At 42.6% G+C, this 72,089-nt stretch overlaps 1 protein-coding gene and 1 long non-coding RNA gene across 3 annotated transcripts; both read left to right on the forward strand.

Annotated features, from left to right (window-relative positions):
• The first annotated feature begins 14,642 nt into the window (after window positions 1-14,642).
• LOC136329728 (uncharacterized) lies at window positions 14,643-20,236 on the forward strand. Of its 2 annotated transcripts, XR_010730246.1 has the most exons (4): window positions 14,643-14,916; window positions 16,422-16,541; window positions 19,373-19,479; window positions 19,739-20,236. It is a non-coding gene; the product is annotated as an uncharacterized lncRNA (long non-coding RNA). The 2 variants fall into 2 exon arrangements; XR_010730245.1 differs by lacking the exon at window positions 14,643-14,916 and having other exon boundaries at window positions 16,190-16,541.
• Window positions 20,237-30,334: 10,098 nt separating this feature from the next.
• On the forward strand, window positions 30,335-34,686 carry FABP5 (fatty acid binding protein 5). The gene is made up of 4 exons (XM_066266389.1): window positions 30,335-30,493; window positions 32,828-33,000; window positions 33,372-33,473; window positions 34,423-34,686. Exons 1-4 carry the CDS (start codon window positions 30,415-30,417, stop codon window positions 34,474-34,476), a joined length of 408 nt encoding a protein of 135 aa, XP_066122486.1. The 5' UTR covers window positions 30,335-30,414; the 3' UTR covers window positions 34,477-34,686.
• The last annotated feature ends 37,403 nt before the right edge of the window (window positions 34,687-72,089 follow it).

Genomic DNA, 72,089 nt, shown 5'->3' on the forward strand with positions numbered 1-72,089 from the left:
GGGGGGTGGAGAAGCAAATGGGTGCTTCTCCTATGTGCCCTGGCCAGGAATCGAACCCGGGTCCCCTGCACACCAGGCCGACGCTCTACCACTGAGCCAACAGGCCAGGGCCTATTATAACATTTCTTTACTGAGGATTTCAATCAAGTAAGCCCTTCTATGGATATTCCCTACTACAGTTTAATATTTACAGATTGACTTCTGTGGACCACATATGAACCGGGATAATTTTATATGAAATATGTGCCAATCGCTGGGAGCGCTGACTTGTAAAAAATTGGCCCCATCCTAACTGCCCGCCCATCCCACTGTCTCCAGGAGGCTGGACATGCCCTCGGGCTTCCTGCGTGCAGAATGATTGGTTTTGACTATCTGTAAAATTAATCATCTCTGCACCGTTTATGTTGTGATTTAGTGCTCAGATACACATATTGATATTGTGTGTCACCCAGAAATGCAATTTTTCAAAACCATCATTATTTATTTGCATAAATTAGCATCACATTGGGGCACAGATAAAAATTCATGAGCTACCCCTTCAGTACTGTGAATAAAATTAAAAATAAAATGAAGTCAAATAAAATAAAATAAACCTGATGAAAGATCTTTGAGAAATCTGAGGAAGTGACCAGATAATACATTTGTGGAGTGGTGCTAAAGACAGGGGCAGGGACAGTGAAGTCTTTAGAAGGCAAGACAAGACTTCCTGATCTGTTTCATTGTTTTGTTCACTGAACATAAGAATAGTCGTTCTCTCTCTCAATCCCTTTAACCAGGGGTAGTCAACCTTTTTATACCTACCGCCCACTTTTATATCTCTGTTAGTAGTAAAATTTTCTAACCACCCACTGGTTCCACAGTAATGGTGATTTATAAAGTAGGAAAATAACTTTACTTTATAAAATTTATAAAGCAGAGTTACAGCAAGTTAAAGTATATAATAATAATTACTTACCAAGTCTTTATGTCAGATTTTCGCTAAGTTTGGCAGAATAAATCTTTATAAAACAATTTACTATAGTTAAATCTATCTTTTTATTTATACTTTGGTTGCTCCACTACCGCCCACCATGAAAGCTGGAACACCCACTAGTGGGCGGTAGGGACCAGGTTGACTACCACTGTCTTTAACTTTAATTCTCTTCTAAGATCTTAACGTTTCTCAACTGCAAGGTAAATACCTTGGCTTTGGAGAAAACATGGAGTGTATATTGTATGACCTCTCAACCTCACACGGTGGGGGGGAACCTTGCTTGCTCCACTTCACATTGCCCCAGGCTGCCCACCCCACAGTCCACACAGCAGCTCTCTTTCGGTCCTCAGGGGCCTTTGAAGGCACTTTTCCTCACCTGGATTTGGCTGGCTTCTTCACAGAGGCTTCCCCAAATCCCTGCTTTCACAGAATCCTGGTTTTATTTTTTTCCCAACATTAATAATTTTTCTTGGGGTGGTGGAGAGTGTGTGTGTGTTTGCTAGTTTATAGATGAATGGATGAACTGGTCATCTCCTCATCCTATTAAAATTAAACTTTGTGAAAACAAGACTTTGTTCTGCTTACGGCTGTGTCCCCAGTGCCTAGACAGTTTTTAGGCTAAACAACCTAGCAGATGCTAGTCAATTCATATTAAATACAATCAAGGCCGTAGCTTCTTATACATTTTTTTTTTTTATTGTTAGTTATGCTTCTCGGTCCTAGATAGTCCAAATTCTGAACTCCATCTGAGATATAACAAATTCTGACATCTGGAACTACAGAGTGATAATCACCCTGACCATGTAACATTTAGGTACCGCATGCTAAAACATGCAGATGTTGGCTGCTGAGGTCACGAGGGGGGCACTTGGAAAATGCATGGGTAGGGGATCTGGTGCCTTGAATATTTCTTCTGCCTGGCTGTGTCCTTGGGAGAAGCCCTGACAGAGCAGAGACTGGGTCAGCTTTATTCTGAGAGGCTCTGGCACCTGAGAGCCCAGGGCAGAGTTGCTGGTAAGATGCAGGGTAGCCAGGGCCTTCGGCTCCTGGGCTAAGGCGGTGCAGAGGTAGTGCTTGACAGCTTTATCGTCTCAGGCTCAGGTACACACCTGGGAATCTCATTGCTCTTTGCCAACAACAAGATACAAAAGACAGTAACCCCTGACTCCCCAGAGATGGAGCAGTGGCCCGGCTCTTCTGTGTGGGACAGGCCCTTGGCTCCAAAACATTGCAGGCACATGGCTTTAGAATGAAGAGCCACCTGCTCTTCAACCTCCATGTCTGAACTGTGGCCCAGGCACTTATAGAGTTGCACACACGTTTACCGGATGACCTAGCGATCTCACTCCCCGAATTTACCCAAGACAAATGAAGGCGTATTCATGCAGGCTCATGTTTGGATGTTCCCAGCAGTTTTACTCAAACTGGTTAAAACTTAAAAACAAGAAAACGTTTGGCAAACAAACAAAACAAACAAACCCGCAGACACAGGCAACAGTATGAAAGTCTCCAGAGGGAAGGAGGTGACGGGGCAGATGAGAGTAAAAGGGGGTCAAATCTATGGTGACGGAAGGAGACGGGACTTTGGGCGGTGAGCCTGCCACGTGCGCAGCTGCAGTCCAAGGTTGATGTATTAGAGAACTGTACACCTGAAACATGCAATGTTTTTAACCAACATCACCCTAATAAATTTAATTCAAAAAAAATGTTTGGTGCTGACTTTCTGTTTCACCCCACGCAGCTCTGAATGCTGCTTCTCATTTCACGTTTGGGAATTACAGATTCTTCTTTGTGTCCTTCAGTGGCATGTTTTTGGAGTAGTGGAGTAGGATTTTTTCCTTTTAAGTAGGACTGGGGGCAAGAGAGGGGAAGTGAGTTCCTGCAGGGTTAGTGCTCTTTCTATGATACAGGAAATGAGGAGTCAAGAATTTCTATGGTGTGTGGGGAGGGCAGCTGCGATCTGAACACGATGGGCCTTGGCCTGACATGTCCCTTAGACATGCAGAGTGTCCCCATCATGAACCCTTCGTTTTCACAAAGGTCCCAGTATCTGGTGATTTGGGTACAGCCTGTGTTCCATCCAAGGATTCTAAGAGCATCCCTTTGATCTAGACACGCTGATAAGCCGGGCAGGAAATCCTCTCATAGTGAATGTCACTGGGGTCAGTGCTATTAATAGATATAGTGATTGTAGGTCTTTGAGCATCTGGTTGCTTGAGTTTTTTTTTTTTTTTTTACAGAGACAGAGAGAGTCAGAGTAAGGGATAGACAGGGACAGACAGACAGGAAAGGAGAGATGAGAAGCATCAATCATTAGTTTTTCATTGCGCATTGCGACACCTTAGTTGTTCATTGATTGCTTTCTCATATCTGCCTTGACCGTGGGCCTTCAGCAGACCGAATAACCCCTTGCTCGAGCCAGCGACCTTGGATCCAAGCTGGCGAGCTTTTTGCTCAAGCCAGATGAGCCCGCGCTCAAGCTGGCAACCTCGGGGTCTCGAACCAGGGTCTTCCGCATCCCAGTCTGATGCTCTATCCACTGTGCCACTGCCTGGTCAGGCTGGTTGCTTGAGTTTTTATTTCAACTCAGACTAAAGGATGGAATAACAGATGGCAAAGTCAGGTTCTGCCTCTTAAATTTATCTTTTAGACAATGTCTCTTTTTAATGATCTTTATAATATATTTGTACCTATTAAACCTAAGTTAAATAGCTGCAAATCTGACAGGTGAAGGAAAATGAGGAAGTCAACCAGGGTAGACAAATGGTGCCTAAGCCTGACTCTCTTAGCGTTTAAGAGGTTCTCATTGCCTAAAAAGAAAGGTATACTGTCTACCTTTACAGTAGCTGACAGAGGTATGGCTACTTAAAACCAGACATAACTTCAACTAAATGAACCAAGCTTAGAGTGGCTGCCTTTTCTGTGAAACACAAAATGAGAAGACATTCATCCTGTTTGGTTTTCTTTTGTAGATTATGTATTTCTAAATAAGGTGGGAAACGCTTTGATTGTGTTTGAGAGTCTTAATTTTGAACATAAAAGTTTTTCCCTTAAAAGCTTCCCTGGGTATGGAAGAGTGTTATTTCTGTCGTGATCAGCTTCATTGAAAGAGAAAGAGCTATTTCTATCCATTGCTGGATCCCAGAACAGCTTCCAAGATCAGATCACACCAAGTTCACACTTGTGCAAACTGGGCTGGTTCTGCCATCTAGTGACTACCTATTGAACTACACCTGTAGGGCCCTACCTACCGTATTACCCCATGTATAAGACACTCCCATATATGAGACGCACCTTAATTTGGGGGCCCAAAATTTGAAAAAAAAAAGTATTACATAAAGTTATTGAACTCAAGTTTTATTCATCATAAAATTCATACAACTCCTCATCACTGTCAAAACTCCCATCCATTAGTTTGTTCTCATCTGTGTCTGATGACAAATCACTGTCTTCATATATTACCTCCTCCTCAGTTCCATCTATGGCATTTGAAATGCCACAACCACTGTATAAGACGCACTCAGTTTTCTGACCCCAAAATTTTCAAAAAAGGGTGCATCTTAAACATGGAGAAATATGGTAGTTTGGTCCGCTCAGCCTCTGAGAGTTATTTTAATCAGTCATGTGATTAGTTGTGGCCTTAAAGTCCTTTCCTTCTTTCCTACTATATGTGTAACCTTGGTAAAAGTATTTATTATTTTCGTAACTCAGTTTATTCATCTATTGAATGGGGATAAGGACCGATCTCTGATGGTTTTCATGAATCTCTTTAGCAATAACACGCGGAAAAACACTTAGCAGAGGGCCTGGCACAGGTCAACCTTGGATAAAGATCTGATAATGTTGGTACAGTTACAATTACCATGATAAGTATGCAAGCCCAGAACTGAACACAGAGATAGGCCAATACTATTTCTGTAGTCCATAACTCGGGGAAATCGAGTTACGGATTTCTGAACATTTCAAAATAAGTTAAGTGCACATTATCTAAAGGTTGGAAGAAGATCAGGTTTATTCAGGCTTTTTGTAGACACAGCCAACAAGTGCATTACTGCAACCGCACATCTCATTCCAAGTCTGTCCTCACCTTTCCTGACCGTTCCCATCCCGGCAGACCACTCAGGGCTCTATGTGCATTCTAATGCCTTTCCCCTTTCTGGGGAATTCTCCCTCGCATTTGTGCACTTCACAGTCCTTCACTCCAGGTCACAGGTCGGCTTCTGCAGCCAGCCTGCCAGTGCCATGAAGCCCAGCTCAGTCCCACCTGGCCCATGGCCCGGACTGGATCAGAGCACGGGGCACTGCAGATTGGGGTGTGCCGCCACGTGGCTGGACTGCCCTGCCCGCCGTGAGGTCCTGTGTACTGTCCTTGTATCTTGTCTCCCCACCTCCCATGCCCAATGTGAGGACTGTACATGGTTGGCGTATCACAGAAGCTTGCTGAATTGACATAGAAGCTTTGTGAATGAATGTCTTAGAGGAACTTTTAAAGAAGGCAGAAGGAGAGTTATTTTAATCAGTCATGTGATTAGTTGTGGCCTTAAAGTCCTTTCCTTCTTTCCTCATAGAGTCCTTTCCTCATAGAGTCTTCTCATGTAGGTTGGACTCAATTGGCTTAGTGGTTTCAATCGGCAGGGTTAATCCACAAAAATATGCTTCAGATTTAAAAAATTAAGTAATATTTTTATAATAATAAGAATAAGTTCTGCCCTGGCCAGTTGGCTCAGTGGTAGAGCATCAGCCCGGTGTCTGGAAGTCCCGGGTTTGATTCCTGGCTGGGGCACACAGGAGAAGTGCCCATCTGCTTCTCCACCCTTCCCCCTCTCCTTTCTTTCAATCTCTCTCTTCCCCTCCCACAGCCAAGGCTCCACTGGAGCAAAGTTGGCCCAGGTGCTGAGGATGGTTCCTTGGCCTCTGCCTCAGGTGCTAGAATGGCTCCGGTTGCAATGGAGTGATGCCCCAGATGGGCAAAGCATCGCCCCCTAGTGGGCATGCTGGGTGGATCCCAGTCAGGCACATGCAGGAGTCTGTCTCTCTGCCTCCCCACTTCTCACTTCAGAAAAATACAAGAAAAAAAAAAAAAAAAGCAAAGAATAGGTTTCATTAAAGAACATTTGGAAATGACTGAAAAGTTAAAAAAAATCATGGCTCTACAACCCAAATATTATTAATATTTGATGTATTATATTTAGTATTTTGTCTATACATCATTTTTATTATGTAGTTGTGATCCTGTCTATTTGCAGTTCTATTCTCTGATTTTAAAATTTAATATATTGAAAGTATTTCCCCACTGTTCTGCATGTGAACTAAGAACATAATTCTAAAAAGAAAAATTTCATTGAATAACAGAATCATCAAAATTTAGTCATTTAGCTTGTTTGTATTTTTAAATTTTTTTAGATATCACATGTAAGTGAAATCATAAGTATTTATCTTTCTCTGTCTGACTATTTCCCTCAGCACACTACCCTCTAGGTCTACCCCTGTTGTTGCAAATGGCAAGATTTCTTTCTTTTCATGACCAAATAATATTCCATGGCATATCTACACCATTACTTCTTTATCCACTCATCTACTGATGGACACTTGGATTTCCTCCATATCTTAGCTATTGTTAATAATACTTCAATGAACATTGGGATGAATATGTCTTTTCAAATTGGTGTTTTTGTTTTCTTTGGATAAATACCCAGAAGTGGAATTGTTGCTGAGTCAAAAGGCAGTTACATTTTTAATTTTTTGAAGGACCTACATACTACTTTCCACAGTGACTGTACCCACCTGCATTCCCTCCAACAGTGCAGGAGGGCTCCCTTTTCTCTACACCCTTACCAGCACTTGTTGTTTGTTGATTTATTGATGGTAGCCATTCTGACAGGTGTGAGGTGATATCTCATTGTGGGGTTTTTTTTGTATTTTTCTGAAGTTGGAAATGGGGAGGCAGTCAGACAGACTCCCACATGCGCCCGACTGGGATCCACCTGGCATGCCCACCAGGGGGCAATGCTCTGCCCATCTGGGGTGTTGCTCTGTTGCAACCAGAGCCATTCTAGCGCCTGAGGCAGAGGCCATAGAGCCATCCTCAGCGCCCGGGCCAACTTTGCTCCAATGGAGCCTTGGCTATGGGAGGGGAAGAGAGAGACAGAGAGGAAGGAGAGCGGGAAGGGTGGAGAAGCAGATGGGTGCTTCTTCTGTGTGCTCTGGCCGGGAATTGAACCCAGGACTCCTGCACACCAGGCCAACACTCTACCACTGAGCCAATTGACCATGGTCCCCTCATTGTGGTTTTAACTTGCATTTCTCTGATGATTAGTGACATCGAGCATCTTTTCATATGTCTTTTGGCTATCTGCCTCTATCCTCTTTGGAGAAGAGTCTGTTGAGACACTTTCTGTTGAGAATCACTAGATCATGCACCGTTTGGGGTCCTTAATCTCAAATATCCATAGTCTTGATGGTTTAGCAACCAGAGCAGTTTTCTTGGGCTTCTGGCTCAAGCAGAGAGATGAAGAGCTTATCCTACTTTATTCTCACATCTGTCCTTCTGCCATTTTATCCCAGTCCAGACATGCATAAAGCAAAGAACCACATCATAAGAAGTCATCACTTCCCCTTGCCTAACTTATTGGCACCATTCTCCATGGCAGGTTTGGGCGGCACACTCACGAGCTGCCGTCTGGCACCATCAGCATGCTGCCCAGGCCATCTGCTGCTCGTCACAGCCAGCCACGGGGAGCGGAGCCCCTGCTTCCTAGGAAATGCCTTGCTGTTTTTCTTCCACAGGGTCTCTGCTTGCCTGGACCTCCCAGGACTATGGAGTGCAATGGTGTGATAAACAGTTTCCTTCTCTTCCATCTTTGAGAGGAGAGTCAGTGAGTTAAATTTTATTCAATGAGACTTTAACTGGTGCATCTTAACACTCAGGTTAAGTCATGACCAAAACCTTCACTTCAAGCCTTGTGTTACTGTGACACAAGATAAATGATGCAGAAACTACAGTTACATAATTCTTTCTTATTACTGTCCCTGTTATCTACAAAGGGAATACTACTACATCTTTCTCTCTCCCTTTCCTAAGACTTTAAGCTGCAATTATCTTCTACCCAGCTCAGAACAGCAGGGACAGCCAAGCTGGGATGATGAGTTCTTAACAGTTGCCCGTTATTAGCAACGTAGAAAATTATATGCAAATCGAGATAGGGCTTGGCTCCCACTGTGATAATCTTGATGAGATTTACAAATAGCAGGGAGATTTCTAAGCTTTCCTTGAAAACTGCCACAAAAACACTTGTCTCTTAAAAGTAGGAGCTTAAATGAAACCATCAGTTTTCTAAAATAACCTCAGAGGATTTTGTTTAAATAAATAAAAGTGTGAGGTTGCTTATTGAATGGTTAAAAAAAATGCAACAGAAATATTTTTAATGGAATAGAGAGAAAGAGAGGGGAAGAGATTTTAGGTGATTTTCAGCAAAATCATGAAGAGAGACGAATGCGTTTTCAGCTGCCATGATATCCTATCCACCCGTCTGTTTTTTGTTCCCAATATGGCCCCAAGCTACTTACAAAGAATATATATTTTTTAATCAGAAGAAAAAGTATATTATAACATGAGGACATTCATGTAAGTTAATTAAAAATGTCAGGTCCCTGAAGATGAAGTGTTTCATGCTTGATGGAAGCATCTCAGAGGAAGAAACAAGCAATTAATCTTCATCTTCACCTTGGGGTAATTTCCCTTTTCCATTCCTCTTCCTAGGCAGTGATTTTACTTCCATGGAAAACACGTCCTTTGCAGAAGAGTCAACAACTATACATTCCTTCAACCTTGCCTGTCTGTCCTAAGGAATTGGCCGTAGATCACATCGGCTATGCGTCTGGGTCCTACTTAATGAGGTCCGATGAAAAGCTTGATTAACTGTGTCTTGCTCTTTGGATGCCCAGTGTGGATGCCCAGTGCCAGGAACAATGCCTGAATCTATGAGATGTGTGAGGTGCATTGGTCTTAGTCCATTACTAACCAAGCTAGTGGCTAGAGCAGCCCTGTGGTTCTTACTGTAATTGCAAGATGTCCTTTAGCAATAATCATCAGGAATCCGAAAAGATGCAGGTTCATTATTTATGAGGCCTGGAAATGACACAGCACACCTGGGCCAACACACCTGGAGAGAGAGAGAGAGAGAGCAACAGAGAGAGGGTGAGCATAGACATAGGGTTCTGCTTTCATTGGGGTGGAGGGTGTAGTCCTTGGGTTTCTGTCGCTCACTCTTCAGTGGTAAATTTAAAATAATAGAGCAGGAATTTACAGCATAAGAAGGAAAACAATTATATAGTCACACGGTCAGTTATTGGGATGGACCAAGATCTCTAAAACAAAGGTACCTCAGTGAGAGGAAGCAGCTTGAGCCTCCCGTATCTAGTCCTGTGGCCGGCCATGTGCTTATTTGAGATAGCCAGATTTGAAGTGAGTACCTCCAAAATCAAAGCTTAAGTCAGGCACTTGTGTTACAAAAAGATAAAAGAAAAGAAAAGGAAAGAAAAGAGAAGAGAAGAAAGGAAAGAAGCCTGACCAGGTGGTGTACAATGGATAGAGTGTTGGCCTGGGATGCTGAGGACCCAGGTTCGAAACCCTGAGATCACTGGCTTGAGTGTGGGGTCACTGGCTTGAGCGCAGAGTCACTGGCTTGTGTGTGGGATCATAGACAGGACTCCATGGTTGCTGGCTTGAAGCCCCAGGTCACTGGCTTGAGCAAGGGGTCACTGATTCAGCTGTAGCCCCCCAGTCAAGGCACATATGAGAAAGCAATCAATGAACAACTAAGGCACCGCAGCCATCTCTCTCCTTCCTGTCTGTCTGTTCCTATCTGTTCCTCTGTCTCTCTCTGTCTCACTCTAACTTAAAAAAAAAAAAGTTAGGGTTTACGGGACAGCGTGTGATAAACAAAGTTGTGTAGAATGATGCTATAAAATTTATTCTGTACTCCAGAAGGGAGAACCGTGGACTGGGGGCATCTCTGCAGCTAATTGCTCCAGACAAAGTGAGATCTTACCTATGATAGCTCTATTTTTAAAATTTTGAGAAACCTTCATATTGTTTTCCATAGTGGCTGCACCAATTTATATTCCCACCAACAATGCATGAGAGTTCCCTTTTTCCCCCTCCTCACCAATATTTCTTATTTGATAACATCCATTCTGTTAGGGGTAAGGTGTCATCTCAGTGTGCTTTTGATTTGCATTTCCCTGCTGACTAGTGGTGTTGAGCATTTTTTCATGTGCTGTGGACCATCTATGTGTCTTTGGAAAAAATGTCTATTAGGATCCTCTACCCGTTTTTTAAATTGAATTGGTTGTTTTTTGCTACTGAGTTACAGGAGTTCTTCATCTATTTTGAATATTGAACCCTCACCAGGTGTACGACTCGTGGCTGTTTCCTTCTGCTCACTGGGCTGCCTTTTTATTTTGTTGACAGTTTACTTTTCGGAACAAGAGGTTTTCCGTTTGATGTTCTCCCACTTATTTCTTGTTGCTTTGGCTGCCTTTGCTTTTGGAGTCAGATCTAAAAAATGTCATCTCCAAGACCTATGTCAAGGAGCTCACCGCTTGTTTTCTTCTAGGAGCTTTATGGTGTCAGGTCTTACATTCGTGTCTTCCCCCCCCCCCCCCCGAAGCTGGAAAAGGGGAGAGACAGTCAGACAGACTCCCGCATGCGCCCGACTGGGATCCACTCAGCACGCCCACCAGGGGGCGACGCTCTGCCCACCAGGGGGCGATGCTCTGCCCCTCTGGGGCGTCGCTCTGTTGCGACCAGAGCCACTCTAGCACCTGGGGCAGAGGCCAAGGAGCCATCCCCATTGCCCGGGCCATCTTTGCTCCAATGGAGCCTCGCTGCAGGAGGGGAAGAGAGAGACAGAGAGGAAGGAGAGGGGGAAGGGGGGAGGGGTGGAGAAGCAGATGGGCGCTTCTCCTGTGTGCCCTGGCTGGAAATCGAACCTGGGACTTCTGCATGCCAGGTCGACGCTCTACCACTGAGCCAACCAGCCAGGGCCACATTCGTGTCTTTCATCCATTATGAGTTAGTTTTGTGTACGGTCTAAAGTGGTAGTTTCGCTTCACTATTTTGCACGGGGCTGTCCCTCTTTCCCAACACCATGTATGCAGAGACTGCCCTTTCCCCATCATATGTCATGGCTCCTTTCGTCACTTCTTCAGATGACAATTGGTACGACTTCTGAGCATTTCCATTTTACTCAAGCCGTGACCAACTGCAAACCCTCTTGCACTGGCAGCATTCACTGCCCAGCTTTCTGTCACTGACCCTTTGGCAGCAGCGTGCTATGAACCTTATGTTATCTTAATCAACGTTGGTATTTCCTAAAGAAGTCGGCAAGAAATTTATATTGTTTTTTCAGTGTATCGATATAATTTTCTTCTCTTTCAGTAATTTGATTATTAAATAACCAGACATCTTATTCATGATTTCTTTTCAAGATTTACCTCTTCATTTTTATTAATTTTGACATTTTAAACAATTGTTAGAATATTTCTCATCTTTATTGCCTTTGTTTTACTTTTGATTAATTTTTATCTAAATTTTCTCTGTATCTATTTACAAATAAATGTTAGGATAATAAATTATTTTTCATATTCATTTAACTCATGAGTATACAAACACACATATAATATATATACTATTTTTTTTTCTATTTCTGAAGCTGGAAACGGGGAGAGACAGTCAGACAGACTCCCGCATGCGCCCGACCGGGATCCACCCGGCACGCCCACCAGGGGCGACGCTCTGCCCACCAGGGAGCACGCTCTGCCCACCAGGGGGCGATGCTCTGACCCTCCGGGACATTGCTCTGCCATGACCAGAGCCACTCTAGCGCCTGGGGCAGAGGCCAAGGAGCCATCCCCAGCGCCCAGGCCATCTTTGCTCCAATGGAGCCTTGGCTGCGGGAGGGGAAGAGACAGAGAGGAAGGAGGGGGGGCAGTGGAGAAGCAAATGGGCACTTCTCCTATGTGCCCTGGCCGGGAATCGAACCCGGGTCCCCCACACGCCAGGCCGACGCTCTACCACTGAGCCAACCGGCCAGGGCCAATATATATACTATTTTATTGAACTATTTTTCCAATGGCAGTTAAAATAATGGCATATGCAAAATTCATCAACATTTTGAGTAAATTTAGTGTTAGTCTTCAAAAGGTGTATTTGAGGTTTTAAAATACAAGTACTATTGTTCCTATAAGTCATGAATAATTGTACAATGAGCATATTATCCCCCACCCCAGAGTGGTTAAAGAAACACAACTGTTGGTAAAAAGAAATCCTGATCACGTGTGTCTTTAAAATGCTCCTTCTACAAGAGTAGAAACAAAAACTTAAGACATACCACAAAATGTGAAGTAGTCAACAACTTCTGGTGCTGAGAAGGGATGGACTGTTGGGATGAAAAGGTAAACTCACATTTTACTTTTATGAAGGAATCAACTAGCCATTTGGAGAAAGAGAAGGAAGTCCATCTCATACTGTTTTTGTATTCTTCCCCTTCCTCTGCTTAATAGACACTTGAGAGAAAGCAACTGCCCAAGACTTTTATTATTTATTTATTTTTGCTTTAATCATAAAGTTATTCCCTGGAGGGTTTAGCTAGAGCAGTTGAGTTTGGGTTTGAAAAGAGTATAAATGCAATAAAAGAGAAGAATTCACTCTTCTCAGTGCTTCTAATTTTCTTCTATAATGAGCTTCCTGCTTAAGCGTGCGTGCAGTCGGCTCTCTTTCCTTAAGAGACAATAAGAGCAGCGGCAATCTTTCTGAAGCTGAGCCTCCTCGTGGCGCTTAGTTTGCTCTGTTGGGGCAAAATACATGCAGTTTGTACCAGCCCAACCCTCGTGTGAGAAACATGTGTCCGAAGATGGAAGGTGTTGTTTTAAAGAAGAATAGATCAGAGAACTTTATTTTCTTTTCTATGAGCAATGTAAAAGACAATCACAAATACCTCATAAACAATTATAGACTACGAATAAAAATAAGAGCTGAAAGTGTTTCTTAAAGTCTGGTTTGCCGACCACTTGAATGAAAATTTCCTCCAGTGCTTTTAAAAAATATAAACAGCAGGTCCAATGCCAGAACTATTGAGACAGAAACAGTGAGAGGTAAAAGTACATTTAAAAAAACGTAAACACTCATTCTAAGCCAAAAGTTAATGAACTATGACCAGTGGGCCAAAACTGGCCCACTGCTTATTTTTTTTTAAAGAAGCTTTATTGGCACATAGCCACACTCAGTGTATGGCTGCTTTTGTGCTCAGATGGCGGAGTTGAGCAGTTGTGGCAGAGACTACAGGGTCTGTAAACCTTCAAGTGTTTATTCTCTAGCCCTTTACCAAAAAAGTAGAAGGGCTGGATGCCTGTCACTCTCAAATGTACGTAAAAGTCACTCAGGAGTTATTTCAGAGAGAAGATTCTGATTAGGTAGTTCTGGTGGGCCTGCCTGAGATTTTGGTCTTTCTAATCTCCCAGGTGAAGCTCATGCCACTGGCTGGTGGATCACATTCAGTGGCATGGTCCAGCGTTGTGGTTCTCAGAATATGATAAGTGCACATTATTAGCTCCAACACAGACCTATTGGCTCAAAAATGCTGCGGGTTGAAGCCAGCAATCCATTTTTATCGAGCCTTTCTCGGGATTCCTGGTGGGTGCCAAAGCTGGGGATCTACTTGCCCAGATCCGCTGTATGCAGACTGAAGCTTGACAGACATTATTTTCAAAGAGTACGAAGTCATATGTTTATGTTAATTCTGTTATTATTGATTCTCCTCAACACAGCCTGTGTTTCTTGATCATAATAATCAACAAGAAAGGAAGCACTGTATGAAATGACCACTTAATACCATATGATTTTGTTATTATATATTCAGAATATATAAAAATTTCAAATGTGTCTTTATTGGTTTATTCCAATTTAATCAATATTTTACTTTGGGTGGGGTGTCTACTATTTGCATGGCTGCTGTAAATTAAGTTCAAGTGCCATACCATTTCTAAAGTGATCAATAGAGGGCGCTAGTGTTATAATTGTAATCCTTACATTTCAGGGAAATTTTTCCTCCTTGGTCAAATCAAAGAAAGAATGACCTCATGACTCATCCTTGAGTAAAATAGTATTGTTTGCATATATTGTCCCTACTCTCTGTGTTACTATATACAGTTCTTTCTAATGCCAAAACAGCTAGATGATATGTTTGAAATGAGTGTAATTTGAAAAGCAATTTCATTTTATTACTTTCAACATTCACAGACCCCCTAATATGACCAAACAATGTTGAAATAACATGAGATCACTAACACAGAGATCCTATTCTCATTAAACATAAGCTTCTGGGGAGAGGCATTTAAATATATCTAACATATTAATAGCATGTAAATATATCAACTAATACAGAACATAGCCCCTTACCAAGATTGAGAGAAACTGAGACCGACAGGTAGATACTTTGGTGTGTCCCCTACAATTGGCCTCTTTGGTACATGCTATAGGTGGTCACAGGAAGAACTGAGTCATGTGTCACTGAGCTGAATGATGTCCCTTATTGTGTAGTGCTATAAGAAAGGCAGACTATGTTAATCATAAATGTCCATTTTGTCAGCAGGAGAGACATGTTTACAAGACACAGTGGAACATAGTCCCAGGTTGAAGGGCCAGCACACAAGTGGCAAGTGGACTATGTTAGACCCTTGTCTTCATCCCAGCAAGATGTGAAGGGGTTTTGACTGGCTGGGATTCAGAACTCGACTTTGTTCATCTAGTCATACAAACTCATGTCAACAATACACTTAAAGCAATTGAAACAGAAGAGACTGTATCAGTGTGCTCTATGGACTGATGTTTTTCTTGGTCAAGGAAACAATTTTCATAGCACATTCTGTACAACGTGGGCCAGGTACGTAGTTCATGGGGACTTCATAAAGGTTTGCTGATGGATGAAGAGATGGGTGGAGAACTGAGTGAATTATTGAATTGACAAAATAAAGAGATAGTCAAGGTCTGATGGGGGCCTTGTCAGCGAGAATAACAGGAAAAAAAGACAGACCATAGAAACATTGCATGGGTATACTCTCAGGTTTTGATAATTATTTGGATTTAGCAGTATATAAGCCAGTGGATTAAAAAAAAAACTGGGGACTAAGAGATGATAAGGTCTTAAGCATGAATTTAAAAAATTAGAAAGCTAGTTGAGCTTGTGGGAGGAGAAGCTTAGTGTCCAGACATGAAGTTAACTTCAGACTGTTGCAGGCTCTATGCTATCTAAGAGGAGATGAATGAGACACTGTTGGTATTGCATCTGCAAGGTTTGGAATGGGGGGTTGGATTGAAATAGAGCATAGAGTTATCTTTACAGAGATTTTGGAATAGCTTAGCTTTCTGATCAAAAGGAAATATACCCCATCACAGATTTACATCCATTCAATAACATTTATCAAACAGCTACTGAGTTCTAAGCTCCAAGGAGAATGACAAACAACCTTTTTGGAGTGCTTAATTATAAATAGGCTCTGCCTAGTGCTGGGATTGGAACAGCTGACTTATGTGAAATTCAGATCCTAGTGAGGAGAACATAAAATTAAGAAATAAATTGTATACTGTCGGATGGTGATTCGTAAATGGTAAGGCTGGAAAGCAAGGCAAGGAAAATTAGAGGTAGGAGCTTTCAATTTTCAGTAGTGTGGTCAAGGAAGTCCTCGCTGAGAAAATAACATTTGCACAAAGAGCAGATGCAGATAAAGGAGCGAGGGTGTGCAGAAGCCAGTGCTTGGGGCAGAGTGGCAAGCTGCGGCAGGAACGCTGATGCAAAGGTCCTGTGGTGGGCTGTACCCAGAGCTCCGGAGAAATAGCAAGAAGGACAGCTTTTCTAGCAAATGAGCAAGGGAGAGTGTAAGTAGAAAAGTCATGGAGGTCATAGGGACCAGCTCACACAGGACATGCAGGCTGCTGCCGTGACTTTGGTTTTCACTGAGCATGAAAGCAGAACCTATTAGGGGGGTTTAGTGAAGGAGAGACATGACCTGACTTGTTCCAGTAGTGTCACTCAAGCTTCTGCTGGGAAAGAAAAGTAATGGGGCGGGAAGAGAAGCACCCGGAAAGCCAATCCAGGCCAGCAATGACCGTGGTGTGAGTCAGGTGCATTGCAGTGGGGGTGGAGAGCAGTGGCCGCATTCTGGATCTATTTTGAAAGTTGAGCCAACAGGACTTGTTGACTGGTTGATTGTGGGGCGTAGGGGAAAAGGGGACTGAAAGGTGACCCGATGTGTTTGCTCTGAGCAATTGGAAGCCTGGTGTTGTCACCAGCTGGGATGGAGAAGACAGAGATGGGATGGAGGAGGGTTCGTGGGAGGAAGCAGGTGATATAGTTTTGTTTGCACCTGTTAACTGGAAGATGCTCATCAGACAGCCAGGTGAAGTCACCAGGAAGCTGTTTGATGTATACGTCTGGAATTCAGGACGGAGCTCTGCACAGGATATAACAGTGTGGGTGTCTGCAGCCTGATGAAATCGCCGAGACAAGAGGTATGGAGAGGGAAAGAAGGAGCCCAAAGGTTTTCACCGTGGAGCACCCCACATTCAGAAGCAGAGGAAACTGTAGGAACTAATAAAGGACAGACTTTAGGGAGCTGATGTTCAATGGAGGCACATAATAAGTGTAGGTATGTTTGATCTCATTACAGGGGGGTCCCCAGGGGAGAGGGGTCCACCGAAGGAGTGAAGATCAGGAGAGGTGTGACAGAGAAGGACCCTCTGGAAGTGAGGAGAGGATGTTGCAGACAGAGAGAGACAAGACAAATAAACCTAGCTCCCTGTGACACAGGGCCAAGAACAATGTCTCTTGGGCCACCCTGGCTAGATGCGCACCCTAGCTCTCACATTTGTCAGCTGTGTGACATTGGTCAAATCATTACCTTCTCAGAGCGTCAATTTTCTCACCCACAACATGAGGATAATAATGGTCCACACAACATAGGGTTGTTATAAGGATTAAATGATTTAATAGATATAAACTACTTAGACTACCTATGTGCTCTGTGGAAGTGTTAGTTAAATAAATAAGTACATGGAGATTTGGAGCTCGGTGGAACAATCTGGAAATTGTCATAGTCAGACCACAAGGTGGGTGGGGAAAAGTAATGTGGGTCATAAGATGGGAAGGGCCACCAAGGCCAGGTCCTAGGGCTTTTCATGTCATAGCAAAGAATCTGGACTTTTCCTGAAGGAATTGATTCTAGCAACAGTTAAAGGGTAACAGAGTCAAGCAATCATTTTCTTTATATCACAGGAGGAAGTCAAGCAAGCTTGTTTACTGAGGGGAAAGAACCTACAAGAAGAGGTTGAGGATGTGGCCAAGTGACGAGCTAATTGAGCAGTGTCCCTGAGATAGTTAGAAGGCAGACGATAGCACAAGGTGGGGTTAATGGTGGGGAAAGAGGACACCTCTCAACCAAGTATGAAGGAAGGAGAGATGGGGGTGACAGTGACAGGGAAGAGTAAAGCCCTGTGTCAATGTCCCAGTGACCAGAAAACAGAAAGGAGTCATTTGCTAGGGTGAGGGTGATTAGGACAAAAGTACAAGCTACTGAGCAAGAAAAAAAAGGGACACAGATAGCAAGTGATGGATGAAGGAGAACATTTGGAGATAAGGCAATAAACAAGAAATGCTGTGGCAAGGACATGAAAGAAGGCAGAGAGTGATCACATTATCCAGGCCTGTCAGGAGGTGGAGGCGACAGAAAAGGGCCATTGGATTTGGCGATTTCCTGGGTGGTCATCAGTAATTTTGGCGAGATGGATTTCTGTTGGGTGGGTACAACAGAAGCTGTTCACTGAAAGAATAAAGGAGTCAGTGTTTAGGGGACAGACAGAGAAAAAAGCAGATGAGCCCCAAGTCAGATGACGGCTGCAAAACTGCTCCTCACAATGGTTTAAAGGAAGAAGAGCCCTGTACTGTCTGCAGGAGCACCAGAATGCCTGCATTCAACACTCATCTGCTGCTTGCTTATCATATACAGAATTGTCAGGATATGGCCATTTTTTAATGTGCAACTGCAGCAGTTTCATGTGACTCAACCCAATAGTCAAAAATATCACAGGTTAGGTTGAATACCACCAACTAGAAGTCAGATTCTTGGGTCCTCTCTGTCACTCTCAATTAATGCTAAGTCTATACAGAATATCTAAGGCATACACTGACAAGAACTGTGTGTGGTTTCTGAGGCACATGGATGAAAGGTAGTGAAAACTGACAAATTATTCATTTTATTTTCAATGCGTGCTACGAATATGTGCTCTACATAAAGGATACTCATCTTTGCAATACGGTGTTAGAAATAAGCGGCTTTCTCTTTGCTACATATTCAAAAATATTCTGAACATAGAAAACTTTCTCTAAATCCCTCAGTCATTCAGCTAAGTATTTCTGAGAGTGAAACAGTTTCATTGTTGAGTGGAAGCAACCTTGGCGGACTTGATTATTTTGGACCTTGCTCCTTGCTTCGGTAGTTTTTTCTAAAATATAATTGCTTCGAGGCCAGCAATGAGGGACATGTAAAATGAAATTAACAAACGGAAAATATCTTTTGTGATCTGATATTAAACAGAACTGATGGAGTGTGACATTAAAAAAAATATGGTATCAGAGGTGCACAGTTCCCATTTTGTTTTAATTATACTAATTTCAGATTTCGGAGCGCTGTAGTTTCATACATGTTTAATCAAATTAAGTCAGTTCTAGTACTTTTAGGTCAAAAGAATTTTGTGGAGGAAGTTTCAGAAACAGGTAAGATTCTTCTGTTTTTCTGGCTGCTGGACTAAAGTAAGTTCTTGAAGTCTTTCTGTTTTACCTGTAAAGCTCAGTGGTTGAAACAGGGTGTAATTTAAATGGAATTCAAGGTTCCTAAGACAAATGACATCATTTCAAGCATATTTTGGGCTCACAAGAGGGGAAGGGTCTATATTAATTCCACAACTTCCCATCTCTCATCAGTAGTTTCAGAGAGATGTATTTTTTGAAGTTGTAATAAACAAACCACAAAGAGAGAAACTAATGAAAATATTTTTTAGAGTTAAGCTATTTTTTTCCAAAGGAAAATTTAAAACTTCTAATTATACCCCTGTTATAGGTAAGAAACTAAAACTTTAAGATTTTAATGCTTAGGCTGTGTACCGCTGGTCCCTGCTCAACTGTAACACAGCAGACACTCAATTCCTATTCTACATGCACCTTTCCAGGAATTATATGCGAAATGACAAATTTTTTTTTCCTTGTCCCTTTTTTTGGTAATACTAATGCCATTTTGCCTGTCTAATGATTGGCCTGCCCTCTTCTCTGCTTTACCCTTTTCCTACAGGTATTCAGTGATAAAAGGTCAACTGCAAGTCGTTGAAGAGATCGGAAGTCCTCATCTGGGGGACATGAATTATACTGTAGCACCGAGTGAGCTGCATGGGTATATCGGTGAGTTCAGCTTCTGAAGAGAGGATCAGGGACCACAGAGAATACCAGCATCAGACATTCGAAGAAAACCAGTTATTTGCTGGGGCTTAAGATGGTGTTTGTGGAACATTCTTTTTTTTTTTTTACAGAGGCAGAGATAGACAGGGACAGACAGACAGGAACAGAGAGAGATGAGAAGCATCAATCATCAGTTTCTCGTTGTGCATTGCGACTTCTTAGTTGTTCATTGATTGCTTTCTCATATGTGCCTTGACTGCAGGCCTTCAGCAGACCGAGTGACTTCCTGCTGGAGCCAGCGACCTTGGGTCCAAGCTGGTGAGCTCTTTGCTCAAGCCAGATGAGCCCGCGCTCAAGCTGGCGACCTCGGAGTCTCAAACCTGGGTCCTTCCGCATCCCAGTCTGACGCTCCATTCACTGCGCCACCACCTGGTCAGGCTGGAACATTCTTATATGGAGTAAAATCCTTGAGAACAAAATAAAACATCTTATGTTGGTTCAGTTTATTTCCTTTGTTAGCAAATCAGGTAATTCTGTTCATAATAAAAGAAAAGATTAAAAGCTATGGTGTGGCCCCCTCAAAATCCACTTCTTCATTGCTGAACTCAACCAGCGCTACCTGCATGCTGGTTAAAATGGACAGAGTTCAAACTTCTCTAAGTTAGAGATCCCCTAATTCAAGTAATTTAAGAGGACTTTTATAAGCCAGGATTAATAACAGATATGGTTGCTTATTCTGGAAAAATGTCATTCAGGCAACACTTACAGTGGGATTATGCAAATATTCTAATTATGTTTATTTAATAGAGTGGAAATGATTCTTGTTCAGAATGTTTTGTACTAACTGTGTTAAACAAGTTGCAATCATTTTCATTTGGTCCTTCCTAGCCTCTAGCTTATTCTAAATTGAAAATGTGATTGGAATTATTATTCTTTTTTACTATTATTTTTACTATAATTGATATATCATCCCAGCTCTCTGTTTCCCCCATCTCTATATAATATATATTATATATACTCTCTCACTCACTCTCTCTATACATATACATATAAATATACACACATACATATATACATGCACACATACACACACATGATATGTATATTTTATAGAATTTTATTTATAGTTCTCTCTCTCAAGCATGTTACATATATTTGGGTCTCCAAATCATTATTTTGTTTAGATAAACTATCATCATCAAATACTTATAGGCATCCTATGGGAACATTGATGAGCAGAAACATTCTGTTATTTTAGAGGTTCAAACTATGACCAATAGCTAGAAATTATGAGAAGCAGATTTCCACAATAGTTATAATGACTTTCCTCCTCAACGGAGCTGTTAAAACATGACAAGGGGACATGGGGCTTCTGCAACCAGCAGAATGTTAGTGCTGACTGGATTTATCTGTATTAAGGGAACTTGAATGGGCTTTAGTTTAAGTAGTGGACATCTATAATTCCTCCAAACGCTAGGATTTTCAGAGTCCCCTTTAATTCTGAATCCAAGTCACAAATATATATTCAGAAATGAAGCTACGTAACTTGAAAGGCTTTACAGATAACGTGTGTGCTCAAGTGACAGCTAATAAGGCCGGGATCAGGTCTCAGCAGGAGTTACTGCCAAAACGTGCAATTAAAAGTTGTGTGATTTGGGTGTGGGCACCAGGGATCAAGTTTTACTTCTGAGTTAGCACTAGTGACTCGAACTAGTTGTGTTCCCTCAAAGCGTCTTGAGGCTTGGGGTTGAGAAAGAGCCAGGGCTCGGCCCTGCAAAAACCAGGCCAGCACCGCACCTCTGCAGAGCCTGGAGCAAAAGGAGGCCCGCCCGGTTTTCACCAGTTCAGTGTCACTATTTAAGTCTATGGCAAAGTGATAAATAGAGTGTTTTTCTGAATCCCAAAGTGGCTTTTATTTTATTTTCTTCTGATTAGGATTTATATTTTCACTTGCTTTCAAGTGAGATATTAGGTAGTTATAATTTTCTGCTCCATAAAGGAGCCAAAATTTCGTAACTCTTCTCAGAAATGATGAGGTCAACCAAAATGCAAAAGTACAGTACAATGGAAAGACACTCACCTTGAAAAAGAAAAAAACTATTTTTTATGCAGTAAGTGACAAAGGAAGTAACTTTCCTATAGTAATTGACATTCAGAGGTACACTGGTAAATGGCACTCTTCCCTGTTTCTAGAAGGTGGTGCTGTTCTAGAATAGCAGAAAAGAAGACAGTTCTCAGATATATTCCAGTTTAAGGGGTTTGTTGCAAGATTGACTGGTGTGGGTCCGTGACTTCTCAAAGGATTTGTTATCATACCTCTGTTTTTCTTGAACGACTTGTATTTTTATTACTTTGTATGATGTACTGATAATTTGGCTACAGACATAACAATATTTTATACCAACAACAAATCCAAGAAAACCTGTCTTAACAGAGCCATATTCGTCCTCTGGGAACAACGTACTGTTTCTACCGAAAAACAAGGGCATCAGAGTAAGATTCGCTTCCATGTCTCTTCTTTCAAAAGGGGATGTCAATGGCCCTGGCTGGTTGGCTTAGTGGTAGAGTGTTGGCCTGGCGTGTAGGAGTCCCAGGTTTGATTCCCGGCCAGGGCACACAGGAGAAGTGCCCATCTGCTTCTCCACTCCTCCCCCTCTCCTTCCTCTCTGTCTCTCTCTTCCCCTACCACAGCCAAGGCTCCATTGGAGCAAAGTTGGCCCGGGCGCTGAGGATGGCTCCATGGCCTCTGCCTCAGGTGCTAGAATGGCTCTGGTTGCAACAGAGCAACGCCCCAGATGGGCAGAGTATTGCCCCCTGGTGGTCGTGCCGGGTGGATCCCGGTCGGGTGCATACGGGAGTCTGTCTGACTGCCTCCTCGTTTCCAACTTCAGAAAAATACAAAAAAAAGGGGGTGGGGGTGGGGATGTTGATGACACGAGAAAAGGACAAAGCAGGATGTTCTGGTCTCACCAGGCTGGCTGACTTGGTGGAGAATCCTTGCTCTGACTTGTGCCCTAGCAGATGTAATTATGGTACAGGTTGTGTATCTCAGCAAATTTAGGGACATCCAGGTGTCGTCCATTTATTCCCAGGTCCATGGTGATGAACTAACTCTAAAACACTGGGACAGTTGGATAGTGATGTAGGTTGTGGCTTCATGATCTTTAACCCGGTATTCCTTAGAGCAGATCTTCCTCATCAAAGCAGGGTTTCCAGCAGGTGTCTTTGTGTCATTTGGCACGTTAGTTTCAAAGATTAGTTTGTATCCATTTAGTACATGGACCTGGTTCCTGCCGAAGAGATGACTGGTCTGATCAAACTAACAAAAATCTAGAGTTTGCAGACGCAGTTGAATGCAATAGGACTACTTGCTCCCCACACTCATAATTTTTTTTTATCTGTGAAATTTTCTTAGAAAATTCACTTAACATTATAAAGACAAAGTATACCTGATATTTTTAGATATTTTATATTATCTGATATTTTCTCTCTCTTTCTCTCTCTCTCTCTCTCTCTTTTGTATTTTTATGAAGTGAGAAGCGGGGAGACAGAGAGATTCCCACAAGCGTCCAACCGGGATCCACCCAGCACGCCCACTAGGGGGAAACACTCTGCCCATCTGGTGCGTTGTTCTGTTGCAACCAGAGTTATTTTAGCACCTGGGGCGGAGGTCACAGAGCCATCCTCAGAGCCCAGGCCAACTTTGCTCCAATAGAGCCTTGGCTGTGGGAGGAGAAGAGAGAAATAGAAAGGAGAGGGAGATAGGTGGAGAAGCAGATGGGCGCTTCTCCTGTGTGCTCTGGCGGGGAAATGGACCCAGGACTTCCACATGCTGGCCAGGGCCATATTATCTGATATTTTCAAAGACATTTCTTACTTGGGAATTATCAGAATGTGCTGAACTAAAACAGAGAAAAATTTAATGTTTGTGAAATGAAGGGAAAAAACCCCAAAGAAATGCAGTTCCTTAGCTAGTAGAAGCTCAAGGTTACAACCTACTTGAAAGCAAGGACTAGATCCCATTCTCCATAATTATTAGATGGTTTCAAAACGTGGGCTAACCCAAATCAAAGGAATCTGTCGTGTGGGGACAGCTCGGATTGCCATTGTTTGTGGGTGAGCAGAGCAGGCCACATGTGATATATTTGTGTAATGCCATATGGATAGAGAAAGACAATGGGGCCCAGCAATCCTTCCCTCCTCTAAGGCAGCCTTCAGTTTTTATGTTCCATGACACGAGAGTGCTGTTATAATGCCATACTTGAACTTTAGGCTTTGGAGATGCTGGATGGGCGAGGATTAAATTTCACAATCTTCATCCAAAATCATTTGATTTGAGATACTTGGAGTGGAAGAAAGCACCATTGGTAATTACGCCAGGGCAGAAAGCGTAACTGAGCCCTGTTCCTGGAAAACTGGGACCCATGATCACCATACCTCGCACTATACAGAAATCAGTACTCAGTTCTGCTAACCTCCCTGGGCAAAAAGACCATTAGCAACTTCACCTTTATCCTGAGTGATTAAATGATATTTTGAGGCTGCAAGACAAGTGACAAGATTTAAAATGTGTGGCAAAAATATTTTTATCCTACCTTCTGAAATAGACGCATACCAAGACCATCACTGCCTTTCAGGGAAACAGCCAGTCCGCCTGTGGGCTCCTCTCTGAAATCACAGCACTTGGCCAACCTAGAAAAAGACGTGTCTCGTTGGAACCTCCCAATGGTTTCCCATTATGAACAAGGAATCACGTGGTTGAGAAGCTGTTGCTGAAAGCAGAGGAATTCAGTAACACAAAAGGCGAGAAGGCATGGGAAACGTATGAAAGGGTAAAACAAACCCGCACTGCACGCTGCTGAATTTCTCCCATTACGTGTGGTCAAAGCAGAAGTGAGCAGATGAACAAGAAGTGAACTGTGGGCAGTGGTGGGATTCAAATAATTCAACAACTGGTTCTCTGCCCTAATGACCATTTTAAGTATAAAAAAAAATGATATACCTAAGGTAGTTTATTATTTCATTCAATACTTAAATAAAAACAATAAAAGAGGTACATAAACTAGATTGTTATAAGAGTTTTAAAATATTAATGAAAAAATATTAAATAATACCTGACAAAAAACAATAAAACTGTTAAGATATTTCTTTATTGCTTCTTGATTGGTGTCCTCATTTACAATTTTTTTCACCTATGGACAGAATGAACATTACTACGGGTGCTTAGAATACGCTGTTGCGCTGATGAACGTTAAAAAAGAGTAAGGAGCCCTGGTCGGTTGGCTCAGTGGTAGAGCGTCAGCCTGGCGTACAGAAGTCCCGGGTTCGATTCCCGGCCAGGGCACACAGGAGAAGCGCCCATGTGCTTCTCCACCCCTCCCCCTCTCCTTCCTCTCTGTCTCTCTCTTCCCCTCCCGTAGCGAGGCTCCATTGGAGCAAAGATGGCCCGGGCACTGGGGATGGCTCCTTGGCCTCTGCCCCAGGCGCTAGAATGGCTCTGGTTGCAACAGAGCGATGCCCTGGAGGGGCAGAGCATCGCCCCCTGGTGGGCAGAGCATTGCCCTTGGTGGGCGTGCCGGGTAGATCCCGGTCGGGTACATGCGGGAGTCTGTCTGACTGTCTCTCCCCGTTTCCAGCTTCAGAAAAATACAAAAAAAAAAAAAAAGTAAGGAATGTAAATTTGTGATTTCCACATTGTGCAGCTGCTCAGGTGCCCACCTTAGACAGAACCCTGATTACAAATGCCTTTAACAACTGGTTCACTGAAATGAACAGAAAATTAGGTATTGGTTCCGCCAAATCAGTGCGAACCAGCTGAATCCCACCACTGACTGTGGGGTCTATAGTGGGTGAGCACAAGGTACAGATCCTGCCTCCTGGCTCCATTACAGGAGCACGCAGGGTCGCCTCCACCCTGCCTTGACAGCTCTGTATCCGCTGCTGAGGGATTACAGGGCAGCTCTTCTCACCACCAACTCAAGGAACCAGAGATAAGATCAGGAATGTCTTCAGTCGGATTTAGGCAGGTCATTAAATTCCAATGACTCTTCTTAAAGGTGCATTCAAGCAAAAGGAAGCCATGGGCCAGACCCATCAGGATCAAAACCTTGGAAGCAAGAAATTCTGAGGTTTTTAATATTTGATTGGAAAAATCATTAATTCTTGTGGATAAATATCAATAAAAAAAAAAGTGATCAGCCTGACCTGTGGTGGCATAGTGGATGGAGCCTCGACTTGAAATGCTGAGGTCACCGGTTCAAAACCTTGGGCTTGCCTGGTCAAGGCACATATGGGAGTTGATGCTTCCTGCTCCTAACCCCGTCCTCTCCCTCTATAAATGAATAAATAAAATTTTTTAAAAAAAGTGACCAAATGATGTTAGAAATCTGAGGAAAAGAATAATAAATCATTGACGATCTCATGGAAGAGGGGACCGGAAATGGGGAGGTGCCATCTTCAAGAAAATAATTTGGTCTTTTCCAGTAGAAAAATCTTCTTTGGAGGTTTTTTTGTTTATTTGTTTGTTTTCACAATATTTTTTTTTGGGGGGGGCAAAGGTGCTCTTTATGAATTCATCCTGCTCCAATTTGAGATGCCCCCTTAGGTATTGTGTTGCTGTGCTTTTAAATTTGAGACACTGAAATCTGTCTACCTGAGGCATGAACAGGTCAGCACAAATTTCCTGCCATGTTTCCGCCATGTGTTACCGTGAGCCAATGACAATTTTAAGAATAATAAATAAACGTGGACAGTAAGACAACCTGTGTACGGGAAATGGATTGACTTACACTGAGATAAGCCATTATGCCCTCTGCCTTGTTGTGAAACCAATCATATCTTATTATTGTAACTTTTGTAATGTCCCATTTCCCCTGTAGCTATCCTCCAGTCCGGGTAATTTAGCAAACGTGTATTTATTTAGGATGGATTATTTAGGCATCTGGAAAGTCTTAAGGGTTAGTCATTTGCAGTCCTGTTGTGTAAGAATCAAAATGCTTTAAAGAAAAGAACAGAGTTCACAAAATAACTCCATTTCTACAAGTGCTTTCATGAGAAATAATTTTATTACCCCAAACAACTCAAAGCAAGCTTCCACTGATTGCCAATTCCTTGTTGTGGCTGGATACATTGAAGCAGTTAGAAGTGAATATTCAGGGCGTGCCTTCACCCTTGAGGCTCCTGACCTTGTTCTCAGCTGGGGATTTTTGCTGCTGCTGACAACCATCAGGATGTCATCTAGGCTCTAGCTACTTGCTAGGGTTTTCTTTTGGAACTGATTCCAAGTGGGATTTTCTTAAGAAAGAAAATCTGTTTTCAAGCAAAGCCTATCTAGAGCAAGACAAGCCAAAGAGAATCAGGGTAAAAAACCTTGTTATATAATTGAAGGGAGAGACTAGATTTAAATAACATATTAGCCATTCTCCCCATCCTGTTTGAAACCCTTATCAGGCTTCCCGGGGAGCAGACAGAAAAATATCTACCTAAGACTAATGAAAAAAAAAGTCATTAAGTTGAATAGGATTGGTTTTGGAGTTCCTTTGTCCAATTTCATGTATTTTCTCTATACATTATATAGGAATAAAACCAGAAAATACCACTGAAGTAGAAGTCACCCAAGAAATGTGTGATCTTGTTCCTAAAAGTAGAATCCACCTCTTAACAAGGTCCCCAAGTGATTGGTTTGCACACAAAAAATTGAGAAGTACCGCTTTATAGTGGCCGCTCCCCCTACCCCCACCTTTTTGGACTAATCTGGTCATGCACCCAGAGAAGACAATTGTTTGAACGTGGCTTGTTTGGCGGCTCCTGTAATGGTTTATTTAATGGTTTATTTATTTAGAATGGATTATTTAGGCAACCGGAAAGTTTCAAGGGTTAGTTGTTTGCAGTCCTGTTGTGTCAGAATCAAACTGCTTTAAAGAAAAGGAGAGAGTTATAAAATAACTCCATTTCTACAAGTGCTTTCATGAGATCTTGTTTTCCTGCCAGCTGTATGCTAGCTGTCCTTCGGAAGTGATCATATCCTGTAATCAACTTTGTGGAAGGCACACACTGATCTCTAGACACCATTCCTGCGAACTTGTCTTGAAATAAAATCACGCAATACACATCAAAGCTATGTGGGCGACCTGCAACGGGAAGCCGACAAGTCCCTCATATTGATCAAAAGAAACCTAGGGAAATGTTCCGTTTCACCACTAGGTGGAAATAGAGTAATTCCGAGTTTGTGTTTGAAAGCCATGAACTACGGAGGGAAAGGGACCTAAGAAATCACTTAGAGCAATTTGTACTGCCTTAATTTTAACAATGAGAAAACTCAGGTTCAGAGATAGTAAGTAAAATTGCATCTGTCTTACAAATGGGAGCCTTCTAGAACAGCCTGGGGGTGGGGGTGGGGAAAAGTTGCTAGTAATTCCTGATTTTCAACCGTTTTCATATGTAAGATAATGCTATTGTCCTCCAGCATGAAGGAAAACAGTGTGACACCTATATTGCCTCCGTGTTGCCCCTAAAACCAGTAGCCAGCATCGTGACTTCTGCTTGTAATGACACTTAATTTCAATCTAGTGAAAATGTGCCCCCTCTCCAATGAAGAAACACTCAAGCATCCCATTAAGTCATAGAAGAGTTTAATCAGATTTGTTTTCAGAACATTTTGGTTTTTCCTTCTTATATTGGGCTCAAGGGAAGTAGCCTAGAACAGGACTTAAGGAAGTACTTACTGTTTTTCAGAGTTTGAAACCCATTGCCACTATTCTTAAAAAAGAAAGAGAAATCGGGCTTGTGAGACATTAGAAGTGATCTATTCCCAATTTCTATGTAAAGATGAAAGGCCTTGGAGAACAAGGGACTGAGTGTGTGGCCCACAGAAGCAAAGCGCTGGCCAGGCTCTCTTTGTTCCATGGGAGGCACTCACAAGTATGTTGGCCTACCTCTTTGTTTTGTTTGCTGGTGTGTGTTTTCACCACAAAACGATTATTTCCACTCATCACTTTAAACAGGGTATTTCAAAGTTAAGTTTTAGGTAATGCCTCTGGTTTAAAATCTGTTTCTTTAGTACCTAAGTATTTAGTATGGTAACAATGTTTTCCTTTGAATACTTCTGTAATGTGGTTGATTACAAGCATCTAAAATTTAGGATTTCAGTACTCTGTGCTGGCTTTTATTACCATAGTCTATACAAAACTGAGTGAAATTTGAATCAGCACATTAAGAATGCAAGTCCAAGGACACAGGGCTGCTGTCCAGGAGGGGGCCGTGGGCCGCCCTGTGTCTGGAAGGCATCCCTTGCATGGCTCAGCAACTGACCGCTCAGCTGCCTTCCTATCAGGATATCTTTTGAGCAGCAGAGCCTTCATGCGGGCCCTTAGAGCACAAGTCAAGGCCTGTGCCAGCCACTAAGAAAATGGCACATGAAATGATGTATTCTATGACTCCAGCACATAGGCTAGTACAGAAAAGGCCCATAATAAATATTTGATTAATATACTACACAAATAGAAACCGATTCTGAGATATTCAAATAGCACACAAGGATACTGGGGTGACCTAAAACTAGGGCAGGGACTTAAAATGCAAGGGAGCCATTGCAGGGGAGAAAATGTCCTGAGGCATGCTGGGAGACCAGGTGTCAGCTTCAGAGTTCAGTCTGTGCAGTCTGGTATGTGGCTCAGAGGTCTGCAGCCTCTGCTCCCAGCTTCAAGAGAGTGTAGGGAGCCAGATGCAGCCAGTTGTGGTCCTATTGTACAGGGTCTGCGGTGAGAAGGGCCTAGACAGGGACGCTGATCCCACCACTCTGCTAACTTTCCCTGCCTTATTTCCTCTTTCAAAAAATTGGGAGAACACTTATTTGAAGCAAAACTGGGGTGGTGATTAGAGTTAGTAGATACGTAGTGCCCAGGACGCAAGGCCTCTAAGCACCAGAAGCCTCTAAGCACAAGGAGCACACCATGGCAGCTGGACTCACCAGAACCCCACTCACTCCCACAGGGACCCAGAAGCACAAACTAAGCTCCTGTGACAAGTACACTTTGAAAAGTATAACTTCTCCACATAAATACAAGTCATTGTCATGATTAAAGACTAAGAGGAAGTGCCCCGCAGTCTGAGGCCTCTCGGGGGTTTGGGAAAAAACGATGAAGGGGTGAAAGGTTCACTCCTCTGGGGATTTTAAACTAATAAAACATTCATGCATGGGAACATTTAATAGCAATGGCAGGCACTCAAGCTGAAACTTCCTACAGAGTTTTAGTTTGGAAACCGGACTTCCCGGGACACCTCCACCCATCCCACACCTTCTGATAAAATCGTCTAACTCATTCAAGTATATGCCCACCTTGAGGTGTTAATTGAGCCGAGGATGGCCCGCGGGTGGGGAGAACAGGTCTCTTAGGAGGGTGTGGGATGTGAGTTTGTTCAATGACTAGGAGCTGAGATGATTAAGACAAATACATTTATCAGTCCATCAATCAGCCAAACCGCTGACCAATCCATTCGTGCCGCCCGAGCCCAAAGAGGGCTCATCGATGCGCCGGGGTATTTTAAACAGAAAAGGAAAGGTGGCTTAGCGGTGAAACGTGAGGTCCAGGAGAGGCGAGTGGGCTCTGGCGACCCCTTGGCTTCCCGGGTGTGCGGGGGCGCAGGAGGGCGCATGGACTGCATCCCCGGCACGTGGGGCGCGCCGGGCAGGTCAGCGCCTACAGGCGGCGCAGGAGGAGCCCGCGTCTAGACAGGTGGAGCGGGTCCCTCTTCGCCCCCGGAGCGCGCGAGGGGCGTGGCGGAGGGGCGCCGGCGAGGCGCGCCTCCTATTGGCCGCCCGGCTCCTCCCCGCCCCGCTCCGCGGAATTAAAGCAGCCGCGCTCACTAGCCATCTCCTGCCACACTCACCGCACCGCACTCTTCTCTACTGAGGTCTGCCGCACGCCTCCCGAGCCCACCATGGCCACCATTCTGCAGCTGGTAGGAAGATGGCGCTTAGTGGAGAGCAAAGGCTTCGACGAGTACATGAAAGAACTAGGTGAGGCACCCGGCCCGGCGGCGCCCGCAACGTGGTGTGTGTATGTCTGTCCCCGGGTCCCCGTAGGCGTGCTAGGCTCAGAGAAGGTTATACTCGGCCGCCACCTCCAACCTCCCTCCCTCCTCTTTCCGCCCGTAGCCCGCACCACGCGGTCCTGATTCCCGCGCTGCGCTGCCCCACGCGGTGGAGACGCCGGGAGAGCGGGGTGTGCGCCCCTTCCGACGGTCCCCGGAGTCCCGGGATGTCCCGCCGCGTGGTGCAACCAGTTTTCTGCCACTTTCCCCGTTAACTTAGCCTATTTTTCTGTCCCCACCATTCATCTTCCCTCCTCCTTCCACCTCCATGTCTCGCCCCATCGTAGCCGCACCCACTCCCCTTTCCCCACACTTTGCCCATTCTGCCGCATCTTTTGTTCCTGATGGCTCACGTGTCCCCTCCTCTTCTCCCCGCGACCTGGTAGGATCTGAACGCCGCTACAGCCTCACCTTCCGTCTCATTTCCATTGCCCCCACCCCGGGCCATTTGGATGGCGCAGCATCTCGGGAGCATCGGCATCCGAGCCCAGAGGCGTGGCGCCCGCCCTACTGACCTTGCCTGGCGTTGCGCGCCCGCAGCCGCAGTGGGCTGGTGGCCGAACGTGCCCGGGGGTTGCCGTGCGCCGCGGCTTTAACCCTTGCATCTTGGGGGTGAGGGGTGAGTGGGGTCTGTTGGAGAAGCGCTGTTAGTCACTGCGGGGCCCTGCGGCGACTCCCAATCAGCACGCAGGATGAGCGTGGCCCTGCAGAAGGCGCTTGACTTCTTACAGCTTTCTTCCAAAGGAGAATGGGTCCCTGGGAGGTTTAAGTTAACTGTCTCACTCAAAACAATGCTTAATTCTGGTCCTTTCTTAAACAGTGAAAACGATTATGTTCTGGTTGAGACATTGGGTAGATTAGCAAACAAAAATGGACCTTTGTCACAGGCTACCAGGAAGGGGATGGAGTGGCATAGTCTGGGTCCTGTTTGCAAGGGGGCTTCCAGCTCTGAGACAACTGGGGAGGGAACTTTGGAAGCCACCATCCCATCACTGTTAACGTGGCTGCTCCAGCAGAAGTCACTGCAAAGACCCACTACTGAGATTCAGTCCTTGTAGTATTCAGAAACACTCCTTCACCAGCCTTTCTGCAAGACAGTGCCTAGTTCAGGCTGGTTCTGTGGGGACTCTTGAGTGTACCTAGGATACTGGGAATAAAAAAAGAAGGCCATAGTTTTCTGTTTTTCACTGTAAACCTAGATCAAGATGATTCTGAAAGAAAAAAAAAGCCATTTACTGTGCTCATATCCAAGAAATACACCGTTTGTGTGTGTTCACCTGTCTGAGGACCAACCACTCTCTGCCCGTTGAAAGTGAATGTGTTTATTTCATGGCTTGTTTCAAGGTTCTAGAGTCAGGAGGGTTGACAAGCTAAATTCACTATATAGTACTGCAATCAAGGTGTGGGAAGAGCAGAGACTCTTCATTTGTCCAAAACGAGAATAAAGAGTAATTCGACTAGCAACACAAGGCACTAACCCTGCGCTGGCAGAAGAGAGGGCTTGAGGGGACATTACGAGCTTGGTGGGTGGAGTGTTCATCATTAAACCAGTTTTTCTGCCTAGGTTGTAGTCTCCTCATCTGAAACAGGGCTTTGGCCCAGATCTTAGTTTCCTTGTCAATGTTAACAACCGATGGAAATGCACAGATTATAAATTAGATAGGACATCAATATAATAATTGAGTTACATAGCTATGAAATGTTCTCTATTTTTGAGGGTAAGATTTTTTTCCCATTTGTTACCATCACCAATTGTGTTCCTTTGCCTTAAAACACTGTGCTCTTTGAGTATCTAGGGATTGGTTTGTATTTGCGTAGTGTATCAAGCCTTTTCTGTGCTGGAGTCGTATCATGCAAGGGTTGACAGAACTGAGTAAGTTAGTGTTAGAAGTCTGGGTCACTTCCCTAGCTTTCTAATGGCTAGCATAGCATGGCGGCCCGAGCTGAGATTAGGAGCCAAACTGCCCACACTGTGGATTCCCAGCTCAGCACTTCCTGGCTGAGTGAGCTTGTGTAGATTACTTCAGCTCACTTTGTCTTCCGTAAAATGGAGACAATGCTATTCCCTGCTCACAGGGTGGTCCCAAGGCAAGGCTTCTGTGCATTTGAGTATGTCACTTGGCTGGCACTGTGGGTGTGTTTACCATAGATCTTGGTGAATGAGTGAAAATATGCACAGCACAGCAATTACAATTAAATCACTACTTTCATCCTGTAAAACTCTGGTCTTCCAGTCATATAACACGATTACCATTCACAGGAGTGGGCATGGCTCTGCGGAAAATGGGCGCCATGGCCAAACCAGACTGTATCATCACTTCTGACGGCAAGAACCTCACCGTAAAAACTGAGAGCACATTGAAAACAACGCAGTTCTCATGTAACCTGGGAGAGAAGTTTGAAGAAACTACTGCTGATGGCAGAAAAACTCAGGTTAGGCATCATTTATACGATCACGGAAGCTCCTAGAGTGATAGATTGTATTAATAACATTCTTACTATTTTCAGGCAAGAACTTAATAAAAAATATTTCAGGTTATTTTACAAATTGAGTTGACAGATTAGCGTGAAAAGACCAGCTTTATGACTGAGTCTATTTTGTAAAAATAGTTGAAGGAACGTGATAGTTTGAGTGTCTCTGATGTGGTTCTAGGTTGACAAACATCAACTATATTATGAATAAAATTGGTAGGAAGTAGACCCAGAAAGGAAAAGTTGAAAAATGTTGACTTAGGAGGTTATGAGTCACGGAAACTCTTGTAATGTACTTTGGAAAATTAAACTAGTGTACTTGATCTTTGTAGACCGTCTGCAACTTTGTAAACGGCGCCCTGGTTCAGCATCAGGAGTGGGACGGGAAGGAAAGCACCATAACCAGGAAATTGGAAGGCGGGAAATTAGTGGTGGTAAGTACCCAGTGTTACTGTAGGTCCTCTTATGCTTCTTGTCTGTGTTCATAGTTCATGTAACCGGATGTATCACTAACCATGAATAGGACAAGTAGGTTGGGGGAGAAAAAAATGCAAAATAACAACTTAAACACCAGAATGCTGATAACTAAGAAAGTCATATGTGGGGACAGAGGAGTGAGATGTGGCAGAGTGTCGCTGGGACTGTGTTTAGACTGTGCTCCTCTGGGACACTCCCACATCATCTGGGGTGGGCCAACAAACTGCGCTTGGGGGCATCCATTTTCTCATTTGTTTAAAATGAGGAATATTGGCCCTGGCCGGTTGGCTCGGTGGTAGAGCGTCGGCCTGGCGTGCAGAAGTCCCGGGTTTGATTCCCGGCCAGGGCACACAGGAGAAGCGCCCATCTGCTTCTCCACCCCTCCCCCTCTCCTTCCTCTCTGTCTCTCTTCCCCTCCCGCAGCCGAGGCTCCACTGGAGCAAAAGATGGCCCAGGCGCTGGGGATGGCTCCTTGGCCTCTGCCCCAGGCGCTAGAGTGGCTCTGGTCGCGACAGAGCGACGCCCCGGATAGGCAGAGCATCGCCCCCTGGTGGGCGTGCCGGGTGGATCCCGGTCGGGCGCATGCAGGAGTCTGTCTGACTGCCTCCCCGTTTCCAGCTTCAGAAAAATACAAACAAAAAAAAATAATAAAATGAGGAATATTATTTGCCAAGACCAGATGAATAACCTAGATATTACAAATCAGTACGTTAGTGTTTAGCAAAAACATGCATGTCTTAAGCAAAATAACAGGTTCTAGCTTTTCAAACTCAGGAACCCTAACGTGTATCATTTTCTTCATCTGTGAATTAGATGACAAGGTTCTGTAGGGTTCTGGTCCTCGCCCTTACCTTCCACCTGAGATGCAAGACTGACCTAACTCTTTAATACCGTTCTTTCTCTTAGGAATGCGTCATGAACAATGTCACCTGTACTCGGATCTATGAAAAAGTAGAGTAAGAATTCCATCATCCTTCCGGATAGGAATTAGCTGTGAGGCTAAACAAGCTCAGTTCAATGAGCAAACTGCTCCATGCTTTTTTTTTTTTTTTTTTTTGCTTTACTTTGTTCAGTTCCCTTTATCATAAACATTTTACATGCAACTGTTTCCAAATGTTGGTTTAATTAGGATCAACCCTTTGGTTAGTAAATAAATGTGTTTATGCTATACCAGTGTTGTATGCTTTCTTTTTAACTTTATAAAAAATTAGTGATGAGTTTCAATAATAATGAACTGCAAAAATTCTGGAGTAGTCTTGAGGGTATGACGTTGAGATTATATTTTAGTAATTTATAGAGAAAGCTGCTTCTGTGGCATATGCACGACCCACCACTTAAACTTGCCCTGTGCTGTTTAAACTTTGTGTCAAGAAACTTACATTTCTGGCCGAGACAGTTGTCATAGGAACATGACCACACACTTAATAATTTAAATACTGAAATTAGGCCAATTACCGTATTCCCCCATGTATAAGACGCACCTTTTTTCGAAAAAGTTGGGGTCTAAAAACTGTGTCTTATACAGTGGTTGTAGAAGTATGGCATTTCAAATGCCATAGATGGAACTGAGGATGATGCAATATATAAAGACAGTGATTCGTCATCAGACACAGATGAGGACAAGCTAATGGATGGGAGTTTTGACAGCGATAAGGAGTTATATGAATTTTATGATGAATAAAACCTGAGTTCAATAACTATGTAATACATTGTTTTTCAAATTTCAGGCTCCAAAATTAAGGTGTATCTTATACATGGGAGTGTCTTATACATAGGGAAATATGGTAATAACAGTACAATGAATGGCTCCTAAGTGTTCAAGTGACAGGAAGAATCACAGTCTCTCACTTTAAATCAAAAGCTAGAAATTATTAAGCTTAGAAAAGGCATGTCGAAAGCCAGGATGGGGCGTAAATAAGGCCTCTTGTACCAAACAGCCAAGTTGTGAAATCAAAGGAAGCATCCTTGAAGGAAATGAAAAGTCCTCCCACACACACATGGTAAGAAAGCACAACAGCCTTATTGCTGAAATGGAGAAAGTTGTAGTGCTCTAAAACCAGCCCAGCATACCCTAAGCCAAAGCCCAATCCACTGAGAGCCCCTATCCCCTCAAGTTAAGCCTGTGGAGGCTGGGAGTGGTGAGGAGGCTGCAGAAGGAAAGTCTGAACCTGGCAGACTAGGAGGTTGTGGTCTGCCACCGAACCTGCAATACCTTTTAGTGGACAGTGCTGCTCTAGACTTGACTTCTCCGTCTGAACTTCCATCTCCGTTATTTTCATCTCCATGCTAGCATTCCTCTTTCATCCACCTTTCTCATTTCTAACACTAGTGGACATTTAGGGGTTCTTGTGCCAAACACTGGGGGGCAAGCACATTCAGAGTTCTGTGATTTTCAGAACCACCCAGGATGGTGGGCATCCACTGTTTGTGTTCTGCATAAATCAGTTGAGAAAAGTGAGGCTGAGAGTCTAGGTCGTGGTCCCAGGCCACACAGCAAGCTCAAGTGAGCAGATTGGAGCACGTGTTTCCCTGATTTCCACCCACCACATTCTCCTTTCCATCCCTCAGCCCGGGGACAGGGACATTGCTGAGGAGCATAGGCTCATGTTTCTCACATAGGGGAGCTTTCACATTGTGGGTGAGACATTTTCTTCATCATGCTGTACTGTAGCAAGCATTGTAAGATCCTAAGAGCATTGCCACAAAGTGCTCATGCACCCATCCATCTACGCCACACACCCTATACACTTCCAGATGTCTTCTAAGGGGCACCACACCTAGCTGAGAACCACAGGGTAGAACAAAGATATCTGCATTTTACATGATCTGGTGTCAATTAAGTCCTCTCTGCTAAGCAATCCTTTAATGCCAATGGCCCTCCTATACAAAGATACAAACTAGGGCCTTTATTGGGTGTTTTGGTTTTCTCTGAACTGGTGCTATGCTGGAATGGATGCTGGTTAGTTCTACAACACACAGGACCTCTGGGGAGACTGACTCCCTTTGGCCCCAGATCTACCAAAGCTCTGATGCTCTTTTCCATGCTTCAGCACTTGGCTGCCGACAACCTTGCTGGACAGTCCCCTGTAGATGTCATGTCTAAGTTCAAACCAGTTTAACCTTTCTAAATTAGAATGCAATGATTTACGTGCTTGGGTTTTGGGAGCAGACAGTCCCCAAATCCAATTCTGGCTCTCTACCCTGTAAGAGCTGTATGACTCTGGGCTAGTTAATTCACTTTTCTGAACTCTAATTACATTCTGTGTAAAAAGGTAGAACATGGCCTGACTTTTAGAGTTGTTGTAAACATGGACTGAGATCGTGTACACACACAGCACTTACAGGGCCCAGCACACAGTGAAGGCTCCATGTCTCTCCAGTGCTGCACGGCAAGAACTTGCAGTGATGACGGAAGGCTCTGGGGCATCTGCACATCCAGTCGGGGCAGTAGCCACACGCCAAGTGGGTGTTGAGCACTTGATATATGGCAAGTGCAAGTGAGGGATTGAATTTTTAATTTTAGGTAACTTTAATTAATTAAAGTATAAATTTAAATCCCCACATATGGTTATTGATGGCTGATTTGAACAGCACAGAACACAAATCTCTTTAGCAAAGTCAAATTTCTTCCTTTTTATTCCAAACCTAGTCCTCTTGCGGTAGTGTCCATGTCAGCCCAGGGGAATGTTAATTTTCCAGCTCCCAGGCTAAACACCTTGAAGTCATCTTTCACTTTTATCTCTCTTTCCCATACAACATCTAATCCATTAGCCAGTGATTTCTGCTTTATCTTCAGAATATATTTAGAAATGAATTACTTCTCACCTCTTCCATAGAGATCACCCTGGTTCGAAACCACCATCATTCTCTCCCCTGACCTCCTTGTTAGTACTTTTATTTTCCCTGAGCAATCATCTTAAAATAAATGTGAAAGTTTGGGGACTCCTGCTGGGAACCCTCCATTAGATCCTCATGGCATTCAGAGCAGAAGTCAAACTCTTTAAGTTAAGATCTGCTCTGATCCGCCTGCATCTCTCAACTTCCCAATATTCCCTCCTGATTTCTGTACCTATGACTCAAACATTTACCTCCAGCTGCTGACATAAGTGTGCTCCTGCCCCAGGGCCTTTGCACCTATTGCAGCCTCTGCCTATAACAACCTTCTCTCAGAAAACTGCAACCTGGACTTTCTCACTGCCTTCAGGTGTCTTCTCAGATGTCACCCTGGCAGTGAGTCCTTCCCAGACCACCCTGTGTATAATAGCTACACCCTCCCTCATATGCACTCTTCCCCTCTGCTGCCCTTGTTCTTGTCCCCGATCCTGACTGACTATATACTTTCTTTTGTTGTTGTTGTAGCGTTATTTGTCTCTCCCATGGGAAAGTAAGCTCCTTTTCCACAAAGCTTTTACATTGTTCTCTCTCTATCCCTCAATTAGGAATCAACCTAGAACACAGAAGATGCTTAATAAATATTAGTTGAATAAATAAACTCATTAATAGCTTAATGGCTTCCTTGTGCCTGTTCAACACCTTTTAATATCAATTCAGGCCTTTTACAAGGTTGCTTCAATTTATTTTTTAAAACCATATTTCTGACCTTTATACAAATTATTCACCTTTATTTGGGTCATTTACTCACCCCAGACATACTGTGCTTGATGGATGTTTAAAATGGGAAGTAGTCGGACCCTCTGCTCCACTGGAAAATGGTTGCCCAATTGCAGTCAACAAATACAATTCATTTTCCTACTGCTGAGTATTCTGCCAACAGGCAAGGTCTGTCAGAACTTGACCTGAGTCATCCATGGAACATGGTGCAGATTAGAAATAATTTGTTACGGGTGAGATGGTTGAATATAAGTCCATCTCTCACAAAAGAAAAACGTTCAGGCAAGTTTGGGATCATGTCCTCGAGCACTTCCAGGGCATTACCTGTTCTCTCTGTGCACAATGTGAGCAGCTGAGGATGACGGAATGGTGAACCACAGCCCTGAGGTCTTTGCAGGCAGTGTAAGCTGTGTAATTATGTTGCACTTATTGCTAACTCAGTGGTTTCTTGAGTCTTAATCTCTTCAACTGTCTTCTCAAATTTATGGTATTTGAAATTGTGCTGTGGTCCTAAGAAAGTTGAGAACCATCTTTTTTATTTTTATTTATTTTATTTTATTTATTTTTACAGAGACAGAGAGAGAGAGAGAGTCAGAGTGAGGGATAGACAGGAATGGAGAGATGAGAAGCATCAATCATTAGTTTTTTGTTGCGCATTGCGACACCTTAGTTGTTCATTGATTGCTTTCTCATATGTGCCTTGACCATGGGCCTTCAGCAGACCGAGTAACCCCTTGCTTGAGCCAGCTGGTCTAAGCTGGTGATTTTTTGCTCAAACCAGATGAGCCCACGCTCAAGCTGGCAACCTCGGGGTCTTGAACTTGGGTCTTCCGCATCCCAGTCCGATGCTCCAACCACTGCGCCACCTCCTGGTCAGGCGAGAACCATCTTTTTTTAACACTTTGATTTTATTGCCAGCTCAGCTTAGGTTATTACTCAATTCTTGCTGCTTATACATTCATGATTCTTCATGTCTGTTGCATTTGACATTCTCTTCTAAGTTGATGAGAACAATTACAGCTCTTCTCTGAGTGTCATGTACTCCCTACCCCCTTCTTTTACTCTTGCCCTCTTAGAAGTCACTGCCACTTGGTGGTCATGTGTAATGTGAATGAGGAGGAAGCACTAGTAAAGTTGGTGAACCAGTTTAAAAAGCTGAGTGACATGTGTTTTGAAATATTGTGAAAGTCAGGGTGGTGTGATGTGTCACTGGACCCACAGCCACTGGGAAATCACCATCTCATGACACCTGATCTGCCAGGCTGTGTCACCAGATGTGAATGAACATTTACTTAAGACCAAATCCATCCCTTCCTCCCATCACTCCTCCTCCCACACTATACACTTTGGAAATATCTGAAAAGGGAAGAATAGTATTTTTTTAAGAACCATTTAAAAATGTTCTGGTGACACAGGGTATGGTAATCAAGGTAGAGCAGGGTCAGGCCCTTTTTCATGGAACTGGCATTCCAGTATGAGAAGATGGAACGTACATGATTAAAACAAGTGGCTTACAGATTGGCACGTCCAGGAGCCAGCTGTGGAGAGCATTGGTTCAGGACCTAACAACCTTTGCTAAAGTGGTATACTAAGAAAGGGATCCTCACACCCGGCCCATCTGAGGCAAGTTCTGCTCCCTGTGATCAGCACCAACGCAGCAACTTATGTGCATTGGATAGGGTGGTGCTACACAGCCAGCTGGCCTGGGTGCTGGATATTTTATCCTGATGGGCTAGATTCCACAGGGGGAGGGGAGAGAGACTTGAAGCAGGGACATTTAATGTGTGGATCCCTGTGAGTCTAATGTTAGATCTAGTCAAGGGGCTTAGCCACCTTCAGGAGGGGTATAGTCAGCCCCAGGAGAGGACTCTCTCAGTCTTCCTCCCTGTGACCAGGTTCTCACCAGCTGTAAGAACTTCTGCAGAGGGGACTGTTGGTCCCACTCAGTCTGAACCTGCTGCTCACTTTGTTGGAGAGAAATAAAATTTGGGTATCCAGCAATGGCTGAGGGATTAGGTTCTGGAATAGGGGTCAATTCCTTATACTGAGCTCCTGACCAAGAGACCCTTGAAGCAGGGGGTCCTACTTATGTGGCATTTCCAACCTTAGCTGCCCTAACCCACCAAGCTTGTAACCTGAAGAGGGGTTGGTTGGGTAAAGCCAGTCTGAGCCTACACTACAGTCTTTCTACAGAAGACTGTGAGAAGACCAGGCAGATGCAAGATGACATGGAGCAGCTGAAAAGTGGAGGTAAATATTATGGAAACTGGGGCTTTTATGGAGCTGCTGTCATCTCTAAGCAGGAGGAAGCTGATTCTTATACAGAGGTTGACCCCTCCCACACTATCCAGACACAGAAAACGCAGACACAAACAGCAAAAAGAGCAGTAGCTGTAGACAAGTAGCCCACAGCGGGTTACAAATAATGGCTGATGCCAACCCAAGAAGATCTAGAACCAACACAATTGGTAGTGGATGGCAGAGAGCACCAACCCCAGACTCAGCTAGCTACATAAGCAGCATACCCAAAGGAGGAGTCTAGCAGGCACCAGACACTGTGGAGAATAAATATGCCCAACAGGACAGACATTGCACAGTGTGTAATACACATGGTCAAGGTTGACCCTTAGAGCCAGCCAGCCTGAAGGAATAATTGTACCCATAAAAGGACAAACTGCTTCAGTACATACAAGAGAAGGGAAAATAGTACCCTCAAGAAGCATTCTTGAACAAAAAAAAAAAACAGGTGGCCTAGAGGTCAGTACCACTGGGCCCATATTCCTCATAAACATCCACAAAAATTTCAAAATCTGACAGCACTACCTAATACACAGACAACATGGGCAGACAAAGAAATGAGACCTAAATGAATAAACAAGAGAAATCACCAGAAAAAGAACTAAATGAAAAGGAAATAACCAAACTACCAGATGCAGAGTTTAAAATAATGATTTTTAGGATGCTCAAGGGTCTTAGAGCAACAACGGATGGCCTTAAATGACACACTAGATCAACTGGATATAATTGACATCTTCAGAACCTTTCACCCCAAAGCAGCAGAATATACATTCTTTTCAAGTGCTCATGATACATTCTCTAGGATAGACCACATGCTAGGATACAAAACAAGTCTCAATAAATTTAAGAAGACTGAAATCATATCAAGCATCTTCTCTGATCACAATGGCATGAAACTAGAAATCAACTATAATAGAAAAACTGAAAAACATTCAAACACTTGGAGGTTAACTAGCATGTTATTAAATAATGAGTGGGAAATCAAGGAAGAAATAAAAAATTTCCTAGAAACAAATGAAAATGAATATACAACAACTCAAAATTTATGGGACACAGCAAAAGCAGTGCTGAGAGGGAAGTTCATAGCATTACAGGCATACTGTAAGAAGCAAGTAAAAGCTCAAATAAACAACTTAACCCTGAATCTAAAAGAACTATAAAAAGAACAACAAATAAAGCCCAGAGGTAGTAGAAGGAAGAAAATTATAAAGATCAGAGTGGAAATAAATAACCAAGAGGGTAAATATATATATATATATATATATATTTTATATATATATAAAAGATCAATGAAACCAAGAGCTGGCTTTTTGAAAAGGTAAACAAGATAGATGAATCTTTAACCAGACTCATCAAAAAATGAGAGAGAGGATTCAGATAAATAAAATTAGAAATGAAGGTGAAGAAGTAACAACTAACACCACAGAAATACAAAGGATTGTAAGAAAATACTATAAAAATCTCTATGCCAAAAAATTGGACAACCTAGGTGAAATGGATAATTTCCTAGAACATACAAACTTCCAAAACTCAATCTAGAAGAATCAGAAAACCTAAACAGATCGATTACAACAAATGAAATTGAAACAGTTATCAAAAAACTCCCAGCAAACAAAAGTTCTGAACTGATGGCTCCACAGGCGAATTCTACCAAACAGTCAAAGAAGAACTAACACCTATCCTTCTCAAGTGTAAGGCCAGGAGCCACCATCGTGGCCATTCACATGCAGGTTCCCATTAGATTTGGACAGACGGTAATGAAACAGTGGAGCCAAGAACTGGTAGGCCATTAGCTTTAATCCTAGCTTGCACCCGGCGGACAAGTAAAACCACACACTGGGCTCCAAAACCCACTCAGTCAGTGCTCACAAAGCTACTGACTTATCCAAGTTTCCTAGAATCAAAGGTTTCAAGATCACTAGCCTTATTCACCCCTGTTTCCCATCTCCTATCTCTGTACAAACTCTGCACAAACTGGCTTCTTCTTCAGCATTCTGTCATCTTGGCTGCTTCTACTGGCCTCCTCCATGTGGCCTTTCTCTGCTATCCTTTCTCTGCTCTCTCCTCTAATGCTAATCTCAGAAACCAAGAGAGAGCAAGCTCCTGGTATGCCCCATTTTATAGTGTAGAAACCCAAACCTTTAATCCAATATACAAACAAGGAAGTCTCTGATACAAAGTCACTTATCTGAGGCATAATGGGATTCCTCATAAGAGTGCACTACCCCACATTATGCAATCAGTCAAGGGTGTGGGGAACAGCTTAGTCTTAAAATTAAGCCTTAGGCTATAACCACCCTGCCTGCTTACAGCCTGTCCCCCACACCCAATGCAAACTATAAGCGAACAAACATATATCATGTTTAAGAACTTATTTGATCAACATCAAGCTATTTCAAAAAATTCACAAGGAGGGAACACTTCCAAGCTCCTTTTATGTGGCAAGCGTTATCCTCATTTCAACACCAGGTAAAGACAGTACAAAGAAAGAAAACTATAAGTCAATATCCCTGATGAACATAGATGCTGAAATTGTTAACAAAATATTAGCACACCAAATCAAGCAACACATTAAAAAAATCATTCATCATGATCAAGTGGGATTCAAGGCTGGTACAACATTTGCAAATCAATAAATGTGATTTATCACATAAACAAAAGGGAGGATAAAAATCACATAATTATATCAATAGATGTAGAAAAAGCATTTGATAAAATCTAGCACCCATTTATGATCAAAACTCTCAGCAAAGTGGGAATATAGGGGAACATACCTCAATATAATAAAGACCATCTATGACAAACCGACAGCCAACATCGTATTCAATGGGCAAAAATTAAGAGTAATCCACTTAAGATCAGGAACAAAGCAGGGTTGTGCCCTTTCACCACTCTTATTCAATATAGTTCTGGAAGTCTTAGCCACAGCAATCAGACAAGAAGAAAAAAAAATAAAAGGCATCCAAATTAGAAAAGAGGAAATGAAACTGTCATTGTTTGCTGATGATATGATACTGTAAGTAGAAAACCCTAAAGTCTCAGTCAAAAAAACTACTAGACCTGATAAATAAATTTGGCAAGGTGTCAGGGTATACAATTAATATTCAGAAATTAGTGATATTTTTATACACCAACAGTAAATTGCATCAAAAAAATTAAAAAAATTAAGTACCTATGAGTAAATTTAACCAAGAAGGTAAAAGACTTGTACTCAGAATATTATAAGACATTGGAAAAATAAATCAAGGAAGATACGAACAAGTGGAAGCATATACCGTATTCATGGCTAGGAAGAATAAACATCATTAAAGTGTCTGTATTACCCAAAGCAATCTACAAATTCAGTGCAATTCCTATTAAAATACCAATGGCATACTTCAAAGATATAGAAGAAATACTCCAAAAATTTATATGAAACCAAAAAAGAACACGAATACCCTCAGTAATCTTGAAAATGAAGGATAAAGTGGGAGGTATCATACTTCCTGATACCAAGTTATACTAAAATGCTAGTGTAAGTAAAACAGCTTGGTACTGGCATAAGAACAATCATACATATCAATGGAACAAAACAGAAAACCCAGAAATAAACCCACACCTTTATGGTCATTTGATATTTGACAAAGGGGGTAAGAGCATACAATGGAGTAAAGACAGTCTTTTTTTTTTTTTTTTTTTTTTCATTTTTCTGAAGCTGGAAACGGGGAGGCAGTCAGACAGACTCCCGCATGTGCCCGACTGGGATCCACCTGGCATGCCCACCAGGGGGCGATGCTCTGCCCATCGGGGCGGGGGGGGGTCGCTCTGCTGCGACCAGAGCCAGTCCAGCGCCTGAGGCAGAGGCCACAAAGCCATCCCCGGTGCCCGGGCCATCCCTGCTCCAATGGAGCCCTGGCTGCAGGAGGGGAAGAGAGAGACAGAGAGGAAGGAGAGGGGGAGGGGTGGAGAAGCAGATGGGTGCCTCTCCTGTGTGCCCTGGCTGGGAATCGAACCCGGGACCTCCGTGCGCCAGGCTGACGCTCCACCACTAAGCCAACTGGCCAGGGCCAAGACAGTCTTTTTAATAAATGGTATTGGGAAAATTTGACAGGTACATGCAAAAAAATGAAACTAGACCACCAATTTACACTATTCACAAAAATAAACTCAAAATGGATAAAAGACTTAATGTAAGTCGCAAAACCATAAACATCTTGGAAGAAAACATAGGCGGTAAACTCTCCAAATTCTTTGGTAGTAATATTTTTGCCTATTTATCTCCATGAGCAAGTGAAATAAAGGACAAGATAAATAAATGGGGCTATATCAAACTAAAAAGTTTTTGCACAGCAAAAGATGCCATTAACAAAATAAAAAGACAACCCACACAATGGAAGAATATCTTTGCCAATACGTCTTATAAGGGGTTACTACCCAAAATTTATAAAGAACTTCTAAAACTCAACACCAGGAAGGTAAACAATCCAATTAAAAGATGAGTAAAAGAACTAAATAGACACTTCTCCAAAGAGAACATATAGATGGCCAATAGGCATAAGAAAATATGTTTAACATCACTAATCATCAGAGAAATGCAAATTAAAGCCACAATGAGATATCACCTCACACAAGTCAGAATGGTGCTCATTAACAAATCAACACAAAATAAGTGCTGCGGAGGGTGTGGAGAAAAGGGAACCCTCCTGCACTGATGATGGGAATGCAGACTGGTGCAGCCACTGTGGAGAACAGTATGGCATTTCCTCAAAAAATTAAAAATGGAGCTGCCTTTTGACCCAACTATCTCACTTTCAGAAATGTATCCTAAGAATACAAAATCACTGATTCAAAACATGTGTTCACATGTTTATTGCAGCATTGTTTACAAACAGCCTAAGTGTCCATCAGTGGACGAGTAGATTAAAAAATGGTGGTACATATATACAATGAAATACTATGCGGCTGTGAAAAAGAAAGGAAACCTTACCTTTTGTGACAGCATGGATGGACATGGAGATGATTATGCTAAGTGAAAGAAGCCAGGCCGAGAAAGACAAATATTATATGATCTCACTTATATGTGAAATCTAATGAACTGTGAACTGAGGAATGGAATTATGGGCAGAGGCGGGGTCACAGGGACCAGAGGAACAGCTATCAGAGGAAAGGAGGATGAGGGGATGGGATTAGAACAAATGAAGGGAGTATTGAAATTATATATACATAACACATAGATACAGATAACAGGACAGCAAGTCTCAGAAGGAAGGGGGGAGGAAGTTAAGGGAGGGAACAAATGGGATAGAAGGGGGGACACGGGGGTGGGGTTGAGGGTGTTTTATTGAGTGGGATACTTGAATCCATGTTAACACAATAAATTAAAATTAATAAAAAAATAAAACAAGCAGCTTAGAGTGACAAATGCAGCAAGAAAGAAAAAAAGAGATTAAATCAAGTAGTGGGAGAAAGAATACGTAAAATTGAAGCCACTTTATGTGGGTTGATTAGGAATGCCTCTCAGAGGAGTAACATTTGAACTGAGGCCTGAAGAATGAGCAGAATGTAGGCAAGTGACATCTGGGGGCAGGCATCATATTCTAAGAAGAGTAAGGTGACCAACTTTTTTACAATGAAAAGGAGGACAAAAATAAATTGAAGAAAACAATATCGTAAATAAAAGAAACATTTTATTCATTGCAACAGTAATACACTATGATAAATGCATAATAAAAACATTGGTAATATTTTATATTATAATTATGCTTACATGCCTATTAAATTTTAATAATAATTGTAAGAAAAAAGTAAGTAATATTACTCGTTTAGATAATATTATCTAAATGACTACTTTTCCATGGAATGAATATTTTTTGTCAGTGTATCATCTTGTAGCAATATACTGGAAATATCTGAACAAGAAATATCTTTCATATTAAATTTTACGGCAAGTGCTGCAGCTAGAGTATCAACATTCAATCTTGATTTCTTACTTGTCCAAAAATCATTAGCAATTGAAAAAAACTCCTTGAACTGCTGCATTAGTTCCAGGGCAGCACAATGTAAATTGAACAAGAATAAATAAATTTTCACATGGAATATGTTCATTTTGAAATGGCTGAATATTTCCACCCATCTTTTATCAATTTTGACATGTTCAGTTTCCCATTGCATTATTTTTTCAGAATTTAAATATACATTCAGTCTTCTAATTTCTTCAGAGAGACATTTGTCTATTTTGATGTCTGGCATTTCTTTAGATAAAAACTCAAGACAATATTCAATATCTGTCCCATATACTTGTGATGAAGTAAAAAAACACCATTGAAAACGGTGTTTCCCACGATGTTTGTTTCAGATCATTCTTTGATATATTGAAAACATATCTGGTAAAAATAACTTCTTTGATAAACTTTTTTGTTATGCCTGGATTTGATTCCTCTAAGTTTGGCAATTTTCTTTTTATAATTAAAGGGAGAAAGTTTTCTTCAAAACAAGATTTATATTGAAGGATAAAGTCATTGAAAATAAGACTAACTTCCATAGCTGAAATGTGTTCACCTTCAATCTTGAATCGTTTTGTGAAAAACAGATGCTTGATTATGTACAAAATACATTAATATCTCAGATATTATATTATTAAAAATGATTCCAGGATTTTAGGACATTTGTCTAAACTTAAAAATATGAATAGAGAGGCCCTGGCTGGTTGGCTCAGTGGTAGAGCATTGGTCTGGCGTGCAGGAGTCCTGGATTTGATTCCCGGCCAGGGCACACAGGAGAAGCGCCCATCTGCTTCTCCACCCCCCCCCCTCTCCTTCCTCTCTGTGTCTCTCTTCCCCTCCCGCAGCCAAGGCTCCATTGGAGCAAAGATGGCCCGGGTGCTGAGGATGGCTCTGTGGCCTCTGCCTCAGGCGCTAGAATGACTCTGGATGCAACAGAGGGAAGCCCCAGAGGGGCAGAGCATCGTCCTCTGGTGGGCATGCCAGGTGGATCCCGGTCAGGCGCATGCAGGAGTCTGTCTGACTGCCTCCCTGTTTCCAGCTTCGGAAAAATGCAAAAAAAAAAAAAAAAAAAAAAAAAAGAACGGAGAGGCTTAAATAATTGTAGGACACGTCTATAGCAGGTGTTAGAGCAAGCCATCTAACTTTTGAATATCCTAAAAGTTTTTTGTATTCAACATTTGCTTCTTCACAAAATTGTTTTAAAGGAGCAACACGAATGAGAAAATGACTGAAATGCAAATAAGTTGTAGTTATTATTACTTCTACATCAATTGGCATGGCCCATGACGCTGTATTGATTGCATTTGACAAAATATGTGCATTACAACCTCTTCCTAGTATTTCCTTTGGAGTAATTCTTGTAATTTTACATACACATTATTATTTACCCCTTTGCATCTTCATCCACCAAAATTTGTATTTGTATTATCAGGCAATAGTGCAACAACTTTGTATTTCAAATTGTTTTTATTTATTACTCTGTATAGATGGTTTGACGAAATTTCAGAAGTTTTGCCCTCAATGGATTCTAAATTTAAAATTTTTACTTGAATGCTTTTGGTAACATTTAAATATCTTACTATTATTGGACACAATTTAATTTCATTAAGATTTGATGCATCAGATAAAATCTTTACAAATGTTGCAGTTTCCAAGTCCTCTGTAAGTATTTTGTCACAGTAATTTTTAAATACTGATTTCAAAAATGCCTTGCATTTTATCCTGGCACCTGAAAATTTTGCATTGTGAAACTTTTTTAATAATTTAGTTGTACAATCCATACTATGAAAACTTTTATTGTGAATTATGTTATGAAATGCAAATGTTCTCTCCATTGCAGCCAACTGTTTTTTATCTTCAGAATAATTTGAAGTTTTAAAAAAGCATTACTTTATAACTGGAAGCTGATGCATCTAATGATTGCTTATGTTTGTTGGTGTTCAAGTGTTTCATTATCGCTGCTCTGCCCCCAAATGCAATACAAAATTTTCTGCTGCAAATATTGCAGAAAACAATGGTATCTTTCTTTGATATGAGGAACGGAAATTCCTTTTTCAATTTACCATTGAAATGGCATTTTCTCTTTTTTGATTTTTCTATCCCTTAAATGAAATTTAAAATTAAAAATAAAATATAGAACTACATGAACGATGCAAGCACATTAGGAACTGAAAACGTCACATCAAGGTAGGTGAATTTTCCGGAAGCTAAGTTAACAAAACTAAATATCAAACAAAACCACTAATTTGGAGTGGTATTTGAGTGTATTTATCATTTTCTAAATAAAAATGTCTGTTTTATGCAACTATTTAATCAAAATGCATTATTAATAGATATGATTTGAGGTTAGATTTCCACTTTAAAACTCGAATTTTGGGAAAATAGTTGTAAATAAAATTATTCGTATTTGGAAATTACTAAAGAGATAATGAATTAATAAAACATTAATTGTGCATACCTGTCTATGATTGAATATTCACTGAGGAAAAAATAATTGTGAGTCTACAATGTCATATGTGCCATGTTGCGTTTCAGTAAGAAGTACACAAAGCCATTGTGCACTCAGTATAGCTCAGTGTGTCGCACGCTCTCTCAAGCTCTCCTATGTGGAGTGCATGGGTCTCATAATCGCGTCTCACCACACACTGTACTGATCCTTGACAAATCGTCATGTCAAATACAAATATGTCACATCACATGTAATCGACTCTGCATGGATGGAATACTGACATTTACAGATTAGTCTTCCAATACCAAAAAGGAGGAGATGTAGGAAGACACTTTCCAAGGAAGGATGGAATTTACAAAAGAAGGACTGTCCTCCCTAGAGGAGGACGATTGGTCACCTTAAAGCAGCTATCAAAGCCCAGAGTGGAGACAGACAGAGCGGCACAGTGATAGAAACTTACTGGAAGAGAAGTGTTAAAAAAATTCAACTGAGTCCATTTTAATGGTTGAATTGGCTTTATTAAATGAGTCCTGAATCAGGCAGCATCTAATCCAGCAAGCAGACAGATACTCTGAGGCGTTCTAAAAAATAGAAAGGGTTTTCTGGAAAGGAAAGTTAGGCAAGGAAGTCATTAGCACAAGAAAAATAAGTAAGAGTTCAGGGTGACTGCAACACCTCATTGACTGAGCTGTGGAATTTTTCATCGGCTGGGCCTGTTGCTCAAGGAGAAAATATTTCCTTTTTTTATTATTAATTTTAATAGGGTGACATTAATCAATCAGGGTACATAGGTTCAGAGAAAACGTCTCCAGGTTATTTTGACATTTGATTATGTTGCATACCCATCACCCAAAGTCATATAGTCTTCTGTCACCTTCTATCTGGTTTTCTTTATGCCCCTCCCCTCCCCCACCCCTCCCTCCCTTTGCCCCCCCCCCCATTACCACCACATTCTTGTCCATGTCTCTGAGTCTCATTTTTATGTCCCACCTATGTATGGAATCATATAGTTCTTAGTTTTTTTCTGATTTACTTACATATTTCACTCAGTATAATGTTATCAAGGTCCATCCATGTTGTTGTAAATGATCCGATGTCATTATTTTTTATGGCTGAGTATTCCATAGTATATATGTACCACATTTTCTTTATCCAATCATCTATTGAAGGGCTTTTTGGTTGTTTTCATGCCTTGGCCACTGTGAACAATGCTGAGATGAACATGGGGCTGCATGTGTCTTTATGTACTAGTGTTTTTGAGTTATGGGTGTATGTTCCCAGTAGAGGGATTGCTGGGTCATATGGTAGTTCTATTTTTAATTTTTTGAGGAACCACCATACTTTCTTCCATAGTGCTTGTACTACTTTACATTCCTACCAACAGTAGATGAGGGTTCCTTTTTCTTCACAAAGAAAATCTTTCCTCATACCAGGATAATGAAGTGAAAACACCTTGTTTGAGATGCAAGGTACCTTTTGTGTTTGAGATCATTGAGTGGTAGGAGGCAAGAGCTCCTTCTGTAGGCCCTTCAGACTCCAGTTTTGATTTGAAAAGTTGGTTTCTTTTACTGATTTTCATGGGTGCAATGTGGGATAAGACATAGTCTGGCGACTTGGGTTGGAAGTGGAGCATGTGGACCTGGTAGCTGCAAGGGTTTGGATTTATTTGAAGGACAAGTGAAACCATGGAGGATCTCAAGTAAGAAATAACAGATGATGTTTTAAAAATATCTAGCTTAAAGCCCTGGCCAGTTGGCTCAGTGGCAGAGCGTTGGCCCAGCATGTGGAAGTCCTGGGTTTGATTCCTGGTCAGGGCACATAGGAGAAGCGCCCATCTGCTTCTCCACCCCTCCCCCTCTCCTTCCTATCTCTCTCTCTTCCCCTCCTGCAGCCAAGGCTCTGTCGGAGCAAAGTTAGGCTGGGCACTGAGGATGGCTCCATGGTCTCCGCCTCAGGTGCTAGAATGGCTCTGGTTGCAATAGAGCAATGACCCAGATAGGCAGAGCATCGCCCCCTGATGAGCATGCCTGAAGGATCCCAGTTGGGTGCATGTAGGAGTCTGACTCTCTGCTTCCTTGCTTCTCACTTCAGGAAAAAAAAAATCTAGCTTCAGGACCTCATAAGGAATACAGTGATCATTGAAATAACTATATATGGTGCCAGGTGGTACTAGACTTCTTGGTGTGGGATGGGGGAGGTCACTGGGTAAGTTGTATAAATGTCTAATCACCATGCTGTACACCTGAAACTAATATAATATTTATGTCAACTGTAATTGAAAAAAATTAAATTTAAATTTTACAAATGTCCTGGTTTCACTTTCAGTAATAGAATATTTGATATTTGGAATAACTCTCTTACAAAAACAAAAGAACAACTGAAAACTTCCAACAAAATATTTTTCCATGTTTCCCTGCAGTGACAAAGTGCTAGTGAACTAGAGTAGAGTGCTGGCCCGGATCTGGGCCTGCGGGGACTCAGTTCAACTGGCAGGGTGGGCTGTGCCAGGGGTGTTTCCTGGTGGACCCAGCAGTGTCTGAGCTGTACTTTTGGCAACAAAGCAAACATTTGGCCTTTGTCTGATGTGAGATGGGTCGGCTTCATCTTCTATTGCCTCAGAAAGAGTTCCTAATGGCTGAAAATGCAGTTAGGAGGATGTTCCTCAGAGCACTGGTCCCTGGCAGAGATTGGAGAGCTCAAATAATCAGGATGCATCCACACGGCCTAAAAAAGTAAAATAAAATGAAAAGACTACTAAGAGCTTGGGAAAAATAAAAACACCTCATAATGCACTGCAAAGTGAAAAAAAATCCTGACTGTAAAATAATGTGTTTATGTTATCCCATTTGAGTCACAACATGTGCATATATAGAGAAATTCTAGAAAAATGTTAAGAGTGATTATCTCTTGGGCTTGAGTGATGTTTGATTTCTTATTAACTTGTTTATCTAGAAGTAATAACAAAAATGGAAAACATTTTAATGCAAATAGTTTTACTGATATCTTTAGTGACAAATAGTGTATTTGAAAACATTATAGAAAAGTACAAATAAGAAAATAAATAGCCCTGGAAATCTCACTTTTGAAGAAAATTAATATTAATATCAGGTATGATGTATTCAAATAGTTCTTTATCTATATGCACACTGACCCAAACCTTTTATCTACAGCATGTTACTCTGTTGGCATACCTTGTTTGTTAGTGTTTTTTTTTAACTCAGATAAATATTCATTCATGTTTTTTAACTTCATAATATTTAACTTTACTTCAACTCTATTATTTATTTTATCCATTTCCTATTGATAAATGTTTAAGCTTTAAAAATGTTTCAAAGTTATTAACAATGATTCAATGAACATGTTTATGCACTGAGGAAGTAAAATCATTTAAAAATATTTTTAAAGTAGCTAGCCTTCAGTTAGGTCCCCAGTGCATTTGTCACGCAGGTCACATATTGCCTGGATGCAAAGGTAGTGTGTAATAGCATCTGATTGAGGAAACCTCTAATCGACAAAATTATTTTGCTTCAAGAAGCACTTTAACTACCTTAACAAGAAACATACATTTTATTTTTGCAATTAAATATCTAAAAGGAAGGAAATGTTGGTTCTAGAGTCAACCCCCAATGCACAAATCGCAGTGCCAATGTTTTATTTATGATGGGACAATTTTCTTTTTCTCATATGCTGGCTTCATGCATGATACTGGTGTGTATTTCCTTGGTCACAACTCCAAGGACCCTTCATTCTCATTCTCATCCTTGTGGATGGCCCTGCAGATTCTGTAAACCAGGGTGGCTATGCCAATGGGCTCTGGCATTTGATTTAGCTTGTTCCTTGCTTGGTTGAGTTTTGTTGGTTGGTTTGTTGACCCACTCACAGTACCATTACTTGGAAGAAAAATTCCAGTGTCATGTGCTAGAGTTTCACTACAGTAGCAATGAAGATATTTGTCACACAGCAGTTTGGAAAAGTTACATACAAGAGAACAAAGACTTCTTTCATGATTCAGAGTTGGTCTGACAAAGGTTTTCAGCAAATCAGACAACCAAGTATAGAAACTGCGCTTGCTGACTCAGGGGACTGCCCTAACCACTAAACTCAGCTTCCTGCCTTAGCTATACAGGGCAGAAATACAGGAAGTAAAAAAAAAAAAAAGAAAAGAAAAGAAAAAAACCACCCTTTTTGGAACCCGCAGACTTTTGGAAACTGGCCAGTTGTGGAGGTTGACCTGTGTAAATGTGTCAGTTTACAAGATGCATTACCGCACCCAGAAACCTTGGCGGGATCTTGACAGGTGAGATCATCTCAGAACCTTCTGATTTCATGTTGCAGTGATTAACATCTCAATAGAAGGTTCTGATGAGAACTTCACTCCTTTATTTTGGCACTAGGCAGTAATTCTAGGGTCCCAGAAACTTGAAATCATTTAACACATTTAAATTTTGGACCGTTGATGGGGAAATGGTGGTGCTTCAATTCCACATGTCAGGGGTACAAAGACACAATTAAAATAAGAAATAAGGCACCAGAACAGCATGAAGCAATGCATGTTAATGAAGGCAACATACCCAAGAGATAGTTTGATAAAAGTGTCATCACAGTGTTTGTCGAGTAGAGAACCACATTATCTCTATCATGTGTCTGATTCCCTTCCACCTGGCTTCTGTGTGTCTGCCATCATTCATTCCAGGCCGGAGAGACATGCTTTCTTTCTTCCAAGACCACATTCATGGACAACTTCTCTTATCTCATGTATAAGTCAGGTCTCCCTCATGTGGGAGCTCCAATTACTAAACTGACAAGGGCATCACGTCCCATCCCAGTGTCAGTGTGACTTAAGATAGCTTAATTGATTGGTTTGTTCACTCATTTATTCAATTCAGCAAATGCATTGGAGCCCCTACAAGGTGTCAGATGCTGTGCTGAAGACTAGGCATACAGGCCCTGGCCGGTTGGCTCAGCGGTAGAGCGTCGGCCTGGTGTGCGGGGGACCCGGGTTCGATTCCCGGCCAGGGCACATAGGAGAAGCGCCCATTTGCTTCTCCACCCCCCCTCCTTCCTCTCTGTCTCTCTCTTCCCCTCCCGCAGCCAAGGCTCCATTGGAGCAAAGATGGCCCGGGCGCTGGGGATGGCTACTTGGCCTCTGCCCCAGGCGCTAGAGTGGCTCTAGTCGAGGCAGAGCGATGCCCCGGAGGGGCAGAGCATCGCCCCCTGGAGGGCAGAGCGTTGCCCCCTGGTGGGCCTGCCGGGTGGATCCCGGTAGGGCACATGCGGGAGTCTGTCTGACTGTCTCTCCCCGCTTCCAGCTTCAGAAAAATAAAAAAAAAAAAAAAAAAAAAAAAAAAAAAAGACTAGGCATACAAAACTCAATAAAGGCAAAAAAAAAAAAAGAGTCCTTGGTTTCATGGAGCTTAGAATCTGGAGGGAGAGATGACAGTAAGCAAAATCTAATGCAACAATTCTAGGTGGCTATATGGGCCCTGAAAGACAAAACAGGGTGCTGGGTGCAGGATGACAGCAGGAACCAATCATGGGCAGGTAGGGGGTCTCTCCAGGCAGGAGGAATTTAAATTGAAAGTGAAAGGCAGGAAAGGAGCCAGGCAAGACAGGAACAGGGGAGAGCTTTCTTGGCAGAAGAAGGAAGAAGTGAACATGGTAGAAGGCGAGGAACTCGACAAGGAGCCAGGAGGGGTGTGGGAGAACTGTGCCATGGGGGAAGGATGCGGCCTGGGTCCTGCAAGGCCTCGAGTCCTGGGAAAGAGTGGGAATTTTATCTAAGTCTGTGGGGAAGTCACTGTGGGCAGGGGACGAGGAGTTAAAACGAGGTAGAGTCATAGTAAAAGGCAGGCCCTCACATCCCAATCCCTTGGCCTATATATATTTTTGAATTCAGAATTTGCCTTGCCTTTTAGGAAGTTAATCTCATGTGTGTATGATATCCACTATTAACTCATAGATTATAGCACGCTCCCAGAGACAGCTGAGGGCAGTGCCCTCTAATCAAACACATGGCAATACCTTCAGGTTTTTTTTTTAAATTTTTTAAAAATTTTATAATATTTATTATCTGAAGCTGGAAACGGGGAGAGACAAACAGACTCCGGCATGCGCCCGACCGGGATCCACCCGGCACGCCCACCAGGGGCGACACTCTGCCCACCAGGGGGCGATGCTCTGCCCCTCCGGGGCATCGCTCAGCCGAGACCAGAGCCACTCTAGCGCCTGGGGCAGAGGCCAAGGAGCCATCCTCAGCACCCGGGCCATCTTTGCTCTAATGGAACCTTGGCTGCGGGAGGGGAAGAGAGAGACAGAGAGGAAGGAGGGGGGTAGGGGGTGGAGAAGCAAATGGGTGCTTCTCCTATGTGCCCTGGCCGGGAATCGAACCCGGGTCCCCCGCACGCCAGGCCGACGCTCTACCGCTGAGCCAATCGGCCAGGGCCAATACCTTCAGTTTAACATATGAAAATTCACACAAAGCAAAATAAATGAAGACTACCCATAGCCCTGCACCTGCTGATCTCAGGCTTTGCAGCCTAATGAGTTCAGGTCTCATTAGGTGTTGCCATCAAATAAATTATGAAAAAAAAAATGTTGGTCTTCAGAGCTTTTTGGATTCTAGATTTATGAATGACAGATTATACAGCCATAATGATCACACTTTCCTGAATTAGTATGACTAATATTCATTAATTCATTGATGCAACAAATTATTTTTTGAAGACTTCTCTATGTGCCAGGAGGTGTTGTTCTGAATATTAAACATGAAAATATTCATATGTTTTAAAACAGGAAACCTACTTTTAGAAACATAGCTATGTATGTTTGAAATGTTATTTTTCTACCAATATAAGCAAACTATGCTTGACAGTGACTCAACCACAGAGAAGCAACAGCAAACCCCAGTAAAGCAAACTAGCGCAAAGGGTCCTGAACTGCAGGCCAGACCACTGAAGCGTCTAGCAGCAGGCTTGGCTAGGAAGGCAGTGAGGTGCCAGATTTGACCATTTGCTGGAAGTCCTTTAACGTGATACTGCCCGTGCCCAACCAGAACTTCCTAATCCTTATCTTTGCCTTTGATAATTAAGGAAATTGATTGGCTCGTGAGGACATCATTGTTGTGTAGAATTTAGAAGAAATATTGAGAATCAAACCAAGAGTATATTTTGGGTGATTCCTGCTCCAAATAATGGTTTCAATACCATTCTCACTAGTGCCACATAGTGAGATAAGGACTTGAGATGCACAATTTCATTCTGTCCTAAAAAATGGGGTAGACACAAATATTGTTTTCTTTTTACCAATCAAGAAACAGGGTTTAAAAGCAATTGCAAATAGAGAGCGGGCACGAGTGGGAGCTGTACTGTCCAGGGTGCTAACTGACAGGGGTGGGGTGTGAAGGCACGGGTCCCTGTGTCAGGTTAGGGCACTCTGACGCTCCAGGGTTGCCCTGTGGGTCAGTTCAGCTGCCCTCTCCAGGACTCACCTGAGATCACACCCTGCCTGGGCTTCCTCTTCTTCTTGCTCCTGTCCCTGCCCCACCCCCTCACCCTGCTGGGTCCTTCCTCGGCACTTCCTCAACAAATTGTTTGCACAAAAGTTCTTGCCTCAGGGTCCGCTTCTGGAGAACTCTGAACAGCCCAACTGGGCCCCAAGGAATTGCTGACCCATGGAAACCACCAGGGATAATGCAATGATTGTTTGTTGTCTACACACGAGCTACGGTGATTTGGTCTTCGGGGTTGGGTTGCCAGGACCCCTCACCGTGCTTCAGTACATGTGTGCAGCCGAGTTTTCCAGGCTGTCCCCAGAGGCTTCCGTGGCTCATTTCAGCCTGGTCAGACAGACACATATTCAGATGTGGGTGTCCCTTCTTGCTGTAGCGTGTCTGCTAATGCCACTATCTCAGGGCCACAGAGTGTCTGATCTGCTCCAGCGACATGGCTTTGCTTCATGTGTTATGTAAATGAGGTGTGACAAAGGGCACATGGCCATGGAAGCCACTGGCACTACCATGAAGCACCTCAGTCAGGACAGAGCATGGTTCTGCCTCTTGAAGACAGAGGTAAGGGGGGTCACCGTGATTTAGGAAGTGTGTACACAGCGGGAAGCCCTGACATACTGCCGGGTGCCCCCAGGAGGAATTGGGTTCAGGAACAAGAGGCAGGAGCAGGTGTGGTCCTGTTTTGCAATCAGGTGACAGAAAGGAAGGCTCCCTAGAGGGAAAGAAGAGCTGAGGCCTAGTTTGCTGGGTTAGACGATGGTTTGGGCTTCCAGAAGATGGACTGCGAAGAGCGCTATCTGGTGTGTTGTGAAGCAGAGAAGTCCCTGTTGGCTGAGAAGCTGGTGGGGAAAACAGGTGTTGGCGAGCTATGCTTGAAGTTATTGTTATAGACTGACATTACCTGACACTTACCCAAGGCAGACTGGGGTTAAAGATGCTCCCTGCCTGGGTGAGTTTACCAATACAATGAACTGATGCGGAAAGAAAGAAGCTGTCTAAACCAACACAGAGAGCATTTTGAACAGAAATATGTATACTATGCTATGATACCTAAGTAATATACAGGGCTGACATTTCCTTAACCTGCCTAATTCTCAGTTGGTCACCAGTATTGAACTTGACCTTGAGATAAGCCTCAACAAAGGCAGACTAACGGGGTAAGAATTTCTTTTAAAAAGGGCAGGTCCGAGTTCTTTGATTGCTAGGTATCCTATGTTCCCCACCTTCCCTACAATTAATCTTTTCACTGCCCTTAAGAATACTTTTGTTACTTAAGGAAGGAACAGCTTTGCAACGCCAGAGGAGCACGTAGGGTTTTCAGCTGTGTTCTGTGCTAAGCTCGGGCTGTTGCCTGCCTTTTCATTTTTATTGCTCTTGGTTCAGAGCAGCAGGAATTCTCTGAATTGTGTGCACGGTGCGTGCTCTCATGCTTTAGTTTACACGTTAAGTAAATATCACAGGAACTGAAACAATCTGTGCTCACGTCCAAGACTCCTCTCAGCCACAGGATTTAGGTTAGCACTTCCTAAGGACGGCTATTGTAAACACACACACCACACCACCCACTTGCAAATAGTACTTGAAGGCCGTGAATGAGTCTCTTGAATGAACAGGGAGGGGCTAGACTGTAGCAAAAACAAAACATAGCGAAACAAAACAAAAACAGAGTTTCTTTGAAAAACAAGTAAAACATTGACGTTTTCTAGGCCCTGCTTGGAAATCCTGGTCTGCCTTCCCTTCTGTTTCTCACGTCTCACTCTTTGCAGGCTAGCCACAGCTCATCATTTCCTCCCCAGACAAATGTCAAAATGGTAAAATAAATAAACAAACAGCGAAAATGAGCTTTACTCCTAAAGATCTGTATTGCCGTACGGTCAGGTCTTCATTAATGAACTGTGGACATTCTCATTCTCATAGGTTGGGCTTGTAGGGGAGGAAAAGCTTGTTCTGACCCTCAGGCAGTCCCTGGCTGGGCTTGTCCAGAGAACAGAATGACAGACAAAAAGCATACACATTTTGTGGAATTTTGATATATCCCTGGAAACCCTCACAAGAGAACAAAGACTGGAAGAAGTGACTGAAGCACGAAGCTTTAAAATCTTTTAGACAGTGAACCAATACATTTGTGAAGACTGGACAAGACTGGGTTTGGGCAAGAGGCATACAGTGGCTAGGCAGTCAGTAAGAACACTAGGGTCTTTTCCAAGGTTTGCAGATTCTTGTGGTGCCTTCTTTGGGCTGATAAGAGTGTTTCCAGTAAAAGATGTTATTTCTTGCTTTTAGGCGGAGGGGGGGATCTTTTTTCTACATTTACTGTTTCTTGATTGCCTTTGGCTCAAAATAATTTTTATGGCAAAGAAACACATTTGGGAGTGACATATTATGGTGTCCTTCAGCGAATAGGTATCTCAAAGGGAATTAGAAGGCCCATTTGGTAGAAAAATCCAGGAGATAGAATTATAGATTCTTCTATTTGTTTAGGTCTGAAAGGAATTTTAAGAAAAAAATCAACCCTATATCAAATATTTGAATCTCTCTGGAAATGTGTAAAATTGTTTTTAAAAACAATATTTAGCTTTGTGAACACTTAATTCCATAAGCCTACTTCCTTCCCAGCTTTGACACACTAAATTGCCATTCTTAACTTTCAAACCAATAATGTTTAAAAGTGTCATAATTACTGTACATATCACACCAAACTAACATTATGGATCACTGCCTAAATTATGTCTGTGATTTATATTTCTTTAAAACAGTAATTCTTCTCCAAGATAATCATCTGGTATATTTTTCTATTTCCTCTTTTCTCATAGCAGCGAAAACAGATATTATCTCTGTTTTCCTATTCTTTTCTAGGTTCAAATCTCAAAGGGCATTGAAGCGGAAACTAGAGGAATGTAATCAGCAGGGGAAACAAAACAAAACAAAAAAGTAAATACAATAAACTACTTAAAAAAAATCACATTCTGAAGCCTGCGGGCACCTTAGTTAGAAATCATCTAGTAATGTTTCTTCATTTTGTGAGATGAAGAAACGCAGGTCCAGAGTGTTCACGTGACCTGCCCAAGGACATGCAGATGGTTAGTGGCGAGGCCTCTGCTGGGTCCCTTTCTTGACTTCCAGACGGGAGTGGAAGGGAAGATGTGAAAGGACACTTCAATGCACAAAGGGCATTTTGATTTCTCTTTGTTCCTGAAAACTTGTTTGCTAGACATTTGAATTCTAAGAACTTGATTTCTTTTACTTGCTACTCTAGTTTAAACGCTTTCATAGTAAACGGGAGGTATAAATCTACTCACCCAATTTAATTCTCAGACAGTTCTCCGTGTCTGGAAGGGGTGACAGAGCCTCCCAGTTTGTGGCTATTTACAACAGTGAAAGGGAGCAGTAGTATAGGCAATCTAAAATAAATAGTTCTTGAGAAATTTCAAACTAATTTCAATATGGAAGTAAATAACTAGGTTAAGTCATTCATGAGAGCATCTTTCCCAGGCAAGACCTATATGCCAGAACATTTAGGGCTTTGCTCTCAAAAGGAGGGAACCCTCATAACCCCATCCAAATCATTCTCACAGCTTATAAGAGAAATTTTAATAAGAGCAGCGGATGTTCTGGCATATACTTCAGATAGGAGAGGGCTGAGCAGTAAGTTATGGTTTATTTCAAAGGATGGGATGCATTCAGTATTGCAAGGTAAGGGATATCAGAGCCAATAAACTTTCCATGATAAAGTGCCTCACATGGATCTCACTGGGAAATGTCACAGACTCAAGAGAGGAATGGACCAGAATGAACGGTCACTCATCACCACTTGCAGGAATATCATGTACAGGGCTCTCCCTGTGCACAGTGGTGTTGATTCACCGGGCCCATCCAACAGATTACTTTTTCAAATCCATTCAAACTCTGTGCATTGCATCTCTTTTCATTATTATTATCTTTCTGGTTCTCACTGGTTTTAAAAAAAATTTTTTTTAAATTTATTAAATTGACATAGTTCGTCAAACCACACAGGCTTCAAGTGTACAACTCAGTATAACACCATTTATATATACACTGTATCATGCACTATCCCCCTTTCAGTTTTTTAAAAAATATTTTAAAGACAAGAGGTAATCTACTATTTTTATTGAAGAACTATAGTTGCACATCCCCTCTTTTCAGAGATTTTGCAAACTAGACTTATTGTAAATAAAGATTAACTTTCATTGCACACATTTTTCTTAGCCTGCATCAGTGTATGGGAAATAAAAAAAAAAAGAAGATGTTTACATGAAATAAAAAGACGACCTCCCATCACGTGTCCCAAAGACCCGCGTGGGTCCGTGGCAGAGCCGTGGCTGGTCACGGCCGTTCTCTAATGGCTGGTTTCCTACTGTTTGGTGGGAAAACAAATGGGTAAAGTTCTTCCCCATTCTCTGTAGATGGCGTGTTTCCAGATTCTTTAGATACTTTTTTTTAAAAGATTGTTTTATCGCTGGTAGTTTCTGTTTTCTTCACGTTGGCTCTTCATAAGCCCGCATCCCAGGACGAGATGCTTTCAAAGATCCACGGTTCCCTAAAAAGCAGTTCTCCTTTACCTACAGCCTCTTCTTCTCCCTGCTGTGCCCACTTCCTCTCCCTAGACATCCCACTTCCCAGGTTTTGACCACTAGGTGTCATAAATTCACACAAATGCCTCAGGCATATGAAAATAAGTTTTCTCTTAGAAGGAGCCCCTTAATGTTTTCACTTTTCATAGGCGACCCTGCATCAGTTGGGCCCACATATTAGCTGCCACTTATCAGTGATTCAACCTCCAAAAAGTGCAGGAAAACTCACAAAAGCAAGGGGAAGGGGAACATAATGGGCATCTCTGTGGTGTTTGAATGAACGGCTTGCCAACAGGGCAAATCTGTGTAACTTGGAACTTGCAGGACTTATTCTTTGAAGACTTTCTTCCCACGTGGCATTCAAGGTGCTTTTTACCTCACTGCAATCCTGTTAGGGATGAGCTGGCTGCACAAGACATGGGCACCCTGAGCTATCCTTTAGAAATCTTTGAATTACTTTGTAATAGGGACACACAAGACACCCAGGCCCACTTTCATTCAACGTATTTGAATTTCAGCTGAACGATACATTTTAAAAAATCCTTCAAATCATGGCTTTTTAAAGCTAGAAGGATCCTTTGATGATCAACTTTAACCTTGTCATTTTATATTGGGGAGATAGTACCTGAGTGCTTCCGTCTTTGTCCAAAAATGAGACCAACCAGGGCCTCGGACATACACCTCTCTGCTCCAGGGCTCCCTCCGTCTTCTCCATGGTTCCTATTGCTCTCAGGATGGATTTTTTTTTTTTTTTTTTTGTGGTAGAGACAGAGAGAGTCAGAGAGAGGGACAGACAGACAGAAAGGGAGAGAGATGAGAAGCATCAATTCTTTTTTGCAGCTCCTTAGTTGTCCATTGATTGATTTCTCATATGTGCCTTGACCGGGGGGCTACAGCAGATCGAGTGACCCCTCGCTCAAGCCAGCGACCTTGGGGGCTCAAGCTGGTGAGCTTTGCTCAAACTCGAATAGCCCGCGTTCAAGCTGGCAACCTCGGGGTCTTGAACCTGGGTCCTCCACATCCCAGTCCAACGCTCTATCCACTGCACCACCGCCTGGTCAGGCAGGATGGATTCTTGTACCCACCTTGGAATTTGAAGAAAATAGAAACCACAGTATTCCTCCGACTATGTTCAGCAGTATAAGAAAAATCTTAGTTCAATAAGCCCCTTGGGTGGAGATTTAATGTTTAACAAAAGCAGCCTATTAGTTAATGGAACAATGACAAGAAACAAATTTAAATGCTCTTGTGATACCAAGTTTGCAGATTTCACCTTAATTCTGATGGCTGAGATAACTCTTTCATTTAGCTCTTTCTTAATATTGCAAGTCCACCAGACCCATAGACATCTTTTTTTTATTTTATTTTATTTATTTTTTTATTTTTCTGAAGTTGGAAACGGGGAGGCAGTCAGACAGACATGCACCCGACCGGGATCCACCCGGCACGCCCACCAGGGAGCGATGCTCTGCCCATCTGGGGCGTTGCTCTGTTGCAACCAGAGCCATTCTAGCGCCTGAGGTAGAGGCCACAGAGCCATCCTCAGCACCTGGGCCAACTTTGCTCCAATGGAGCCTTGGCTACGGGAGGGGAAGAGAGAGACAGAGAGGAAGGAGAGGGGGAGGGATGGAGAAGCAGATGGGCGCTTTTCCTGTGTGCCCTGACCGGGAATCGAACCTGGCACTCCTGCATGCCTGGCTGATGCTCTACCACTGAGCCAACCAGCCAGGGCTAGACATTTTTTAATAAAAATTTTAAAGGAAGATGACCATATTTAATGAAAAGAGGCAGTCAATCTGCTGGTATTCTAAGTAAAAAAGAATATTACTGTTGTTCTCACCAAAATGAAAGGAAAATTAGCTGAGTCATTTGGATATAAAAGCAGAGAAAACATTGTATTGTCAAAGTAACTGTATCATTTAATAATTTTATGTAATGTGCTTTATTTCTTGGGACGAGTGGGGCTGTTCCTGTATGACCAAAAGCCCTGGAGAGTTCATGTCGTAGGTCTTAGGACTCAGTTCCTATGGAGAGATTACTACATGTCCTTCTGGTAAACGTGGCTATTTCCTCATTCTGACCGAGGTTTCCATGAGAAATTCAGGTGCAGAAATTCTATGAGTAAGAACTTTCATCTAATTATACTAAACCACTGCTAAATATTCTTCTCTTCCTTTTTAAGAATGATTTCTGTGTGAGAGAGAGAGAGTAAAGAAGAGAGACAGAAACATTGATCTGTTTTTGTATGTACCCTCACCAAGGGTCAAATTCACAACCTCAGTGTTTCAAGATGATGCTCTAACCAACTGAGCTGTTTGGCCAGGGCAACAATTGTTAAATAGTTTTATAAAAATTTTGAAACATCTAATTAAAAATTAATTTTTTGGTCACACTGAGAGTGCATAGAAACTAGATAAACTGGTATTCTCAGTGGTGTTTGAGATGTCCTACCAAAAATTGTTGCAAAGTCAAATAAGTCAAGAAATAAGTCATATGTGGGCTACCCTTTCTTAGACATTCACAATGCTGCTCAGCATATTACAGACTCTGAACAATCCTACAAGTAAGAAACTTGACTGACTGTGCTTGAGCTAATCTTTTCCAAGGATAGTCAATCAGAAACTGTTGTTGTGAAGAACAAATAGCATCTTGTGAAAAAGGGTTTGAGAAATATTGACTGTCAAAATGACATAAAATACTTGTTTGATAAATCAACTGCCCTGTCTTGGAATATGCAAGCCTCTGTTAGGTTTTTATCTCATATGTTGCCTATCTTTTAACACTCTCCCCTTTGTCTCCATGGCCACTTTCTGGTCAAAAGCAAAATTCAAAGTTTCAACATCCAAGACTCAAACCATGCCAAGTTCATCCACAGAATTTCTCAAGTATCAGCGTCCTGCTGACAGATGGACTATTTTAAAATATTACTTTTGTGCATGTTATAAAACAGTTACTTCAGTTGATTTTCTCTAATCCATTTATTTTCTTTTACTTAATGTAAAATTGTTCCATGTCAGAGTTCAAGTTTATTTTATTTTATTTTATTAATATTTTATTTATTGATTTTTAGAGAGAAGGGAGAGAGAGAGAGAGAAGGGGGGAGGAGCAGGAAGCATCAACTCCCATATGTGCCTTGACCAGGCAAGCCCAAGGTTTCGAACCGGCAACCTCAGTGTTCCAGGTCGACACTTTATCCCACTGCGCCACCACAAGTCAGGCGAGTTCAAGTTTATTTACAAGAGGTCAGATGGGCCCAGACTTAAATCATGGTCATCATATTTTTCCAAAGTCGATACTCATGGTTGTTACCTGGTGCTGGGAGAAGCTTGGGCATTTGAGATAAAATTCCAACCTGTTGGTGGGGCATAAAAGTTTGAGTGTGTTTGTTTCTCAGATGTCATGGATGTAGTGGACCCCGATCCCCACTGGTAATGGCAGTTCAGCCCAAGAAACCAAGATAAAACATGGTAACCTGGGCCACTACCTCACTTTCTTGTTATCAATTGGCCTTAGGTCCTGATTCTTCCATAACTGGGTTGCTCCATAAGCTTCATGGCGAATCTTAACAACACTTTTGCACTATTTTGGATATAGCTGTAGCATAAGTGATCTGCTTTCCCCGTGTTTCCTGTTTCCTCATCCTAAGGGAGAGGATTCAATTTGATTGGTTGTCACCATTACATACCAAGAACTCATATTAGCTAGTTTTGTTCCAAGTTTCAAGGGCCCCTGACTGCCCTCAAATTCAAGTTCAATTTGGAAATTAGTACCTCTGGATCCTTAACTCTATTAATTATGTGGAGACTCTCAGCATTTTCTTCTCCTGACATATATGCCACAAATCCTTGCACAAATTTTCATAGAGAATTACTTGCTCTTTCTGTCCTTGAAGGTAAGATAATGATTACTGTCACAGGGACCCAGAGTTTCATAGAATTTGTTTTGGTCCAAGACCTATTATGCTCTGGTTCCCACCTGCTACTTCAGCTGAGCTCCCACGAGCCCTCATTTCCTTATGAAAAATAAACAAGTTGCTATTCTCCAAATAATCCATGCTCTTGCTCATGACCATGTTTTCCACACAAGCTCCTCTTCCACTAGAATTCCACTCTCTTCCTTCATCACATAAATTCTTCTCATGTTTTTAGGTTTGGTTCAAGTACATAGTAGCTTTTCTAGGATAGATTTCATGTTCATTCCTAGGTTTAAAGAAATTTTTAATTGCCGTAAAAAAGTTAATATTAGAGATTATAATGGCATAATATTTGGAATAGGAGTAGCTGCTCGAGCATCCAATCATCAAATTATGTAATTGGTCAAATACGTATGATAGAAGCTTTCTTATTTATACAAACTCCCAGAGAGATCAGCAGGCAACTCTTCCTCAATCCCCAATACCATGCTCATCTGCATGAAGCTGGTGGAGTAACAAGAGAGGGTGAAGAAGATGCAACCGATGCTTAGCAATCTCAGTGTGGAAGTGATACACACCTCTTTTGCTTTTCCCCATTAGTAGGAACAGGTCACATGGCCCAACCTGTATGTATTGATTTGGGGAGTGTGGTTTCTGAGCTGCGATTTCCTGGTGACAACGCCTAGTGGGGAAAGAAAGGCATATGTTTGGAGATGACTGCCATCTCTGCCACAGTTAATATTCTTATGTTTGCACATGATATCCACATCAATCTAAGAAAGCTTCAACAACAAAGCGGTTTTAATAAAGTCATCTGGAGAAGGGTAGTTCTAAGAATGATTAGAATACTAACCCCACCTTGTACTATCTCTCATTTTAGAAAAATTACTCAATTTCCTTGAATGTCAGTGTTCCCATGTACACAATAAGGCAAGTTAAAATCATAAGCAAACAAAGAAACAGGATGAGAAATATCCTTTACAGGATTGTTGTGAGAGTAACTTTTCCTGAGTAAGTCGATTTATCAAGATGGGACTCACTGCAAGATTGCCTATCAGTGGTTTCTCCACAACAGTGGTAGTGCTGTAGTTAACCTAGAAGAACTTCAGGTGTTCGCACCATGGTAGTAGAAACGTGGCCGTGAGCTTCGCTTTTCAGTTGAGCAAGAACACAGCTAATGCTCTTTCAGTGCAGACTTTGTCTAGACAAAAAGGAGAATTCCTACCTAACGGAGGAAAAAGTCGCAGATGAAAATCTTGGAATATTTTCCTCTTAGAAACTTTGAAAACAATGTCAAACATTGCTTGGCTTCCGTGAATTATTTGCAATCAAGGACTGGATTCAGTGATTGCAAAGGACTTTGTCTAAGATTGAATCCATTGTTATTCTGTAATGATCGTTTACCAATGCAAACTTTCATTTCAGACTCTAGATTATTAAGATAACATCTATATCTGAGTCTTACAAAGTGCATTTAACATTTTTTTTCCTCTTCTGAAATACACAATTTGTTTACAACTAATAATACATCTAATGTTTATTGAACACGTAGTACATGGCCGGTGTGCTAATCCCTGGAGCAACGTGTGAGGTTAATACTGCACACCGTATCAGTTATCTATTGCAAAAAACAGTCATTTTATTTACTTTTAATTCTGTGGGTCAGCAATTTGGTCAGAGCACAGCTGGGTAGTTCTTGCTGATCTCACTTGGGGTCCCTCAGGTGACTGCAGTTGGTGGGCAGTTAGTTATGTTGGGCTCCGGTTGGTCTAGGATGGCTTGCCTCTGCTCCCCATGGTGGTCTCTCCTCCAGCAGGTTAGCCTGGGATGGTTCTCATGACCACAATGCCCCCAGAGGGCAGGTAAGGAAACTGCGTGGCTTCCTGAGACCCAGGCTCAGAACTCGCATATCTCTTTGGTTGACTTGTACTGGTTACAGCAAGTCACGAGGCCAGCCCAGCTTCAGGGAGTGTGGAAATAGATTACACTTCTTGATGGGAGGAGCCGCCAAGAATTTGTGGCCATGTTTTATCAACCGCACATACTCTTACAGAGCAAACTTGGTTATTTGTTTTGTGAAATCTCCTAGTAAACTCCCCTCCCCTTTTTTTACATCCATCATCTTCAGCGCAGCATGATAAAAAGGTAGGGTGAGGAAATCAAAATGTGTAGCAACAGCATGCCTGCACTGCCCCAAATGGAAGAAAACCTTCTTACTCTGACTTCTAAATAAGCTTGAGCTTTAGAGATAAGTCATATGTATCTGGGGTCAGACACTCCCCTCCATGTTGCTTGCATAACAGACTGTTGTATCACGGGTCAGTGAGCTGGCTGACCCAGAGCAGCGTGAAGGTTGAGGTGATGCTTGGTGCTCTGGAGCCATGCCTGCCCCTGGGCTGGGCTGGGTGGTAAGCCACTGGAAAGCTGGAAACAGCAAGGGTGAGGTTGTCATGGGGCAGACAGCTTAGCTGCAGCCCTTACCTCCTCCATGTTCCCGGAGCTGGTGAAGAGATGCTCTCTCTGCACTTTGGGCGGCGGGATGGGGAACAGTATGTCCAATGAGCACGATCTCTAGTGTCAGGTGGTGGCACCCTAAGTCAGAACCTGAGTTAAGTCACATCTGGAAACGTCTCTGTGTCTTTATCATGAAAGCATTTTCTTAACTCTAGTAATAGCAATGGAACTCTGTGTGGTGTGGCAAAAACCCCACTGGGTCTGTCTGAGAACCTGTGAGTGAAAAGGCAGAATCCTGACACACGTAGGGAATACGTCAAAACACCTACATTTGCATCTTGAATCTTTTGCTCTCCAGTTGTGGGGCTTGGGACAGGCCATAGAACCTGTCTGTGCGCCCCTTTGAAACTTCAAGAGTGAAGTCCGAATAACGACACCCAACGTGCAGGGTTGTGACAGCTACACATAGAGGAATGTATTGCTCGCTCAGGGTCTGTGGCAGATGCTCAAAACTGGCCATTCGTTACCCCTGACACCTGGCATGTACTAGGAAGGTTTTAGGTGTAGCTTGTTGTTAGAAAAATTCAAGACTGGCATTCCTCCAGGATAGAAAAGAGAGATTGGAGCTCGTTCAGATGACATAATTTTTATAATGGCTACTTGTCTAGAAATTGAGAACTTTTGCATGAAACATATATTGTAGGGACTAGAAAGTAAAAACACTACATTTCCCAGGCTCATCCCAACATTAGGGTCTGGATGTGATCGAGGTTTGCCTCTTCGTTGCACAAATGCCAACTCGGATTAGTGAACAAGGAGCAGGGACAGAGACACAGAGGCAGTGGCATGTACGCGTTGGGGAAGCACAGAAACAAAATCTGCCAGCTCCCCACAAAGGCATAAAAGGAAGAAAAGAGTTTTTTTATTATTGGATAAGCATACACCAAAATATGATATGTATCACAGGCAGTCTGGTGAGAGATTAAAAGCAAACTCACCCTTTGGTCGAGCCCAGCAGACACACCCGTTCCATATGTGTTTCCAAGACAAACAGTAACTAGTCCTCGAGGAAGAGGAGGGAACAGCACCATCCATCACAGGGCACCTTAAATCCTCCTGGTAATTGGGGCAGCCACCTCTGTTTGTACCTTGCCTTTCGCCAAAGGAAAAACATGCTTATCATATGGGATTGACAGGAGTTAGGTTCGTGATTTGGAGCGAGGTACAGCTGAAGGGAGGCTCCTTCTCTCCCCCTGAGATGGGGAGACAGTAATTACTGAGAGAGAAATAAAGCCTGAAATGTAGGACAATCTGACCTTGTAACTGTATAAAAGATTCACTCAATGGTCTCTGAGTGCGCCTGTCTGTCTCTGTGTCCAAATTTCCCCTTTACATGAGTCCACATTGCCTGCGCCTGAGAACGGCTTGTTGGTGTGGGGACCTCAGTCACGCACATTAGAATGTCTAGCGAAGGTTGTTTACAAGTGTATCGTATAGTCTGAAGTCCTTTCATAGAAAGGTACTAGGCTCTCTCACTTGCTCTTTAACACGTTTATTTATAGGTTTTATTTCTTCCATTTCAATCCTAGTCTTCCAAAACTTGTTGAGAATTTTGCCATCGCTAATCACTTTTTTGTTTTTTGGTCCCAAAATATATTGCTCGTGAGGAGGTGTTACAAGTTTGGAATTTAAGAATACAGTAATAGCTAACATTTATTAGACAATTATCTGCCGGGAATGTAAGATATGTATATAAATATCTCATTTAAATTTTTTAAGAAAATGTTTCCATCGATTTGAAAGAGAGAGAGGAAGGGGGGAGAGAAGAGGGAAAATAGAGAGAGAGAGAGAGAGAGAGAGAGAGAAGCATACTTATTGTTCCTCTTGTTCTATTTAGCTGTGCACTCAGTGATTGCTTCTTGTATGTGCACTGACCACGGATTGAACCCGTGACCTCAGTGTGCCAAGATAATGCTTTATCCATTGAGCTGCCCAGCCAAGGCCTCATTTAATTTTTGAATTATCTATCCTTCACACATGAAGAGGCAGAGAATGTGGGAGGTTCCATGAAAGTCAAGGTCAGTACCTAGTAATAATGTGGACAGAATTTGGGCTTCGGCTGATTCTAACATCCCAGGAATCACCACTAGACAATTTTGCTAATTAATTGAGAAGTTTCAGTATACTAAAAGTATGCTAAAATTTACCTTTCAGCTCTTTGCTTACAAATCAGTCTTTTTAAAAATTTATGATTAGAAATTATTTAAAACAGCTGCTGGGTGATATCAGCAACATTGCTATCAAGTTCTGCATATCTTCTGGGTTCTGGGGGAACTGCTGGGGGTGGGGAGAGTTAGAGGAAGGGGCAGAGGGTAAAAGGGTGCGGGCAGGGGTCTCCTGGGTAGTTCTTCAGCTCACTCAGGACTAAATGACTGCTCTTCCTTCCCCTCTTCCCAGAAACTCTGGTGGGATGGAAGAAATGGTCCTCTTAGGGAGAGGAATGGAGGGTCAGGCCCAGTGCCCAGTGCTGAGTGGCTGTCAGCTGGCTAGAGAGAGTCAGAGCAAGCAGGACTTGTGGGAGAGTCTAAATCTTGTATTGGAGGGACAGTCTTCATGTATAATCCCTTTATTATCAAAAGTTAGTTTTTTCTTTGGACCCAGGTTAGTGCTCCTCTGGGTTACTTCGTGCAAATCGTTCAGTGCTGAGAGGTGTATGTGCACTGGGTTGTAATTCTATTAGGACAATGGAGGAGGCTATCTTCTGAAGCTGGTAATGGATGAAAAAGAGCTGCATAGCTTTTTTGTTTGTTCGTTTGATCTGGAGAGAGTGGGACGAGGCTGGGCAGGGTAGACTACAGTATTCTTCAGTAAGCTGATGCCTCTGAGAATGCCCAAGGTCTTCCCACAGCAAGAAGGCCCAGGGGCCCAAGAAGAAGTTCATCTTGCCATCAGTGACAGCTTGTATTTGGAAATTCTCTATTTCAAAAAAACATCAGCTTCCAAGAGGTCGGCTGCTTTCTCAATGTCTTTGCAACACTGCCAATACTCGCCCTTCTACTGGAGAAAGGTCGTTTACTCTTTCTCTCCCTCCTCCTGATTACATGCCAACACGACGGCCTCTAGCAGCTCTTGTTGGGCTTGAAAGCCACACACATGCCTATCCTCCCGATCTTTTACGTGTGTTCTTTTCCTCCTGAGATAGGCTTGGGTGTCTGGTGCCTGCGTACCATGGTGGTAAACGTGGTGTGATGCTGCCCGACTGGGTTGGATGGTGAACAAAAGATTCTGGATACCAGGTATACCAACCAACAAGACATGGGTTTACCCCACAGCAGCTGAAAGTTGCTGTGTGGGCCAATAAGTAAGGCTGAGAAGTGGCCTGATCCCAACCTGAGCTGTCCTGACAACACCCCATGCGGCCTGCCCAGCCAGACCCTGGGGCAACCCGCCCTCACTGTTGACACAGCCAATCCTGAAGCTTCCCAGTTGGCTCCAGACACAGACCTCCCACACCTGCAGCAGCACAGGGAGATCTGCACGCACTGGAGACTGAGCAAACCATGTACGAGATCATACACATTGTCAGATGCTCGCGTTGCTCTGTCCTGACCCTCTTTTCCTCTCTTTCAAGGTGCAGATACGAAAGCATGTATCCTTTGGGTCCTATGCGTTGGAGGCTAAAATAGCCCCTCCCTTCCTTAGGTTACATTCAGGGGCTCCAGCTTATTTAGCTATCAATTCAACTCTCAGGAAATATGTCACATAACTTAAGGGCTCAGTGGGGGGGCACTGAGGATGGGGTTCATACACTGAAACCTTGGGTTTCTCTTCTACCCCTGCACCCCTCCCCCACCACCGATGGCCTTAAGCAAGTCTGAAGTGGAAGTTTCATCATAGCAACCACCCACTAAAGACGTACAGTATGGCCTAACAGTGTCTCTTACCTGTCATCTTTACGTCTTTAAATTGGAAATACCTTTATAATCTATGAGGCTAACAGACCAGTGTTATGTATTTATGCTATAACAGCTAAAAGCACGCAGTTTGTGGTTATTAGGTAGAAAGTGCTAACTACCTCAAGGATAACGTCAATATTCAGTTAAGTACTGTTGAATTTTCTGATAGGTTATTTTATTATCTCCATGTTATGACTTTAATAAAAAACAAATGGAAAGAGGCAGGACTCTAAACGTTTATATCACTATTTTCTCAGGCCTCTGAACTTCAACTATGGGAATGATTGTTATGAGTGTTATGAGGTCAGCAAAGTTAACCTCAAGTTACCTTCATTTTCCTTTGGGAAGACTGTGATTAGACCATCAGATGCTAACCAACTAGTTTAAGTTCGTTTTGGAAACCAGTTACTATCCGGAAAATGATATTCCCTTTGCTCTGGAAAATGAGAGTGCTCTGAGCAGTCAAAGAGCAGTTCCTTCATGACTCACCTCCCTCTGGGTGGATTTACCTTCAGGTCGAAGACGCACGCCACTCCACTGAGGACAATGCGGAACACAACTGGAAAGAAAGTAGAGTGTGGACCCAGAGAAGCACACACCAGAGAACTATGAGAGTGAGCATGCTGCTAACTCTCCCCTCTTTCTTTCTTTCTTTCTTTCTTCTTTCTTTCTTTCTTTCTTTCTTTCTTTCTTTCTTTCTTTCTTTCTTTCTTTCTTTCTTTCTCTTTCTTTCTTTCTTTCTTTCTTTCTCTCTCTTTCTCTTTCTTTCTTTCTTTCTTTCTTTCTTTCTTTCTCTCTCTCTTTTTCTTCTGCCT

Source organism: Saccopteryx bilineata, chromosome 3, assembly GCF_036850765.1.
Source record: "Saccopteryx bilineata isolate mSacBil1 chromosome 3, mSacBil1_pri_phased_curated, whole genome shotgun sequence".
Lineage (NCBI taxonomy): Eukaryota > Metazoa > Chordata > Mammalia > Chiroptera > Emballonuridae > Saccopteryx > Saccopteryx bilineata.

What these genes read in the sequence shown, in the direction of transcription:
- FABP5 (XM_066266389.1), top strand. Translation starts at nt 30,415, where the DNA reads ATGGCCACCATTCTGCAGCTGGTAGGAAGATGGCGCTTAGTGGAGAGC. An exon ending in CGAGTACATGAAAGAACTAG is followed by an intron (nt 30,494 to 32,827) that starts GTGAGGCACCCG and finishes TACCATTCACAG; the next exon opens with GAGTGGGCATGGCTCTGCGG. An exon ending in CTGATGGCAGAAAAACTCAG is followed by an intron (nt 33,001 to 33,371) that starts GTTAGGCATCAT and finishes TGATCTTTGTAG; the next exon opens with ACCGTCTGCAACTTTGTAAA.